Source organism: Patella vulgata, chromosome 8 (genome assembly GCF_932274485.2).
Source record: "Patella vulgata chromosome 8, xgPatVulg1.2, whole genome shotgun sequence".
NCBI classification, from domain to species: Eukaryota; Metazoa; Mollusca; class Gastropoda; family Patellidae; genus Patella; species Patella vulgata.
In genome coordinates, this window is record NC_065886.2 from 19,368,329 (window position 1) to 19,440,417 (window position 72,089).

General features: G+C 35.1%; 3 protein-coding genes across 6 annotated transcripts in view; all 3 read right to left on the bottom strand.

Moving 5' to 3' along the window:
* Positions 1-22,408: 22,408 nt before the first annotated feature.
* Positions 22,409-46,284, bottom strand: LOC126830793 (medium-chain acyl-CoA ligase ACSF2, mitochondrial-like). Of its 4 annotated transcripts, XM_050561199.1 has the most exons (15): positions 46,085-46,284; positions 42,277-42,463; positions 39,277-39,405; positions 38,760-38,813; positions 36,905-37,023; positions 36,348-36,395; positions 35,115-35,232; positions 34,695-34,790; positions 34,141-34,289; positions 32,412-32,580; positions 31,054-31,161; positions 30,402-30,550; positions 28,247-28,388; positions 27,436-27,546; positions 22,409-25,998 (listed from the first exon to the last, which is right to left on the bottom strand). In XM_050561199.1, exons 1-15 carry the CDS (start codon positions 46,177-46,179, stop codon positions 25,861-25,863), a joined length of 1,812 nt encoding a protein of 603 aa, XP_050417156.1. In that variant the 5' UTR covers positions 46,180-46,284; the 3' UTR covers positions 22,409-25,860. The 4 variants fall into 4 exon arrangements, with proteins under 4 accessions (XP_050417156.1, XP_050417157.1, XP_055958894.1 ...); XM_050561200.2 differs by lacking the exons at positions 38,760-38,813; positions 39,277-39,405; positions 42,277-42,463; positions 46,085-46,284 and having other exon boundaries at positions 36,901-37,023; XM_056102918.1 differs by lacking the exons at positions 22,409-25,998; positions 27,436-27,546; positions 28,247-28,388; ... (1 more) ...; positions 31,054-31,161; positions 34,141-34,289 and having other exon boundaries at positions 32,444-32,580.
* A 1,578-nt stretch (positions 46,285-47,862) lies between these two features.
* LOC130014137 (medium-chain acyl-CoA ligase ACSF2, mitochondrial-like) lies at positions 47,863-57,694 on the bottom strand. The gene is made up of 7 exons (XM_056103074.1): positions 57,365-57,694; positions 56,125-56,293; positions 55,551-55,658; positions 54,927-55,075; positions 52,333-52,474; positions 50,046-50,156; positions 47,863-49,792 (listed from the first exon to the last, which is right to left on the bottom strand). Exons 1-7 carry the CDS (start codon positions 57,466-57,468, stop codon positions 49,655-49,657), a joined length of 921 nt encoding a protein of 306 aa, XP_055959049.1. The 5' UTR covers positions 57,469-57,694; the 3' UTR covers positions 47,863-49,654.
* A 13,932-nt stretch (positions 57,695-71,626) lies between these two features.
* The window catches only part of LOC126830798 (medium-chain acyl-CoA ligase ACSF2, mitochondrial), a 5,466-nt gene continuing 5,003 nt past the window's right edge, over positions 71,627-72,089 (bottom strand). Inside the window, exon 6 of the mRNA XM_056103075.1 lies at positions 71,627-72,089. This exon is cut by the window's right edge and continues 80 nt beyond it. Coding sequence (XP_055959050.1) covers positions 71,993-72,089 — 97 coding nt within the window. The 3' untranslated portion in view covers positions 71,627-71,992.

Sequence of the window (72,089 nt, forward strand, 5' to 3'; positions counted from 1 at the left end):
TATGAAAATACATTATAAGTGTCCGCATGCCGAAACGTGATTTTCCGTACAATCAGTGGCCATGAAGCTAGAGTGTTCACAAACAAATTGTGGACGGACGGACAGGGGCAACGACAATATACGTCCACGTGTGGGCGTATAATAAAATGACATTGTCCATATATAACCAGTGACTATCTCGTAAGATATATCTTTTATATGATTTTCGATGTCTCTGAATATAAAAAATGAATTTCGAGAATCTAGAAATTCAAAATGGCGGATTTTCAATTAATCGTCATTTTTTTTCCTGCCGGATATGACTTTCAACAGAAATTGCACTAAAGAAAAATAACGCCAAACTGATGTTTAGATTTCTAAAATAAACTTTTGAACCCAAAATAGAATTCAGTTACCCTAAAAACGTTATTAGTTTTAAAAGAAACGCCATTATGGATTATGTTTTAATTACCGTCTCCCATTTACATTATCTGGCCTATTCAAAGTTAGATTTTGGGGTCGGTATTCAACTCAGTAACTTCAAAAAAAAATTATATAAGACATATTACAAGCAAAATGCAGCGGATGGAAATGGCGATAGTTTTTGCTGTCATTTTGGATTTTCGAAATTCAGAGACATCGAAATCCATATAAAACACATAGTCATTTCGGGATTAACATATCGTACAATTCATATGGTTTTTGCGAACTACAGTGTAAACGTGGCTTAGATACGCTATCTGAACTACAGGATACATCATGGTTTAGAGACTCTATCTGAACTACAGGGTACATCATGGTTTAGAGACTATATCTGAACTAAAAGGTGCGCCACGTAAAACACAACACAATTTTGAAAGTATTGCCCGGTACCATATGAAAAATACCTTCATTGAATTGATTTTTGTCAAATTCATTTTTCGTCACATTTCGCCTCTGTAACCAGCGAGAAATTAAAATGAAATTATTTATTCCCCACCACTAAAACATACTGATTACGAAATATCGCTCTTTGAAACTTCCTGAAGACCACCATATTAATTTTTTTTCAATTTGTTTAGGGTAAGACGTTCTCTTTCCACGCCTATGTGTAGATAATAATAATAATCTGTATATACACCACACAAAATGTAACAGATACAAATACGTATTATTCCACAGCTAGACGAATATGAGCCCGGTGAAGGGTCCCAGCGAAAGTGTTGCAGTTTTTCTCCTTTTTTCTTTTTTAAGCTTTATTTCCCAGCAAAAATATAGTTATTTATTAGAGAGAATGCCTAGATTGGGACATAGGAATCTTTCTCTTTACAAGATATAAATATAAATAGATTATTAATTTTGCAGAAAAATAAACTTTGTGTTATTATGTACACCCACACTCCACTGTCTTGTTGTAAATGGATTTAGTTGATTAAGTCGGCTTTATTCTACTAGTAATTTATTCAATTTCTCATAGAAGATAAGATATTTGTCAGAATTTTCACTCTTTTGTAAGCAATATGTTTAATTCCAATTTTTCTTTTAGCATGTTTTTAATTGCTTTGATTTCCAGTGATGTATATTTAAATTTTGTTTTGTAAATAAATAATTTAACATTTATGATTATCCAGTTAACCATATTACATATGTCATCACTCAGGGATTCGTCAAGACTACCAAATAAAATTGTGGTTTTGTCAAGTATTAGTGGTTTTCCTGTGATTTTATTAATCCACGAGAAATTTTCTTCCCAAATTTTTAATACTTTTGGACATTCATACATTAAATGCTCTAGTGTTTCTGGTATCTCACAACAGTAAGTGCACTGAGGTGAGTCTATAAACTTTATTCTGTGGATGATTTTATATTGAAACCATTGTATCACTACAGCAGTTAAAAATGTCTTTTCCAATCATTGTGTGTTATGTAGATACCTTTCTGTCTAAATTTGTTTTGAGATTTTGATGGATGTATTTTTGTAGGGTTTTTTTGTTGGTTTTTTCTCTTTTTTTTTTGATTTCGCTATTACCATCAGTTTTATACTTCAGAAAGCTGTACAGTTTAAATGGCGATTGGATGATTACATTTGTGTCTTCTATATTAAGCTGTTCCAAGTCATAAAAATTCATTGAAAATCAATATAGTTGTTCGTCCCAAGATCTTAAACTCTGTGTATCAATCTGAAGTCAATCAGATGATAACTTTAGCCTTTAGAGCGTCACAAGATTTTGCAAAGTGATCAAGGGCCATAACTTTGGCAGTAATTATCGGAAATCACTGAAAATCAAGAGGATTTTGTCCAGGTAGCATTGGATTTTAGTAATTTTTAAATCCAAGATATTTTTATAGAGGTAGTAAAGTTAAAATATTAATCATGTTAAGTCCACCTTCCGTTATTGGTAGACATATTGTATCTCTGCATATTTTGTGAGATTTCTTGTTAAAAAAAAGTATTATTTAGATTTTTAAGGTATGCGTGAGGTGGGGAGGGAATTGTGCAAAGTAGATGTGTTAATTTTGGTAATACCAGTGTTTTGATAAACGTTATTTTCCCGGTTGATGTAAATTTTGAATTTTCATAATTTTTCTATCATAGTTATTTTTAATCATTTTGTATATGTCTACTGTAAAATTTACTCCAAATTTGTTCTTCCCCAATCTAATTCCCATCTTGTATGATGGTATACTTTTGTTTTAGAATAGTTAGATTTTAGGCCTGAATGGATTGCAAAATAGTCAAGACTCTGGAGAAGCATCAAATATGAATGATGTATCATCCGCATATTGTGTTAATAGGTATTCCTCGCCATCTATAGTTATTTCTTTTATATTTTTTGTATTTCTAATAATATAGATAGTAGCTCTGCGCATGTAATAAATATATAAGGGCTCAGTGGATCGCCTTGTCAACAACCCAGCCCGGGTGGTCTTGTACCCAGGAGAAGCCCATTTATTATAACTCTTGATTCTGAATTTTTGTGTAGGGTTGATATCCATTTTTTAATGGAGTTTTAAAGTCAAAAATGTCAAGAGCTGTATCTGTGAAATTCCAGGAGAGACTATCAAAGGCCCTTTAAAAATCTATCCTTAGCAATAGCCCTGGTATTTGTTTTTTTTCTGTATGTTCAAGGACGTCATATATTAAACGTATATTTTCACCAATAATATCTACCTTTTTTTCTGTATGTTAAAGGACGTCATATATTAAACGAATATTTTCACCAATAATATCTACCCTTAATAAAACCTGTTTGGTCATTATCAATAATCTTATTCAAATGTTGTTTTGTTGGGTTTTTTTATTCCGTTGGCTATTTTATATACAGTGTTCAGAAGTGTTTAAGTTTTTCAAAATGTATTTTGGCTTGTTTGGTTTGGGTATGCACGTTATTATACCTAATTTTTGTACTATAGACATTTCATTTTCCTCATAACAGTTTATAGTTCGAATTATAAAGGGCCCTAAGTCTGTCCAAAACATTTGAAAGAATTCTGCTGGGAAACCCGAAGATCCTGGACTTCTTTCATTTTCATGTTTTTTTGGGGTTTTTTAAATTGAAGGGCTTCATCCTCTTTTATTGGACCTTCAAGCTCTTCAGCTTCGTGGTCTGACAGCTTGGCAAAAAAGATTTTGGACAATTTAAATTTTATATCCGTCTCATCGTTTATTGAATCACTTTTCTTGTAAAGATTTTGGTAAAATTGTCTTGTTTCTTCGAGAATTTCTTTTTGTGTTGTAAAAATTTGTCCACTATCTTTCTCTAATCTACTTATCAGTTTGCTATAATGGTTTCTAGATTCCATTTTACAAAAAGATTTAGTGGGTGAAAGGGGCGCAGTTGGTTTAGAGTTTGTCCACAAAAATCCCGTTGTTCTAATGCTGTTCTCAAACAGTGTATTAAAAATATATTGTGTCTCAGATATGTTACATATGGCCTCTAGCATGTTCAACGCAGCCTCAAAGTTATATAATATTTTTTTTTCTAACGCTTATTCACTGATGTGCGCTTATTGGGAATACGTCACTGAAACTACAATAAAATCTTGTTTACAAAAGCTGGTATATTTCAAGCTTTACTATGTTTTGAAAAATAATTTAGATCACCCTGCTCAAGCCTCATCTGAATAGGCTGTGTGGCTAGCACGGCGGCAAGGCTTCGCGCGTTTTATTTCATATATATAGAAAAATAAGTGTGTAGGGAGATCCCTGTCCCACTTCAACTTGACAAATACGTAAGACGATATTATGAGCACCAGCACACAATATTTAAAATGTGATTCAATTGAAAGGTGATATATATGCAACATAGTTTATTAATATCTACACCCAAGTTAAACTAACTGAAAAATTTATTTTTAAGCCTTACGTCGAGCTGAATAAACTATAATTGGAGCTTTGTAGAAAAAATTAAATTAATTCAAGGGGGCATACGGTTGCACATACCCCAGGTAGATCCGAAGACATAATATAAATTAAGATATCATTACATTCTGTAATTACAATACTCAGTAGAAGGAGATTATATTGTGTGACATTGTGATTGTAATCAAGACAGTGAATCCCATCTTATACCACAAACAAGCATAGCAAGAAATACCTCTACACCAAGTCTATTGCGTCCAGATATTTAAAGTGCGTTAACAATATATTCCTTTAAGAGAAACTATGTCATTTCGGGAGTAACATATCGTACAATTCATATGGTTTATCCGAACTACAGTGTAAACATAGCTTAGAGGCTCTATCTGGAGTTCATTTATAATAATTTCTGACTAGATATTCTGACTTTATAATTTTATAAGGTGAAAACTCCATATTAAAGGCGTTACAAGACTCAAAAAGTACATTTAGCGACCATTTTAAATTTATTTAGGCCCTTTCCCCGCCTCGAAAATCGGAGAACGTTGGATATGTTGTAGAGGATGATCCCACGAACAAAACAGTACCGAGAAACTTATGTTGCAATTTCTTCTAGGTCAACTCTTATCTTGACCGGATTATTAAACATATTACAATTAACTTAAGCCCAGGGGCAAACACCAACGAACGACACATATCATGTTGCAGCTGCCGATATAAATCATTATGATTTGACCATATTGTCGCCACCGTCTTTCATCTGTCCGGAGTATATCTCTGTTTTCATTTAAGTTTAAGAAATATTGTGAACACATGGATGTTGATGAAATATTGTTATTAATTTGCTTAGCCTTTTACATGGAGTTAAAATGTGCATTATTATGGTCATCTACAAACTTATCGAACCAGGGCGCGAGCAGAAACATGAGCCGGGGTGGGCGGCTGTTCCCGTGTCACTGACCGCGGGGCCTCAATGGAAAGTGTGAGGGGGGGGGGGGGGGCCCAGAAACTTTTGAAAGTTTGAAGTCGATCTCCCGTCATCATCTGAGGCCATTTCTGAAGAAATTTACTCTTTACAAACCTTACAAACCTCCACATTTTTTATATACTTTTGAAAACTCTGATTCAACAATAAGTAGGGATAAAAGCTGATAGATGAAGACAAACTTTTCTCTGGCTTTGTAAAGACTTATTACGGCGTTATGTGCAAAATACAAAAAAAAAACGACGTGTAGTCTAGATAAATTATTTGACCTTGAATGTCTTATATCTAGTTGATGTTATTTACTGACTGGTCTTATTTAATCTAATTTACTGTGCACTAGGATGTCGTTCAGATTTTTATTTTTAGAATATGCAATTATAAGTTTCTGTGTGAAGATTTTCGGGTGATTTTCTTGGAGATCAGTATAGTGTTTTCTGATGCACTTGCTACTGTTGCGCTAAATGGAACTACAAAGGGGGCTATTGCGCTAGCCGTATGAATCTAGGGGGATGTTGTTTTCAATTTGTCAATCTAGAATTTTTTCCCTTGTTAGCCTAAACGTTTTAATTTCTTCTGTAGTTTCAAAGTAGCTCTTGATCTTTTCTATTGGCGTGACAATGAGATCAGGAATGTCATGATCTGGTTGGTTGAAATGAATTGAGACCGGTTTGTCTTCTTTGGTGACTATGTCTGACCAGTGACCGTTAATTCTTTCCCTAAGTGCATTTTCAGTCTCCCTTACGTATTGTTTGTCACACTGTCTACTTGAAATTAGATAAATTATGTTTGAAGTACTGCACGAAAGTTGGTCTAATATTGGGAATTGTGTGCCAGATGTTTTGTTATGGAAATGGTCGGATATGTTTATGATTTTGCATGTTTGACATCTCGGATGGCCACAAGGTTTGGTTTTAACTGCTGATAGCAAGTTCAGCTAGAGTTTTGTTTTGTATACGTCGGAGATAGCGGTTGGAGTATCCCCTTTCTCTTAGTTTGCTAAATACCAGCGTACATGCTGACTCAAAGTCGGTCTTCTGAGTGCATATCCTATGAAAACGGAGAATCTGAGATTTTAAATATCTTCCTCTAGGGTTAGGTTTAAGAATTGTGGGTATAAACACGGAAAGATATTTCTCAGATCGTACAAAGATGTAGTATCGTGCCGCTTGTAGTGGGTCCCAAACTTTCTAAGACTGCACTAAATGAATTCAAAATATCAAAATGTTCGTACAGTTAATGCTCAGCACCTACAGCACGTAAACCGGATTGAGATGATCTTGTGCTGAATTAGCTTTCGTTTGTGTACATAGCAAAGTATAGAGAGTCCACGAGAAACGTACATGGGCAATTTCTTATGGATAACCGTTTCACAGCCACCCTTTCTGTTTGTTTTTATTTCATCAGCTGTACCACATGAATATTACGTTTGACGCTGAACCCTAGAATAAAAATTACCAGCACTTTGACACGCAAAATCTTAAATGTAAATAAAGAAGTGTGGATTCAGATACAAAGTTATGAAATAAGTCACAAAGTCATGTGTTAATATTTTATTTTAATGTGCGTGTGTTTACAAACAGCACAGGCTGTAAATGGGCAATATATTCATATTTATTGTCAGAGTCTACATAATCATGTGAATGTCATTAATAATTATTTGAACACATATTTTTATTATTATTATCAAATTCAACGTGGTCTTATATTGATGTTTAAACTAAACACTTTATAGGGTTTTCCCGTGAGGAGGGGCGTGGTGATGCCCTCTTTTTTAACCAAAATATTAATGTCAGCTTAAGCTGTCCCGTGATCAAGTATAGCATTGGGCTTCAGTGGGTTTTATAACTTCCTTCACGGGTGTATATTATATTGGCTAGACGACAAAATCAATCACTATCAGCATCAACATCACTCACTTTAAACCTTTTCACACAAAAACTTTGTAAATTCTGAAAAAATAACAAGTTTTTTTAATTGCCTCTATTATGTTTTTCAGTACGAAAGAAGCTACGCTTATACAGAAGCGTAATTATCATTATACTAAGAAAACCATGTTTATGATAACTAAATATTCTCAAAAAGTTTTTAAAAGAAGTTCCTAACATCTGATCCACCGAGCGTTTTAACAGTTTACGCGGTTTCTGTTCAGCGACCTTTTGGCTTACCAGAGACCGGGGCAAGGGTTGAGATAAATGTTCAAAGCTTCTCTCAGTGTGTAAATCCAAAAGCATGAAGTCTAAATAATACCATTATCTTCACGAGGGTGTGTGGTATATCACAAGGTCTGTCACTGAGTCAAGTGGGGTGTTTTCGATTTCTATCTTGTACGTGTCAAGCAGTAAGGGCCTCCGATTTCCTTTCACCGCTAAAGATTGCATGAATTAAAATTGAACCATGGGTGGTAGTCCCGAAATGTCCTATTTTGTTTCGAGTGTACGTTAAACCCCATTTCCCTCTCTTATTGCAAGTTTACCAAGCTCCTACTGTAGATAAATTTAATGAAATTAACTTACCGTCGGCATTTAATTTACCATCATGGTTAGTGTCCGCTAACTTAAGAATATCAGCTGTTTCCTTGTATGACAATGGCTCCCCCATTGAAACTAACACATTCTGTAGTTCTTTTATTGATAACTGTCCATTCTTGTCTTTGTCAAAAAACAAAAACGCCTGTCTCAACTGAACCTCAATTTCTTGACTGGAGCACGTAAAGTTATCTACACATTCCAGATACTCATCATAGTCAATGAATCCAGAATCTAAAAGACAAGCATTTATAATACTAATTTACTATGTACGTTGAATAAATTTAAAAAAAAGACCCACATAAAGTTTCACTTGGTACAAGACAACCAATGAATCTAATACATCAGAAACGTAGACGAAATTATGACTTTAAATTCAGGTACCCGGTTAATAAACATGCTTTCAGAGTACCATTATAACTTCCGTATTAGCATTAGTTGTTCGAGGGCCTGATAGGGAACAGCGTCTAGTCGTTCGGGGGACGAAAACCCGAGACCCCGTGTACTCATCGATGTATACACTGTTCACATAAAGGGACCATTGACGGCTTGAATTCGAAATAAGAGTATAGCAGAATGGCAACTTACTGTTTTTATCAAATTTAACCAGTATTTCTTTCAGTGATTTTTCTGTGGGATTTAAACCAATTGCCCTCAGCACGGAACCTAGCTCAGTGGAACATATCCGCTTGTCCCCATTCAAATCAAACAAGTCAAATGCTTCCTTCATTTCTGCAAAAACAAATATATTCTTCTTAATGTCGCCCGTCTACGTTATTGTACATAAATATTTGACTATTTAAGTTCAAAGCCGATGATAGTCGATTGAAAATTTTTTTTCGGACAATTTCTGATTATGAAAGAATTTATTCTTAACTCAGGTAAAGATCAAAGTTTTAAGGGGTAAGCTACTATTAAAATCATACATAGAGTGTATCTAAACTTGTGTGCAAGGTTAAAAGACTAATTAAAAATCAAAAACAAACAAAAATCAAAATTAAGCGTGTTTATTATTTGAAGTTTACATTATCATCTATAGATTACGACAGGCCAGTTTTATTCAATGCTCAAAAGAGTTGACCGTTCTTGTTATAATAGTTCAAAAATAGATCATGATAAATGAATATATGGCAAATTACATTCGAACTAGTTTATTATGGTCACAGTTATGGTTTTCTGGAGATGTAGTGTATTTCGCTTGGTATCCTTGGTACTTGACAACTGAGACTATGTCTCGATTACCCATTTCATCGTTAGAACTATATTAAAATGGCTAACTACAACAGTCATATTTATGTATGTTAAAGACCACATAAGATTACAAAATCTTAATTGAATGTACTTATAGTACATTATGAAACAAATTCTAAATTGGATCTTAAATTAAAATGAATTACAAAACAAATTATTCCGTAGTCAATTGTTTTATTTCATTAAGGAACTAAGGGGATTAAGGAACCAGTCAGGCGTTAATGAGTACACACGCCGGCTGTATATAGGTAATTAAGGAATAAACATTCCGAATATGCATTCGGTCACTGTGACGTCACTGGCGTCTGAGGGGATTAAGAGTGTTTTCGATAATTGGAAAAGTCGTTTTCATGGGAGGTCTATTTTTTCGACTTTGAGCGAAGATAACTGAATTAATTTCAATCAGATTGGCGTGAACCTGCCGTAAAGTTGATATAGTAACCATTGGCTACACGTAACGAAAAGTTCCAAAGCCCATCTTATGTGCACTTTAATATAGTTCTTCAAGTTTTCTCTTCTTTTTTTTTCTTTTTTGTTATATATATATTTCTTCTTTTATATTTATTTATTTGCTATTGACATTTAAAGAAAAAAGAAAGAAATTGGACACATATTTAGGCCTATATTGGAATATCCTTTTTTTTTTAAAAAAAAATAATCACTACATCCTGGGCTTTTTTCCTCTAGAATTAACTGTGAAATTACATAAAATGTGGCATCTTACATTTTCTTTTTCTTCAGATGATTTTATATTTTCCACACAATAGCGACATTTTTACATTAATGATAGTTCTTTCAGAATTCAAACTATATAGTTTCTATGCCACAAAAATTAAATATAACCGGTTATGGAAAAATGGCATATTTTGGAAAAATTGAAGATTTTTTAAATTATGGGTAGATAACTTGATCCTTAAATAAATACCTGCTGTTAGTGTATTTAAGTAATAACGGCATAGGAATATATAAGGTGCGCGGGAAAAAAAGTCACAGGAAAAAAAGGCACAGGAAAAAAAGGCACAGTAAAAAAGTCACAAATTTGCCTAGGTAAAAAAAAACCACAGGAAAAAAAGTCACAGTTTTTTTATTACATCTCAAATTTAATAACAATATTAACAATAACATACATATTTAACCTTTCATTACACATATGTTCATTACACAGATGTAACCAGACTGTTTTAGTCTTTAGAAATCAGCACATTTTGATATCATAGCACATTTGACGTATTAGCACATAATATGGCATATCAGCACATCTGACATTTTAATACATTATAGCACATTTGACATATCAGTACATCAGACATTTTAGCACATTCTATCTCATTCAACATTCTAGCACATCAATACTCTTTGTTAATTCTAATGTTCCATTTTAGCACATTCTAGTGTTTGCAGCAAGGTAATGTAGAGTAACCACTCTTTTAACCAAACCTAATTAACTCAAAGACAAATAACTTAAAAGATCAAAGATATACTCACTCTACAATACAATATATATAAGTTGTGACTTTTTTACCTGTGTTTTTTACTGTGTTTTTTTTACTGTGACTTTTTTTCCTAGATTCATATTTAATAAAGGGAAAAAGGGAAAAAATAGCACAAATAATAATGGCAGGTTAGATATGGTACACGTAAAATTGAGACACACGGAAAATGGCACAAATAAAAAAGAAATAGTTTATTAAAATTAAATAACAAATGAAAAAATTCATTTTTGTGAACAGTTCAGCATTGTGCCACAGTGCTATATTTGCCTTTCGCCGCTACCCGAAGTGAGAAAACTACAAAATATCACGATATCATTTAGAAGTGTGAATGTTCACGCTTAAAGTGCACATAAGATGGTCCCGGAAACTTCGAGATACGTGTAGCCAATGGTTACTATATTCACTTTAAGGCAAGTTCACGCCAATCTGGTTGAAATTAATTCAGTTATCTTCACTCAAAGTCGTAAAAATAGGCCTTCCGTAAAAACGGCTTTGCCAATTATCGAAAACACTCTTAATCCCCTCAGACGCCAGTGACGTCACAGTGACCGAATGCATATTCGGAATGTTTATTCCTTAATTACCTATATACAGCCGGCGTGTGTATTCTTTAACGCCTGAAGGATTCCTTAATCCCCCTAATTAAATAAAACAATTGACTACGGAATAATTTGTTTTGTAATTCATTTTAATTTAAGATCCAATTTAGTGTGCCTACAACTTTTAAACTTTGAAATCCTGAACTCTTAATTAATTTTTTACAATATGGAACTTATTGGACGAACACTTTTAATATGTAAGTAATATACGGGTCCAGCGATGTGGTTTTTACTGCGAGCACTTCGCTTTTCCACAAAGTGTAGTGTCGTTAATACCTGTCATTAATTAATCAATCCGACTATAAAAGTTATACAGGCATGGGTCATAAATTAATTTCAAGTTGGTGTTAACAGTGAGTGTTAGTGGGATTAAGAATGTTGATTAGGTAATTATCTTTTTTTACGCCGGCCAGATCAAAGACATCACTCTAAGTGGAACGTGTGCGTAATACCTCACGAACGAACTAATGGTAGAATCATACACACACACATTAATTGTATAAAATAATTAAGTTTTACTAATAAGTTGTTTAAAATTACTATATTGCCAATAATTATTGCTCAACGGTGTTTTTGTAATCAAGTAGCCTCGTATTATTTGTTGATTGGCGTTTAAACAACATTTAAGTGATGGATGGATTAACGTTTTTGATACGATTAGGTTATAATGTCTAACATCGGTTATCTTCTTTATAATAAAAGTATTTTACAATTGCATCTCCTATTTTAACTTTCATTATGACAAAGTGAGAAGATGACCCGCCCTCTCTTCCCACGACAACGATTTTAAAACCATTTTTAAAACCGTGTTTTAAAGTGATTTTTAGATATACAAGAACTTTTAATTATTTTAAATCTGTTTTAAAGTGACGTTTAGATATACAAGAACTTTTTATTATTTAGTGTTTTTACCTAACTTCTATTTTTTATTTAAGTAAATAACTTAATTAAATCAACCTGTCCATAATATCATGCATTATGTATTGGACGTTGAATTTGTAATAAACAACAACAACAACAGCATTGACAGTTTAATCACACACCAAACGGCACCAGGAACTCCACGAATGATCCCATGCAATTTTCGCGGCGAAGTTTAACCTCATTTACTACACCCGTAGTACATGGAACGGTACATGATAATAAGATACCAAGCGTTGATTGGCAGAGAAATGAGTGCGATCTATTGTACATGTTATGCATAGTCATCGGAAAATTCCATATTCACTGTAGTTGTTCTTTATGTATATAAATGGTTATTATTATTATATATAGCTAAAAATGAATATATCGACAAATGACTGGCACCATTTGTATTTCTGTACTTAAGTTTGGGATATCAAGTATTACGGGGTTATCCAAATTACCGGTAAATGCGCTAATTTCTTGAGTCATCTTCATTTGACACGTGGCCTATTTAAACAAAGGCAGCTTAAATTGATCTACGGCATGATACGGCATTTTAAATTCACTCTAAAATATTCCAATCACAAATGTCTAATCTATACCAATGAAAGACGATAATTCGGTGATTATGATTAGGCCAGTCACGTGGTAATTGGACCGTCAATAGACGCTTGTCCAGTTGCCGTGTGTATTGATAGTGCTATATTGTACATACAGTAAGATATTGTATAGATAATGTATATCCTATGTGTAGTGCCTGTGACGTCACCAGCCAATCAACCGGATTAAGGTCGTAATTGAAAAATTGAAAAGCGTTTTGGCGTATCGGATACTTAAACGTTAACAGCGGACTTAATTTTTAATCAGATTGGTGTGAACTTGCCGTAAAGTTGATATAGTAACCATGGGCTATACATACATGCAATTTAGATTTTTGATCTTACGTGGTCTTTAAGAGTAAGATTAATGTTGTACGGTCCCCACCCTGGCAACTAAACAATCCAATCATCAATACGCACCTAATTAACGTAACAAACAAACACGCTAATCCCATAGAGGCTAGAACAGTAACATTAGAACTAATAGACAAAAAATGGGCAGACTATCTTAAAATCTATACAGATGGGTCGAAAAACAATACACAGGGATTAACAGGGTACGGCATTTTCATCCCCAAAGCAAAGCTAAACATCAGGAAAAGGATACCAGAACATTGTTCTGTGTACACCGCAGAATTGATGGCCATTAAAACTGCAATAGAATGGCTCGCCACTCAAACACACCAAAAAGCCGTTGTCCTATCAGACTCCCTAAGTAGCATTAAATCCATCGAATCAGACTATTCCAAAAGCAGACAGGGCATAATCCACCAAATTAGGGATATTATTCAAACAATCAAAAATAACGGAAGAGAGGTAGTTCTTGCATGGATCCCCTCCCACATCAATATCTTCGGCAATGAACAGGCTGACAAGCTAGCCAGGGAAGGGTTGTCATTAACTGATATAGAAAATTTAGAATACAGCAGTCAGGAATTCACAAGCATAGCTAAAGATAAAATTAAAAATGCTTGGAAGACCCGTCTAAAACAAGAGAATACTCATCGCTATCAAATTGATAGCAATCTTGTAGACAAGGTTTACACCAATCATCCATCAATCAAAATATGCAAACTCATCACGAGGCTTAAAACGATAAACGTAATAAAAGACTTCACCTTTACACCAATTAATGCCCATGTGGACAAATCGCGACAACGTCTCACCTGCTAATCGACTGCAATCAATTGGACAAAGAACGTCAATCCGTAATTAAGAATCTAGCAGAGAGGGGAAACACTCTCTGTCTCAAATCACTCCTTTCTCCACAAGCCGACGATAGACACTGGACATCACAACTTGTCTGGGATTTTATTCAGAATATAGGGATGACCAAATATATAAAATAATGAATTTAATCAATTAAAACTTTAGGGCGGAGCGCAAAAATGTCCTCTAGAAGGAAGCGTAAACCGCCCTACACAACTAATATAACTCCGATAAAATTAATAAATCAACTAATAAAACCAATCAATTAACAGTAGGGTGGAGCGCAAAAATGTCCTCTAGAAAGAAGCGTAAACCACTCTACACAACTAATATAACCCCGATAAAATTAATAAATCAACTAATAAACCCAATAAATTAACAGTAGGGTGGAGCGCAAAAATGTCCTCTAGAAGGAAGGGTAAACTGTCCTACACAACTAATATAACCCCGATAAAATTAAGAAATTAACTAATAAACCCAATTAATTAACAGTAGGGTGGAGCGCAAAAATGTCCTCTAGAAGGAAGCGTAATAACCTACCTACACTAATAATAAAACTCTGATAAAATTAATAAATCAAATTATTAACTGAACAAACTCCCCCAAAGATCTTTTAAATTTATGTCAAACCAAAAATCATTAATCTACCATTAATATAATTCATGAGTAATTTATTATTCTCATTATTACCATCAATTTACCATTAATATAATTCATAAGTAATTTATTATTCTTATTATTTATCTGCAATTCAGTTAACAATCTATTTTCTCTTATGCTCACTTACTATTTTTATTATTAGTTTATAATGATTCCCCCCCCCCCGAAGCCTTACTAGATAAAAATAACCACAAAACCGCAGTAAGATCAGATATTCTCTTTTCTCTAGCTTTCTTTTTCAGGTGCTGGATTCTTCCTTCAGAGAACCAACAATAAAAGGAATGAATAACAGAAATAAAGATGTAACAACGCCACCATACCGGACAACAAAACCAAATGGAAGGAAGAATGGACCAGGACTCATACTCACCAACAAAGCCCCAAGGAAGAGTTGCACCGCCCTGCCATTCTACCGGACAGAACGACCAGACTAACCCAAACGACCCAAAATATATATATATGTACATAATATGTTTATGTCTGTAAAAATGTCCGTCTTTGTCCATGTCTGTTCCGTCAATTCGCATGCTTGTGAACGTCTACTGGCACATCTCTCGTCCTTTGCACATGTCTATTGTCCTATGTACATATATATGAAAACTTAATTATCCTATTTTTTTTTTATTTTTTTTTTTTTTCTCATTAATCACATTGTAAATTAATGCACCTTGTATACATAATATGTCATTGTCTGTCTGCGATATCACCTCGGTGGACGCGGACATAAAATACAACTAACTCATCATCATCATGTTGTACGGTTGTGTATTTATTTTATATAAAAACGTAAAAGTCATTTCGAACAAAACTTAATATTCTAACGTAAACCTTTTCAAATGAAACTTCGATTTAAAAATATTTTCGAACGCTCTGGACAAGTAAAATAGGATGTAATGGATAATTTACACAACAGGTAGGACACTTAAACATCTAGTACTTAGATAGAGATATTATTTATTTTCTGGAGCTTTCAAGCCAGCAAGAGTGTTATTGTCCCTTTAATAATTTACCGCCCTTTCAAGCACGTACGTAACTCACGGTTGACCTGCCTGTCTTGTCGTGTGTTTCATGACGCCAAAATATCTATCACCAGACAGGGAAAACTAAGGGTATACCCCTTCGGAATACATTTTATTTGTTGATAATTATATATTTATTATAAATTCTCTCGTCCTGTATTTGCTTAGTGTACATGTTTTAATTTTTCGAACTCCATGAATGGAATATTGTCTATACCGACCAGAAAATCTAACGTGGAATTTTCAACGTAATTGATTTGTGGGGATATTGGTATCACATGCTAAAGTCAATATGTTGTTTCCAGTAACTACTAACACCAGACAGTCCTTATCTGGTTGGATTTTGCCTAAACCAGGGTTGTGCTTGGAATAGTCAATGCATCAAAACGAGGAGAGCGTACATTAAAGAAAAGCATTCAATAAAAGTACAAAATTGTGTGTAGAATTGCTTAGACAAACTCAATCTCCCAAATAGAGTTGTCTTCTTTTGCAGTCCACACGAATGCTGGATAGCGAGACTTGTCAACGTGTGTGGAGAATGGGACAAACTATGATTTTTATACGCCTACTTTTTATTTGGACGTTGTTGTCGTCACCCCTGCCCGTCCGGACATCTGGACGTCCGTCCGTCGGTCCAAAATTTGTTTGTGGACACTACACAGGTCACAATTTGTATCCGATTTTGACGAAACTTTAAATATGGGATGTATCGGACCATGGTTTATGGCCCCTGATTGTACGAAAAATTATGTTTTTAGCTTGTGGGCTCTCTAGAGGCCACAATTTGTATCCGATTTTAAAAAAAAAACGTTCAATTATATCAACTACACCATAATGATAGGTCACAATTTTGATCCGATTTTGATGAAACTAAAAATGCATGTTTATAACCCAAAGACATTGGGTCCTGTCGATATTCGCGCATATCGGATCGTAACTTCCTGAATTATGGCCCTTGAATTTACGAACAATTGCGTTTTTAGCTTATGGTTCCTCTAGAGGTCACCATTTTTATCCGATTGAAAAAACGTTTGAATATATCACCGTTGCACCCTAATGATGGTTGAGTTCCAATTTTGGGAAAATCGGACCAAAAATGCCCCTCGTACGCTAATAGAGCAAATATAGAGGCAATAACTTTATCCGATTTTGATGAAACTTTAAATTTATGTTTATATCACAAAGATCTTGGTTTTTAGCTTGTGGGCCCTCTAGAGGTCACAATTTTTATCTGATTTCAAAAAACGTTTAATTGTATCACCATTACACCCTAATAATGGTAGAGTTCGAATTGTGTGAAAATTGGACCCAAACTGCCCAACAAAAAGGTCGCTTCTTATACGAAAATAGTGTAAAAATATGTAATATCAAGGTTGTGGACCCTCTAGAAGTCAAATTTTTTATCCGATCTTGATGAAACTTAAAATGTATGATTATATCCAAAAGATCTCGATTCCTTTCGATATTCGTGCATATCGGACCGTAACTTGATGGATGGTTATGACACCTGATTGTACAAAAAATCGTTTTTTTCTAGTTTGTTCTCTATCCATCTCTTGCAAAATGTGAGCGTATCTTGCCTGGCAACCGCTGGTATTTTTTTTTATTATTTGCAATTGGCGTAAAATGTTATATATCGAATATAGAAAGGGAACAAAATCGCACCTTAAATGGTATATAAATTATATAATACAGGCGGACCTACCTTGGGCTTCTAGCTTTGTTAAACCTTCACAGAAAGCCTAAAATATACATATATTATTAAATAAACAGTTACCTGACAACAATACATACACCCATAGCAGCGAACTCGTCCGGGCAGTCCACAATGGTTATTATTTTGTTGATTTTGGGAGCATTTGAAGACACTAAACCAAGTAATTTTCAGAAGTAATTAAATTTGTATTTCTTCTATTTACTGGTAAGCAAATGTTAACATTAAATATTCGAATTATTGAAATCTTCGCTACTATTCTTCCTTGTCTCGTGATCATAAGGAGCCACGGTGGCTGGGTGGTTAAGACGCTGGCTCACTAGCCTGGAGGTCGGGTGTTCGATCCCTGCATTGGCCGAGAAAGTTCATCTGGATTTTCCGACGTGGTTTCCCCTGGTCAGTGGTGCAGAACGGAGGGCCTGACAAGGACAGCTGTCTAGTCCTTCGGATGAGACGAAAAACCGAGGTCCCGTGTATACATTAGAATGCACGTAAAAGATCCCTTCTTAGCAGTTGGAATTCGGTATAAGAGTAGGTGATAGTGCCGCTGCCCGGGCAAAATTTCCCTCATAGCACACTGTATGGCGTATGCCCGTCTTCATTAGCCCAGTTCGGAGCAGAACAGTAGGACGTAAAACCCCATTTCATTTTCGTGATCATAAACACTGTGTTAGTGATGGATAATGGCCGAAATACAAAGAAAAACTTCGGGGCTAACGCCCCTCAGTTGTTCTTTCTATTTACATAATGGACAGTCTGAGGCTATTATCAAACTTAAAACATAGCACCATAGAGATAGAGATAGTTTTCTAAAACAACAAGCCATAAAATAATGGAATATATGTGATAAGCATTTGGATACTGATTACATTGGTAATGTACTCGATATGGGGGATAATAGTCGTAAAAATTGCAGAGGCGGATTTAAGGGGGGCGCCCCCTAATTTTCGACAGTGCCCTTTTACTGCTGAAAGTGCCCTTTCTCAGACCCAAATATGTCCGTTCCCAACCCGTTGCAGGGATCCCAAATGACTCAAACCATCGATTCAAACACACCAGTCTGGTCTAATTAATGCTTCCAGTTGCAAACGAATTCTTTTTGTTTAGCTGACGGAGCCCTAATCCTATAGAGTGACTATAGACAGACATGTTGTGGAATCGGCGGCGTATACACACTTATGCCCATCACCGACGCGCATGAGTGCAACTTGATGTAGCATTGTTTCATGTGTGGACAGTACAAAGTACAAGTTACAAGGCTTAAATAGTGAAGTGGCTAGGGAATAGATTCGTCTTTTTTCCCCATCATAATGCCTCGCTCGCCTTGACAATTTTCGAGTCGCATGTTCAACTGGCTTTTTTGCTCGATTTTAAGGCTCTTTTTCAACGATTTCCGAATGTTTACTTAGACGAAAATATCAGCCAAATAGCTCTTGGAATAGCTACAGATGCAAGGAAATGACGGATAATTTTCTTCCCCCCCCCCCTCCTAAAAAAAAAATCCCCTCTCAGCGGCGTGCCCCGTCTCCGCGGTCAGTTCCCTCATTTTGCGCCCCCCCCCCTTTTCAAAATTCCTAGATCCGCCCCTGAAAATTGTGATGTTCTTGACAAGGGAAAATTATAGCCGTCAATGTTGTGATGGATAGGCTGCTCACAAGAATGATTTAAATATTGATAATATTCTTAGTACTGTGGTTAATATGGGGGTACTAGCCGACCAAATTTGGATTTAAAACTTAATATATACTCTGACAGGACACAAGATAAAAGGCACAAACCACTTCACGAAATTCATACTCAACTGTCATTATGGTGTAACGGTGATATATTTGAACGTTTTTTAAAATGGGATAAAAATTGTGACCTGTATAGGCTCAAAACAGGGTTTTTTTTTGTTCAATCAGGGGCCATAATCCAGAACGTTGTGATCCGATATGCGCCCAAATTGCAAGGAATCGAGATCTTTGGGTTATAAACACACACATGTCAGTTTCATCCAAATGGCTAATGTGTACAGTCAGGGGCCATAATCCATGAAGTTATGGTCCCATACAAGCGAATATCGAAAGGAACCGAAATCTTTGGGATATATACCTATATTTCAAATTATGACCTGTACAGTGTCCACAAAGAAGGTGTGGAAATGTGGGCGTATAAAAACGTATCACCGATCTAGTGTCAAACGGACAAGTGACATATAACGGACGGATTTAAGTGGAATTCTTTATGTAGACAAACACGTGAAATCAACATTCGGTCATGTGACATTTCGTTCACTATGAGGTTTTAAGTAATTTCATGTTCTGTAATTTAATTTGTTCAGAGAATAAATTATCCCAAAATACATGTTCATTTTTCAGATAATTGTCTATTATTGGTATTTTCTTAAACAATCGTCTATTATTTATAAAACTGTCCATTATTTTCAGTAAATAATGGACAATTTTATAAATAATTGAAAATAATGAACAGTTTTATAAATAATTGAAAATAATTGACAGTTTTATAAATAATAGACGATTGTTTAAGAAATCGTACATTTTCCTATATACTGGTTAAAAACATCAAAGGGTGACGTCATATCTATGTTTTAAACATTTTTAATCTATCTGATATTAGCTTTAGCCCCTAGAGTGGCCACAGAAGTTTTAAAGGTCCCAAAGTAATTATCGGCTTTTTCATCTCATAAACATTAGGACAACTTTAGCATCCACAAGTTTTATCCAAACGGTCAACTCGTTGAAAAGCCAAATGCTTCTTCGTTTCACGAGGACAAACGCTGTGTATAAATTTCAAATCAATTGGAATGGACAACGTGCGGACAAGGGTGGCAATATACGACATTATACAATATTTTATTCGTTCACCATGCTGAATATCGGCCCCAACTCTTCAAACCAAATTTGAAAAAAAACTCTATTAAAAACTGTAGCCTGTATCGCGTTAACAAGGTTTTCGGAAAAAGAGGGAGTAACTACGGAACTAAATATCGAGAAGCGCTGAAAACCAACGGGGATCTTCCTTCCATGACCCAAATTCTTCAAACCAACTTTGAAAAAAAACCTGTAGCTTCTATCGCGTAAACAAGGTTTAGGAAAGCGGTCGTTCTCTCATGGCCCGAACGAGGGCTAGATCTAATTATTCAGGCCACTTGCGGATTTCGTCAAGGTAGCCGAGATATAAATAGGGTTAGGGCAAGTGATTGTGGGTTAGTTTTAGGCTATAGGTCCAAGGGTAGATTAGGGTTAGCGTTAGCCCTGTTTACATCTCGTGACCTTATGAAATATATCTGAACTCAGAATGCTTCAAACCAAATTTAAAAAAAAATCATCAAAAATGCTAAACTCGATTGCGTTCATTGTTGATGACAGACCGACGACTATGTGTAGGCGTGTAAAAATGAAATGTGGGGTTTGATGTTAATAAAGATGAATTTAGATATACAAATTAAACAGCAAATCTTGTCTGAAATGTTCACTGTTCAATATTGTATGAGTGCCTTGGTAATAGTAGGCAAGTATGTAGACATACTGAGGTATGGCTCCCCATACACTTTATAAATATAACCATACTTGTAATTTGTATGTCTGTGGAAAAGTTCTACAGAGCTTTAAATATGTTTATACAGTACTGGGATACACGCTCTAAGAGTTTCCCACGCAGAATTGGTCCGCTTGATTCACTAAAATATATCTGAGACTACTCCTTTAATGCTCTATTTCTTTTTGACATGAATAAAAATAGTTATTGTTGTTAACCCCTTAAGGACGAATGTGAAGGATTGGTTACGTAAAAGAACTATATATTGTACATGTCATACTTCGTTGTCAAATGTGAACCTGTAAGGGCAATTATTACGCAAGACTGACGTTTATATAAATCTTCGCAGTAGACTTCGTTTAATAAATCTGTCTATATCACGACACCTGTATATGAAATACAACTTACATAAAAGTTTATTTCTGGTGACGTTTCCGCGAGGGTTCTATAGTCTTTATCAAACAAATAAAATAAGCGTCAAAACGTCGTAAGAAATAGACTTTAATTTGGTCATGTGTTATTCTCATTCGGTTACAAAATGCTGCTTAAATAATAGAATCTGTCTGCTAATTGCTAAGTAATCAACATGATGAATTCCAAGAACTTACTTACCATTTTGCAAATGTTTGTGTGTCCAGCTGATCTTGTGATCTTTCAACAAGTGACCACCCGAGAAAATTTATGTTTATATATACTAGACGTAACGCAATCGCATTTTAGCCAAGATAATCGGATATACTGATTGAGCCGATTAATCTGTCTTTATTACGGTATGTCTAATCTAGTTAATCCGCCATTTGTGTGAATATAAAAATCGTTCCATTCGGCTACAATCAGTTTTATTTCGTTTAACCGGACCCCCACCTCTCAAATGATAATATTTGAAGATTTCAGATGATTAAATTAATTAGTTCTCGATATATTGCTACCTGAAAGGCTATAAAGTTAAACGTACTAATTAGTTAAACACATAACGTGATCGTATTTACTCCAGAATTACGCACGTGTATAGACTTTCAATGAAATACATTCAAACGTGATCCATTCAGAATTGAGACTGTATACGATAAACTCCAAAATTGGGCGTGGCTCCGATCCTGGGGGTCGGGACATGCACCAAAATTAATAGTAGCCGTCCTTGGGCTATAAGGAATATAATATGCCAAGTTCCAAAACGATATCCATTATGAATTAGGCCTGTAGGCAACACATACACATACAAAGAAAAAATGGGTGTGTCTCTGTCCCTAGGGGGTGGGCATGCACCAAAATAGGAATGATCCTTAGGATATAAGGAATAAGCATGCAAAGTTTCAAGACGATTAGTTAGGATTTTTTCCCCCACATTTACGAACCTGTTTGATCCTTTAGTCTGTTACTGATGGGTAGGAAAGTTTGTACAAATATAAACAAATGTTTAGAGATAATAAACATTCATGATTGGGTCCAAAAGATTGAGTGTCTGTGTAATATATAGCTAACTGCAGTTTTTAAATAAGTTATATTATAGAAAATTCCTGGTTTACCAACGTGTACATACCTAATCAAATATTAATACCCACAGAGTTAAACCAAAAAGAAAAAAGCATCTATTTAATTTACCAGTTTATTAAAATAATTAATTTGATTACAACAATGTAGAAAACAGGCCAACAGTGAGGGTGATGTCCCCCATTCCAATCTTTAAATAAGTAGATTAGACATATTAATTAATTGCACTGAACATTTGGAGACAGAACATTACTTTTGGAAAATGAAGTTCTTGGGATAACCAATCATGATTATATGTAAAAATGAAATGAAATGGGTTTAAGGTCCTACTGTTCTGCTACGACTGGGATATAATGAAGACAAGCATATGCCATACAGTGTGCTATGAGAGAAATTTTGCCCTGAGAGTGGCGTTACGGCCTACTCTTATATCGAATTCCAACTGCCAAGGGATCTTTTACTTGCACACCAATGGGTACACAGGGCCTCAGTTTTTTGTCCCACCCAAATGTCTAGACAGCTGTCCTTGTCAGTCCTCTGTCCTGCACCTCTGAAAAGGGAAAACCAGGCCGGAAAATCCTGATGAACTTTTTCAACTTCTAACTTAAACACAGCCAAGACATCCACCTAATGAGCATCTAAACAAAGTTTAAAAAGAGAGAGAGAGAAATGGGGTTTAACGTCCACTCGACACAAACTAGGTCATTTCAGAACTAACATATGGTTTAATTTTATTTCAATAATTCGCTTCCACGTAGGGTTCTTTAGCAGTGGGAGGAAACCGGGGGACCAGGAGAAAACCCATGAGGTTGGAACAAAGTTTAAATATTTTACCTCAGTTAATAGCAGAGTTGTTATGTGATATATAATTAACAAGTGGTTGCCATACAAGATATGCTCACACTTTGCAAAAGATGGATAGAGAACAAGCTAACGAAAAACATTTTTCGTGCAATCTGAATCCATAATCCAGGAAGTTCCAGTCCAATATGAGCAAGTATCTTTAGAATATAAACATACATTATATTTTAAGTTTCATTAAAATCAGATAAAAATTGTGACATCTGGAGGGTCCACAACTTTGGTATAATATACCTTTACACTATTTGTGTACCTGGAGCAGTCATTTCACAAAATTCGAACTCAACTGTCATTATAGTGTAAAGGTGATATAATGAAATTTTTTTTTTAAATCGAATAAAAATTGTGACCTCTAGGTGGACTCCAAGCTAAAAACTTGATTTTTTGTACAATCAGGGGCCAGGAAGTTACAGTCCAATATGCGCAAATATCGAAAGGAACCAAGACCGTTGGGGTATAAACATAAATTTTAAATTTCATCAAAATTGGATAAAAATTGTGACCTCTAGATTGTCCCACAAGCTAAAAATGTTTTTTCGGACTCAGCCGTCATTATATATCGTGCAAATGGTGATATATTTGATCTTTATTTTAAATTCAATAGCAGTCCACAAACACAATTTTTCATAAAATCAGGGGCCATAATCCAGTTAGTTTCAGTTTGAGATGTGCAAAATATCAAAAGGAACTGAGATATGTGGGTTATAAACATTTTAAGTTTCATCATAATAGGGTAAGGTGGGGCTAATAAAAATTGTGACCTGGAGAGGTTCCACAAGCTAAAAACATGATGTTTCGTACAATCAGGGGCCATAATTAGAGGTTCGATACATTCAAATATCAACAAGCCAACAGTGAGGCTGATGTCCCTCGCCAAAATCCCAAAATAAATAGATGACACATAATAATTAATTGCACATTTATTTTTTTCAAAAGTATCGAGCAATCAAACTACACACTAAGTTTCATCATTCTCTATCATATAGAATCAAGATTATCTTGTCCCAAAGCATTGACCAATGAAATTGATTAGCTCTGCTTAGCTTTAGCTTGAAATGTTAATCATTGAAATCAGTCAAGACATTTACCTAATGAACATCTACATCAGGTTTAAACATTCTACCTCCAAAGTTTTGACCAATCAAATTGCTTATCGCACAATCGAACTTAGTCAAGGTAATGATATAATGAATCTATATTCAGAGTTTCATCGCTCTCACTTCATTACAACCAAAGTTATCGTGCCCCTAAGGCATCAACCAATCAGATTGCTTATCTCTGCCTACTGTAAGCAGACAATGTTCATCATCGAATTCCATCAAGGGATTCACCTAATGAATGCCTACACCAAGTTTGAACATTCTACCTCAATTAGAAGGAGAGTTATTGTGTTCCAAAATCCTGGCCAATCAAATTGCTTATCGCTCTGTTTACCCTGAGCAGAAAATGCTCATTATCGAACTTAGTCAAGGTATTGATGTAATGAAACTATACACCAAGTTTCATCACTCTCACTCGTGTCCCAAAGCATCAACCAATCAAATTGCTTATCTTCGAACTCCATCAAGGTATTGACCTAATAAACACCTACACCAAGTTTGAACATTCTAGCTCAATTAGAGTTATTGTGTCCCAAAAAGTGTGACGGACAGACAGACAGACAGACAGACGGACGAACCCATTTTAATAGTCCCCTGCTTTCTTCGAAAGATAGGGGACAAAAAGAATATAAACCTATATTTCAAGTTCTGTCAATATCGGATAAAATTTGTGTCTACAAATAAAATGTGAACTGAGAGAAAAGACGGACGGACAGACAGAAAAGTGTGACGACAATATACATCCATATGAAAATGTGGACGTATAAAAAATTAAATCACTATAATATTTCAACATATACATACATGATACACTTGGATCAGATTTCTATGTTTGTATTATTACTCTCTGTGAGCAGTTATTTAAATTAGATTTTCAACTACCCATTACTTCTAATTCACCAATGATTTATTTTAATAGTCGAAAAGATAGGTTGCCAGGCAACGAAACATACACCCACAGCAGCTATATCGTCCAGGCAGTCAACAAGAGTTGTCGCATAGTTTTACTTTTTTCGGTAATGAAACATTTATAATACATTAAAATCTGATTAAGAGTAACAACTCATTAAGTTATTATCAGAAAACCATTAGAATTTGTTTGGTTTTTATAAAGTACTGTCCCATGCTAACGTTTAGTATACGAAACTTTTAACATCATGGATTTAGCTGTTCAAGTCATAAAGATTCATTGAAAATCAATATACTTGCTCGTCTCAAGACCTTAAACTCTGTGTATCAATCTGAAGTCAATCGGATGATAACTTTAGCCTCTAGAGCGTCCACAAGATTTTTTGAAGTGATCAAGGGCCATAACTCTGGCAGTAATTATCGAAAATCGTTGAAAATCAATAGGCTTCTTCGTCTCATGACCTTAAACACTGTGTATAAATTTAAAGTCAATCGGATATTAACTTTAGCCTATAGACTTTAACTTTTAACTTTAGCGAACCGAAGGACGGAAATGGCGACAACAATATACGACCACATTTAAGTGTGGGCGTATAAAAACAATAATATGTACATTTTTAGAGTGCCAACTACACCCAAACACATGCTTAAATACACTAAATACAATAATTGCTGATTGAATCAATGGGGGTGAATATGTTGCAGTCCTAATTTTTGGACCATATCCTCTCGGATTTTGAATTTCATCACTTTGCCCGTAACAGTCAATGGATAATGGTCAACAAATTCAACATATTTTGGAACTTTGAATCTAGCCAGCTGGAAAAAAAAAGAAATGTAAGTAAATTATAATTCTATATAAATAAAATAAATAGATGACGCCTATTAATTACTTGCAAATTTATCTTTTTGTAAAGGATTGAGCACTCAAATTGCTTCTCTCTACATAGCCTAATCAGAAAATTCTCAATGTCGAACTTATTCATGTTACAATCACATTGCACACCTCTACTTAGCCTTAATGAAAAATGCTTATCATCTAACTAGTTCCAGCCATTCACATAATGAACATCTACACCATTGTTGAACATTCTACCTCAGTTATTGTGTTCCAAAATTTTGGCCAATTTGAGTGAATGATTATTGCTATCTAGCCTAAGCAGAAAATGCTTGTCATCATACTCAGTTACGGTAATGCTTATCACCAGGTTTCACAAGATTCAATTAGAATCCAAAACATCAGCAAAGCAAATTGCTTATCTCTCCTTAGATTCATCATCAAGTTTGAAACTTCTACATCAATCAGAACCAGATTTATTGTGTTCCAAAAAGTGTGATGGACATAAAGAGCAATAAATCTTTATATTGCAAACAAAATCAAGCTGGTCTAAATTGGAGAGAACGAGGTCATTTCGGTACTAACGCATGGTTCAATTTTATTTCTGTAATTCGAATGTGCATAGGGGTCTTTAGAAGTGGGAGGAAACCGGAGGACCCGGAGAAAACCCACAAGGTTGGCCTAAATTGGACCCAGTAAAACTTGGGCAAAACAAAAGAAACATTTTCTTCAGCTCAGCAATCTTCAGGGGAAAAGTTACCATTTTGATCATTATGTAGACAACTTGTCACCTTATATAAGATAGGTTGCCAGGCAACGAAACATACGCCCACAGCAGCTTAGTCGTCCAGGCAGTCAACAAGGGTTCTCGCATATCTTTTCTTTTTGTCAGTAATGAAAACATTTACAGCACTCGAGAAACTAATTAAGAGTAACATCCCATTCAGATAAGAGTGAATAGACTCTGTTGTCTCATCAATCGGATGATAACTTTGGTCTGTAGAGTATGAACAAGAATGAACTCTGGCAGTAATTATCAAAATCGTTGAAAATCAATAGGCTTCTTCGTCTCATAACATTAAACATTGTGTATAAACTTAAAGTCATTCGGATATTAACAGTAGCCACTAGAGCGTCCACAAGATTTTTCGAAAGTGATCAAAGGCCATAACTCGGGCAGTAGTTATCAGAAATTGCTGAAAATCAATAGCCGTCTTCGTCTCATGACCATAAACACGAACAGATGGATAAGGGTGACGACGATATGACCACATTTCAATGTGGGAGTATAAAAATAGGAACAGTTAAGAAAGGCACCTTATATAAAATAGGAACAGTTAAGAAAGAAATACACTTGAATCAACATTTAATGATCGTAGTACATGCAATTACAAAACATAATACATATAGTAGGCTACCTTTTGTCGACAATATTGAATAATTTCGTCAGCGGTTGAAGTAACTCCTGATTTTAATTCTATACAAGCACAAATTTCCTCGCCTAGTCTTTGATCAGGTACACCAACCACCTGTATAATAAATGTAGAAATAAAAGAAAATCCTTGCTGTGAATTGTGCTCTACTACTTACAGCTAGATTTGAACTGAGGTAAGTAAGATGTTGGCTCACTAACCTGGAGGTCCCATCTTTGGTCCCGGTGTCGACCAAGAAAGATCATCTGGATTTATTAGCACGGTTCCCAGTTGTCTGTGGTAGAGGATGGAGGGCCGGGCAATGGACAATATACAGTTGTTCAGATGGAACGAAAAAATGAGATCCTGTGTACACATTGGTGTCGCAATTAAAATAAACCTTGACAGTTGGAATTTGAAATTAGAGTAATCCATAGTGTTGCTGTTCGGGCAAAATGTCCCTCATTGCACACTATGGCGTATGCCCATCTTTATTAGCCCATTGGGAGCATAACAGAAGGATGTTAAACCCCCATTTCATTTATAGCTAGATGAAGACATCTTTGGAGTTTTCAAGCTCCCTTTCATATCCTGCGATATGTTGGACCTGGCCACTCAATCACATCTGTATGCATATCTCCCTGCTGCCCCCGAATAGTTATATTACAAAGTTTGTACTTAAATGATTAATAAGTCCAAAATATTTGAAGAAGGTTCATCTGACAGTAGTCACTGGTCCATATTTGAAATTGGATACAACCAAATAAATTAATATCTAACTAAAGAGATAACCTGGTTTAAATACAAATATACTCACTTGAACATCTTTAACTTTAGGATGTTGATAAAGAATTTGTTCTATTTCTGTAGGGTAGACATTTTCACCACCTCTTATAATCATATCTTTAATTCTACCTACTATTTTACAATAACCTTCATCATCTATTACTGCTATATCTCTACAAATACCAATCAATCATTTATATGTTAATTGAAATAAGCATTGCTTGCCGGATTCGTTATTTCACGATAATAAAAAAAATCATGGGAAATTAACTAAAGGTACTAGCAATCAGTTGAATCTACTATAGACAATTGCAATAGCTATCTTGTCATAAGGCTCAAAAAATCTTGTGCTTACTTCTTTGCACCACTTAAACATACATTATGCAAGAGCTAAATCTGCCGATTGCAGGTCTTTCTTTAAGCCTGAAATGTTATCTAAATTATTAATTAGACATTAATTAACTTATCTCGACCATAATCAACTTTCGATGGCATCACTAGCCTGCTTCTGATTAAATCAAAAAATGGATAATCGAGACTATGTTTTTTATCGTACGAACTTTAGTAATGATGATCTAGGTTAGACCCATAATTCAATTGCTAAATACTCATTTCAGGGTGGATCAATTTGACTGAAATTTTTAGCAAATTCCCTTTAAATTATTTAGTATTTAAGTATTATAGTGAGAATTACCAGCTCTTTATCTAATCTCCCATAATGTATTTTTAACTTTGTGGGCAATAAGAAACATTAGCTCAAGCAGTCTGCTTGCTTTTACCCACCTATAACCAGCCCTTCTAATGAAATATGGTTAAGGATTTTATTAATGTTTTCCTTGTTTCTTAATATAGCTTATACAGTGGACTCTGTCACATCCGACATCGTACGGGATCGTTACAATAATTCGGATCACACGGCGTTTCGGAATACCAAGCTTTCTCCAAAACCGGAAATACTGTAACCTCGAAAACCGGAAGTATTTTTATATTGTAGCTTCGAATCACCAGAATGCTATTCCCTTTATAAATGATAAACTTTTCTGTACTTTCAAATTTTTATTATATTAAATAATTAACAATAACAATGCATGCGTACAATATATTCATAAAATCGTTTACATGTAATATCAATGCATGCGTACAATATATTTATAAATATCAATGCATGTAATCGTTTAAAGTAGTTTGCTTAGTTAAGATTACCGGAAGCATATCGTAAGGCGGAGTCCTGGGCAACATCTTCTAACAAATGAATTGTTGCGATCATCTTTTCGTCCTTAATCTGTGAAAGTGTTTAATGTCATTGAGCATGCGTAGGAATTTTGAATAGGTCAAGTCTGTCGTTAATGTATATTCTTCATCGTCCCCGTCTTCAGTCAATTGTCCACTCTGTTACGTGTTCATTTATAATCCGTCGTTCAATGTCCAGTTTTTCAAGCCAATCAAAGTAAACGGCACCTGTCATCCAAGCTTTGCGATTGGCCGACCAATTGACTGGCAGGTAGATCTTGTCCACTCCCTTAAAACAACTCGGGTTCACAGACACAGACCGGCGCTTGCGAGTTTTAATCTCACCGATAATTTATTGGTGATTACTTGTTAATCTTTTCTGGGTTCACACCCATTGAGTTTTAATCTCACCGATAATTGGATGCTTCACACCCACCGTTTGAAGTACGGATTATACGGTGTCGATTCAATGGAAATTATGTGACAGGACGGCTGATTGATTTCGGAATACGGAACATACAGAATTCGGATTTACCAGCGATTTTTTGGCTGAAGTAATAAGGAAATAAATCGGGACATGAAAATCATACCGGATGTCACAGCAATCCGGAGTGATCAGAGATCGGATGTGACAGAGTCCACTGTATTATATCTATCGAGGGGAGATAATTTGTGTGACATTTGAAATAATGTCTATGTCTCTAAGGAATATAAATCAATTTGTATGTTCTATAAATCTAATGCAGCTCAGCCCTGTTCTTTTAACATTTTAGCATTTCTTATAGAATCCCGTCCAACTAAATACACATATTGTTAAGAGAATTATTTTTCAATAGTATCAAATTTTTTCTAGGCCCTACAACATTTTATCATATTAAAAAGTTACCTTCCAACTCAGAACCAAAGTAATTTTAAATTGATTAGTCCTTATTAAGATCTTATAGAAGATGAATTACCCTGTACGAAACCAGCGAGATTGAGAAACAACTTCAGCTGTTTTATCAGGATCTTCCCAATAACATAACATTGTTGTATAACCTCTAGTACATAGTTCACCAGATACACCGGTTTTAACAATATCACCATTTTCATTGATAACTTTAGCCTATAATAAAACAAAATAGGACACTTCATTGAAACTGAGCAATTGTTACAGCCCGGATTTTAGGCCACAGTGAATTCTAAAAGACTTTTTTTTTGTCAGTAAGATTAAAGAGGAATAATTAATGAACTGATCTGTTAAAGGCCTAAATCCATGTTGCTAGTTATTGAATATTGAAGTATTTTACTGATATTATTTTTTATCCAAATTAATATTTTACACGACATTGTAACTTAAGCAACTTTCTGCCAGAAAGAGTAACATTGTGTCATGATATACCATAACCCCTAAGGATGATTCTCATATATACATTACCATATTTCACTAAAATACACAGCCCCTTCTTCTTATAACAAGCTAGACAATTTGACACCAACTTTAAACAAAATATGTCAGATGATATTTAGAGATGGCTTTCAACAGGACATAAGTCAAGAATTAAATAATTTCTTTAAAAAAAATTAATGCTACAAAGTTGATATAATATTACTGTTTTGCCCAATTACCTCAACATGGCTGCCAGGTAATCCAATAGTTGATACTCTCTTCTCTATTGGGCTATCTCGAAACGAACTAAAAGTAACTGGGCTTGTTTCAGTTAAACCATAGCAAACCTAAAATTAAATACTGCCATAAATTTCATACCATATTAACATAGGAATAGACACTGTAGAACTAAAACTACTTTAAAAGTTTCTGAGTAGAGTGTAGTAATATAATAAGTGCAGGATGACTGCACCACTCACAAACAATTACACAAGACAAAGATACGGACAGGACATAATATATTCAGACTTATCAATTCAAGTGAACGGATCCGGGCGCTAGCCATAAATAACCACCTATTTCAGGTGGTCTCAATCCGGGATTGAGAATGATTGATCAGTTCATAGTTTGGTAGTGTAATTGGACATGGAGTCTGGTATGTTTCAAGAATGCTTTTGCTGTTTAGAAGTGACCTTAATTTTGAGACAACTTTAATTAACTCTTCTGTTAACTTCAGCAGATCCAGAGCTGGCAAATCATGCCTTATCAAGACTCAGTGTTAACTTAGATAAAGGGCTTTTGATAGGTGCTGTATGTAATCAAGCTAGATCCACAACCACACACAGTAATGGTAAATGAGTGACAAGTCAAGATTAAAAGGGAATATATATAATAGCATAATATATATATACTGTAGTAGGTTTTGTTTCAGATGTTTTTATACTAAACGGATAGTATATTATGACATAATATTAAATACCACAAAGCTTACTAGATAAAGGGGGGTAATCAGATTTTATCTGTATCCTAGTAATGTTTGCCAATCTGTTAAAAGGGGTTTCACAGAATGTCAGATTATTTTTTTACTTTTAAATTTGATGTGTAGGCTCTAATACACTTTACCATAGGCGAATGTTTATTCACCTACTCCAAGAGAGTTCACTCCTACCATTACAATATTTATACAGTCTTACTTACAACAGGAAATATGTAAGGGAGATCAATCCCGAATCCTTAGAAGGAGACAGACCCCCATAATACAAATAAGATGAAATTTGATGGGGTTTAACGTCCTACTGATCTGCTCCGACTAGGATAATGAACACAGGCATACGCCATACAGTGTGCTATGAGGCAAAGTTTGCTCAGACAGCGGCACTATGGCCTACTCTTATACCGAATTCCAACTGCCAGGGGATCTTTAATGTGCACGCCAATGTGTACACAGGACCTCGGTTTTTTGTACTACCCAAATGACTAGACAGCGAACTAGTGACCTCCAGACTAGCGAGCCAGCGTCTTACTCACTTAGACACTGTGGCTCCCCCTACCATTATACATCCTTAGAACTGATATTTGGCTATACAACACTACTCACAATGACTTCTGGCATATTCATCTTTGTGTTGACTGCTTTCATGACCTCTATAGGGCAAGGAGAACCGGCCATGACACCAGTATATAAGCTAGAGAAGTTATAATTGTGAAAGTCGGGATGATTGAGCATATCTATAAACATAGTAGGCACTCCATATAATGATGTACATCTAAAATAAAAAAAATCAGGTCAATATATCTAATATAAGCCAACCATCCACATATTTTCGATGCACTGAATATCTATAAACAAAACATGCCCACAGCAGCCAAGTCATCAGAGCATTTTCTCACCCGCCCTTGAGATATTTTTGTAAATTGCTGTATTTTAGAGTCATTTTCTGGTAGATAAGTAGGCCTACTTAGACAAAAAAGATCACTCAAAATATGTGGGTTGGTAAACTATACCTTTTGCCAAAAACCTGCAAGAACTGGTCAGCAAACACCAAACCAGTCGACCGGGTTCCCCACCTCTGGCATTCACAACATTTTATAAATTTAAACAGGGACATAATTCAGAAATTTTCATTTGAATTTACATTCTAAGTTTTGATACATTACAAGGTGGATTGTGTCCTGTATTGTCGTCTGAAGTCAAAATTGGTCTGGAAAGATTTGAGGTATACAAAGAGGATGCATGTGGGTGTATAAAAACTCTGTTGCATCTACTGTATTTAAGGTGTAGAATAATTATTGAGCCAAACCAAAATTTATGGCTCCCATATCATATGGCTAAGTCAAAACAGACTAAAAAAATTTTTATCCATAGCAAATCTTCAACCCACCCCACACCGTGGCCCACAGGAAGAGAAAGACATGATGTATTTTGGGTTATTGCTTTAAAGTCCTGATGGATTGTATTATTAAATTGAAATCCTCCGTACAAAAAAGGGGAGAGAGAGAGAAATGGGGTTTAACGTCCACTCGACACAAACTAGGTCATTTCGGGACTAACATATGGTTCAATTTTATTTCCATAATTCGCTTGTGCGTAGGGGTCTTTAGCAGTGGGAGGAAACCAGAGGACACGGAGAAAACCCACAAGGTTGGACAGGCGACCCTACTCCTTGTCATGTACAACCGGGGATTCAAAACCACGCCAGTTGACTCAATGACAGACTTTATGATACAGCACGCACGTACTAACCATTCAGCCATCCAACCCCCCGTACAAAAAAGGGCAAAAGTATAGACTATGAATGGACTAAGACTAGTAATTATTTCTCTAGATTTCAATATGGACAAATGTATGTGTAGTGCCTTTATTCATAGCAATTCTCTCTTTCTCCCTTTTCCCTGGCATGTTTTGTTGATTTTTTGGTCTAAAATCAAATGTTTTGATTCCATTTTCTGCCAGAGTATTCATGATTTTGGGACAGACAGATCAGGAAGTATAAACAGGCATGAATTAAAGTGATCGCCTACTAAATTCACGTCACTGCCAATAAATTCCTTAGATGAGACAAAAAAACGAATGGTCAACCCCTTTCAATATTTTTATCAGATGATTGTGACATATTGGGCTCTTTGCGGTTATAGAGATTAAGATCGTGGGAATATTCAAAGAATATTATTTGCCAAGAAATGTTATGGATTTAACGTTGAAGTCAATGGGGGAGAGAAAAACTAGTCCAAGTTTGTATTGTAGACATAGTTTTTATCTCCCTTTTAGCAGTCTATCTTCCCACAAATATATGTGGCTCAATCATAGTGGTGATTGTTTATCATACTTTTCATCTTGTACAGCTTGTAGAGTTAACTCTGGTTTAAAACTGGCCGCAGGAAAAACAACACAAGCGCCATGCATACATAGTGATAAACTGCCTAATACCATGCCAAAACAATGATATAGTGGAACAGGACAACATATTCGGGATTCCTTAAAAATAGAAAATATATATATATATATATCTGACAGGAATTTGAGTTATGTGAAGAAATTGATTTCTGTGTACCCAGTTGCATACGTTATAATAATAATTTGTGTATCCAGTCCTCCTGTTTCCTGATGGTATATTGACTAAATTGGTAAAACAAAATCAATGAAAATAACAGAGACAATGATTAAAAACCTGGGGATGATTCAATTTTCAGCAAAACACAGCAATAGGAAAATATATCAAAAGAGAAGAAAACTTTGTAAAGTCTACAGCATGCATATAATAAATATGGAACATAAATAAATCTCACTCAAACACTGATGACACATCAAGTCAAATCAACACTTTTAGATCTAACTTCTTTAAAATATAGAGTAAATACACTGTTATGTAACAATACTTACCCTTTGATGATAATCTAATCTTACACCTACAGTATGAGAATTATTGGTAATATTATGATGAGAAAGTGTTACTCCTTTTGGTGAACCAGTAGTTCCCTGAAATATATCATTCAAAAATAAATTTTTGGGATCTTTTCACAATACAGATTAAAGATTTATCGCACAATCTGTGCCTACCCAACGGATAATTTGTTTTTTGGGGGGTATTTTATACCCATCCTAATGATGTGACATATTTTTTTTATAACACTTCATGTTAGTGAAAAGAGACTTAGTAATTGGATTATATATATTATAGACAAAGTATTGATAATTCAAGTATGGATTGTATAGACGGTCTACAAGCTTTGTGTTTCCAGTACTGTAGTTAACAACAATTTATCATATATTTTGAGCTTTTGATTTGATAAGAATGCTTACTGATGTAAACTGAATGTTGATTGGGTCATCAAATTGGAGTTTATTTTGTAGATCTAGAATATAATCTCTTTCTTTATTTCCACCAGCTTCACTGATTTCACTAAACCGTAACGCCCCTCTTAAATATATATAATTAAAATAGATAACAAGGGGTTTACATATTCTGTAACCCATCACATTTTTTGCCAAACATTACACTACTCTAATTAAATGATATCCATTCTCAAGTTATAATTGTTTTTCAGTGTGCTAAACTTGATAAGAAATGCTAATTATCCAAACTAATCCAGAAATGGATGTTATCAAACTATCCAGAAAGTTTCATAAATTTAATTAGAATCAAATTGTTAATCATCTCAGCTCAGACTAATCTGAAAATGATCGTGATCAAACTCAGTCAAGACATTCACCTCATGAATATCTACCTAAGTTTGAACATTCTACTTCAATTAGAAAGTGCGACAGAGAGACAAACCAATTTTAATTGACCTCTTCTTACAGATGGCTAAAAGATACGGTAATTGGACGTTTCCTTATTACAGAATTTTACAGAAGGGAGATAACTAGCATCTGATCATGCAGTACCTGACTATACAATACAGCTCACCAAATATTCCTGCACCTCTCCCTTTCCCTTTTTGCCCCTTTTGCATGGCCATTTTTGTTGACTTTTTGGTGTAGAATCGAAGAAAAGGGTTTGAAAATACATTTTCTGCCAGATTTTGGTGAATATTCATGATTTCGAGGCAGAAGGATACGAGAGATGAGAGGCTGATTAGGTTGATATGTAGGGCAGAAATTGCATGTTTACTGGTCTTTAGTTTAGTTTGTGTATCTTAAGTTATCCATGTTGCTCCAGCTGTGGTAGAAAGTGTTCTACCCAACGAAAATTTGGGAAAAAGATAGAGCCGGTCTAAGAGACAAGAATCATTGGGGATTATTGTATTCTTTATTAAAGAGCTACAGTTCAATGTATTATTGTTGTTAATAATTCATGTTAAATCTGCTAACATGCTGATATTTGACTTGATAGTAGTTAAAATTATATTTCTTAATCTAATAAAGAGGCATTATTTGTTTGATCGTATCATTTCAGGATATAATAAATAATACTAATTTTATTATTCTACAGAACAGAAATGTGTTTTGAAATTAATGCTACTGGAGACATTGCATTTAACACATTAATTAGTTTTACAGTCCACATTTATCTAACACATAGTGTCCACCTACCTATATTTGGATTCACCCATCATTATAAGTGTTTTAAATTCTGGTAATCTGAAGAGAGAATAAATTGTATATATCTTTACTGACTTATTATTACTAAAATGATCCATGACTAATTGGAAGAAATTGTATACAGCTAGTCTACCATTACTGAAATGGCCCATTATCACAAACATGATCCATGGCCAAATCAAGAGTAAAATTAACATTTATGTTAAATAAAGGAAATTTGAACATAAAAATATATTGTTTAAAGGAGGCAAGTCTTTAACTCATGCTCAATATTATCCACAATCTTTGACATTGCAAACATGACTTTGCGGAGCATAACTGATTAGAAATTACAGTAAAAACAAAAACAATTGAATGTAAATCAGTTTATATACATTCATGTTACATTATTATATGTATTGCCACCCATCTGTGTCTATTTCTAGGTGCCAAAGAATAGCGATTTAGCTCATTTAAAAGAAACGTCGTGTAGAAAAATGGATAAAATTTTCAAATTATTCATTAAATACATGTAAAATAATACTATAATAAACTATAAATTTACCTACAAATGACTTTTGATATCATTTGGGTGGTCAGCTGCTAGTTCTGGTATAATGTTGAACAACATTTCATAATAATCCTGATTCTGATGACTAATGGCTGATACTAAAGCTTTACATCCAACCTGGAAGAAAAACAATTCAAATGCATAATCAAATTATATAGACATAAATTTAACAACTATTTTTTTCAATGTTCCACTTTAAATGACAGCCAATATGCCCAGATACCAGCTATGTCTCAACAGCATCCTATTCGAAATGAAAAATTAGATGTTGACCAAATTCAATAAGGATCTAGGATCCTCTCAAAAATCGCTATAACAGAAAATCTTAAATTGCTGAACACTAACAAGGACACAAATGGGTTGCAACGCATATAATAATATAATATGAATGTATATATATCGTTTCTGGTTTTACTGTAATATCTAATCAGTTATGTTCGGCGAAATAAGAGTCCCAATTGAGTAACATTCTTTGGCGTCTGGTTAATGCAGTCTACACCGGTAGTATTCTCCCCTGAGATATGTTTAGCCTCATTCATCAAGTCGTGTCATTACAAATGGCGCTCAAAAGCATTCTGGCACGAGATTCGTGTGCCAATTTTAAAATATTCACTGTGTCTTAAATATTCAATATCAGAAGTCGATCTTTTCTCAATGAGGTAACTTTGTTAGCGCTTCAGATGTCAGAGAAATTATAAATTAGATCTTTATTTACACAACAAGCACAAAATTAACTCTGTAGACCCACGGATGGCTTGGATTTGGCTTGGACTTAAACAGGATTTCATTGACTGATTAAATTTTTAAATGGCGTCGTAAGCGGAGATTAAGTGTTACGTTGACGTCATTCTCCTGGAAATCTTAGATCACGGCTAAATGATAGAGTGTACGAAGCGAGGCCGCTGTTTAGCGAGGCCGCATGTCAGTCAATTTGATTGAAAGTTCGATATATATATACAGCCTTGATATTATGTTTAGTTGTGGTTAAAATGAGAGTTTGGATGATGGTATTATATGCTCTTTTGTCATTTACGTTTAAAGAAAAATTATGGAAATTGATAAACATCGCATCACCCCAGTTGAATTGCAGCCCGATTGCATCACTGTTTCCTATTTAAGTATTTGTCTGCTTCGGGACGTAGGCCTACCAGTTACAGTACAAGAGTACCCGCAGGCTAACAAGAAGTCGGCTATAATTATGCCTCATTGATTTGGTCCATTCCTTTCAAACTTTCGCTTCTTATCTATATATTAAGTCTTATTATTTATTTGTAGTAAAAATAAATGTGATACGAATTGAATTGCTACCCCTTCTCAAACCGAATGACTAACGGTACCACAGCCTTTGAAAACCTTACTTGATAATCGAGATTATGTAGGTGGAGTTAACGCCTGTCAATCAAACGATCAGCCATTCTTGGAGACAGTGAAGAGAGAGTTGACTCCTATTTCTAGTCAAAAATTACAATTGTGATAACTTTGTTCAGAATAAAGTAATTTGACTGAAATTTTCAATATATTCTTCTTTCATCATCTATTTTTGAACTGTTATAGCAAGAATGACCAACTCTCTATTAAAATCTCCTATACTGTATCTTTAATAAAGTTTTCAGAAAAGCGGGGGGGGGGGGGGGGTCTCTGGAACGAAAGGTTGTGGTGTGCTAAAAATCTATTGGGTCATCCTCTCATGACTCACATACTTCACACCAATAACCCAAATTCTCTAATAACTTGTCATTTCTTGATAGAAAACAGCCTAATCTCTGATGTAATGTATTTCAGAATATGTTAGGTGACAGTCTTTATTTCTATGTACGTATATCATTAAATTGATGACTACAATAGATACATACCTTTCTCAATGCATATTCCAATTCATTCTGTTTATATTGAGGATTAATATTAACCTGAAAATAAATCATATTTAACCTGTTATCAACTGTCTAGGTTAATTTGAAAGATTAAATGGACTTTTAATGTAATCATGGGATATACCAGACAAACAGGGGTGACGACAGTATAATACCACAGCTTAATATGGGCGTATTAAATTAAACATAACAGTAAATCAGATGATAATTTCAGCCTATATAGTTCTACAAGCAATTGTGGACGACGGACCACCAGACAAGCTGCCAACAATGTGGGCGTATAAGAATTAAATATAACCATGGACAAAACGTGAAAGTGATTTCCGATCAGTAAGCTATTATAACCTAGATAACAAGAATCAAATTCCTAAAGAAAGAACCCGGCGACAGGTAGCATACTCTACCTCATGCATGACACCTAATTTACACAACTCATATAGTTGTGGAGCTTAAACGATAATAGACGGAATAAAAACATGGTTCATTCAGATTTTCTCACCAGAATTAGACCAAGTCTTGCAGATGCATACTGAGTTATTATCCATTCATATCTGTTTGGTCCCCATATTCCTATTCTGTCACCTCTCTTTAGTCCAATGTTAGCCAGTCCCGCAGCAAATTGATCAACCTACAAAAAAAATCAACCCTTTAAATACTATGTATGAGTCATATCATCTTGCACTCAGTCAAGTAATTCACCTAGTGAACATGTACACTAAGATTGAACATTTTACCTCTGTTAGAAGCAGAGATACTGTAAATGCTTTTCTTTGATGCAATGAAACTATACACCAAGTTTCACCACTCTAATTCAATTGGAATCAAATTTATCAATCTCCAAAGTTTCAACCAATCAAATTGCCTATCACTCTGCTTAACCTGTGCTCAAAATATCAGTATTGATCTAAGTCCAGGTATTGATGAGAGAGAGAGAGAGAGAGAGAGAGGGAGAGAGAGAGAGAGAGAGAGAGAGAGATGGGGTTTAACGTCCACTCAACACAGACTAGGTCATTTTGGGACTAACATATGGTTTAATTTTATTTCAATAATTCGCTTGCGTGTAGGGGTCTTTAGCAGTGGGAGGAAACCGGAGAACCCGGAGAAAACCCACGAGGTTGGACAGGCAACCCTACTCCTTGCCACGTACAACCGGGGATTCAAAATCACGCCAGTTGACTCAATGACAGGACTTATAATACAGTGCGCACATGCTAACCATTCGGCCATCCACCACCCCCCATCCCCCGCCCCATCCCCCGCCCCAGGGTATTGATGTAATAAAATTATACAGCCACAAGTTTCATTACTCTGACACAATAAGTTCGATCCCTGCATTGGCCGAGATCGCTCATCCAGATTTTCCCGACATGGTTCCCCCTTGTCAGTGATGCCTGACAAGGACAGCTGTCTAGTAGCTCGGATGGGACGAAAAACGAGGTCCCATGTACACATTGGCGTGCACGTAAAAGATCCCTTGACAGTTGGAATTTGATATAAGAGTAAGTCGTAGTGCTGCTGCCTGGGCAAATGTTCCGTCATAGCACACTGTATGGCATATGCCTGTCTTCATTAGCCCAGTTCGGAGCAGAACAATATAGGAAGTTAAACCCCATTTCATTTCATTTCTGACACAATAAGAAAAAAAGTTATCATGTCCCAAAACTTCAGAGAGAGAGAGAGAAATGGGGTTTAACTTTCACTCGACAAAAACTAGGTCACCCCGGGACTAACATATGGTTTAATTTTATTTCAATAATTCGCTTGCATGTAGGGGTCTTTAGCAGTGGGAGGAAACCGGAGAAAACCCACGAGGTTGGACAGGCAACCCTACTCCTTGTCACGTACAACCGGGGATTGAAACCACACCAGTTAACTCAATGACAGGCCTAATGATACAGCGCGCATATTTTAATGATATGCTCCTTTATAAATTTCACTAACATCCACAAACACCTATAATTAACAATTATAAACTATAACATATACTTAATAAGTATATATGTATAATTAGGTTCAATCGAAGAATAAATAGATAGATCAGGAGACATTCTGAGTTAGTTAAAGATAGGTTGCCAGGCAACGAAACATACGCCCACAGCAGCTAAATTGTCTGGGCAGTCAACAAGAGTTTTTACTTTTTTCGGTAATGAAACATTTATAATACACTAAAATCTGATTAAGAGCAACAACTCAGAAAACCATTAGAATTTGTTTGGCTTTTACAAGTTCTGCCCCATGCTAACGTTTTGTATACAACACTTTTGATATCATGGATTTACCTGTTCCAAGTCATAAAAATTCATTAAAAATCAATATACTTGTTCGTCTCAAGATCTTAAACGCTGTGTATCAACCGGAAGTTAATCGGATGATAACTTTAGCCTTTATAGCATCACAAGATTTTGCAAAGTGATCAAGGGCCATAACTTTGGCAGTAATTATCGGAAATCGTTGAAAATCAATAGGATTCTTCATCTCGTGACCTTAAACACTGTGTATAAATTTAAGGTCAATCGGATATTATTAACTATGGCCTCTAGAGCGTCCACAAGATTTTTTGAATCAAGGACCATAACTCTGGCAGTAATTATAGGAAATCGCTGAAAATCAATAGGCTTCTTTGTCTCATGACCTTAAACACTGTGTATAAATTTAAAGTCAATCGGATATTAACTTTGGCCTCTAGATCGTCCACAAGATTTTTCAAAGTGATCAAGGGTCATAACTCTGGCAGTAATTATCGGGAATCGCTGAAAATCAATAGGCTTCTTCGTCTCATGACCTTAAACACTGTGTATAAATTTAAAGTCAATTGAATATTAACTTTAGCCTCTAGAGCGTCCACAAGCAATTGTGGACGCCGGACCCACGACAATACACAACCACATTTAAATGTGGGCGTATAAAAACTGAACCAAACACTAAAACAACACATTAAGAAATGTTAAATTCAGAAAATGGAACTGGGTTGAAGACAGGCATACGCTATACAGTGTGCTATGAGGGAAATTTTGCCAGGACAGCAGTGCTACGGACTACTCTTATATCGAATTCCAAATGCCAAGGGACCTCTTACGTGCACACCAATGTGTACACGGGACCTCATTTTCATATCCCATCCCAACGACTAGACAGCTGTCCTTGTCAGGCCCTCTGTCCTGCACCACATCAAAAAATCCCTAACACCTGGATTGAACCTGTGACATCCAGGCTAGCGAGCCAACATTTTACTCGCTTAGTCACCATGGCTGTCGTTGTCAAAATAATGAAATGTCTCCCATATCTACATATATATATATATGGATGCTATAATTTCAGGAATAACCGAGTTGTATCCTCAAGTGACGCGGGGAAAAGCCCTCACAACAAACAGTACATTGTAACATTTGTATGACTGTGTCTTATGAGGTCAGAATATAAGCAATTGAGGTTATTTACATAATAATCATGGTCAGATAATATGGCAGACAGGCCCAACCAAAAACTAAATAAACATTACCTCTTCAAAAAGCTGTTCATTTGTCTTTCGTATTCCATCATCATAGAAAACTACAGCCTCTTTAGTTGGATTTCTTTCCACTGTATTTTGTAAAGCTTTACCAATGGTGATTCCTAGTAACGGTTGACTATCATTACCATGTACATAACTCCATTTTAATTTTTCAACACCAGCATTACTACAATATCTTTAATACACAGAAAAACAGATGTTGAATAAAACTACTACATATATATGGTTGAATGAACGACGGGTAAGTGCGGATTTAGGTTTCAATAGGTATGTCATTTACCCACCCATACACCTTTCAAAATGGTCAATTTTTGAAAATTGGACGGCTGCAAATGAGTTTTCAAGGCCAGAAAATTGTGCTCTAGTGAACTCTGAACAATGGACATAGTGACAAGACAGGGGCCACTGGGCAAGTCAGTGCGAAATATGGGACAGATAGATATCAGAACATAACCCCTACAAAGTTGTATAGCTATGGGTGTGAAAGTAATTATCAGAAATAATTATAACCTAAATTTCTATATTATTATATGATATATCTACAGGTAAAAAAACCTCAGATAACAACTATAGCTATTTGAATAATCTGAAATTATTGAAAATTAAGACTTCTTCATCTCTTGAATGTGTATAAATTTCAGGTCATACTTTAGTCTACAGAGTGTCCATGAAATCTTTCATTAACTCTGAAGTAATTATTGTAAATCAATATAATTCTTCATCTTATGAACATAATACTGCGGATAAATTTCTAGTCAACCAAGCCTCTAAAATATCCACAAGCAATTGTGGATGATAGATGGACTAATAGGGTAATTAGGTGTAAAAATCTGTACCAGACACAATGACAGACATCTTAGGTATTGTGTTTGATGTAGCCTGAATTTGTCTAAAGAACCATAATTCTCTACATTTTTTAATGATTATCAATGAATAGTCCAGGCAATCTAGCTGAAAAAAGGGCCCAATGTAAAACAAATTGCAATAGAATTTCTTTTGGTTGTATGCATTTCAGTAAGGTCCCCTGCACATCATACTAAAAATGTTCCAAAATAAATTTGGTGCAAAGGGGTTAAATTGCGTACTATGCTAATTAGCATAGTTTCATGTTTCAAAAATTGATTTAATAAAGCTCTGGTGTTAAGAAGGGAATGCTTTTATTCACCTGCTATCATCAATTGATGTTCATTGATGCCTGACTTAATACTAGTATACTTATGTTGACATTTGAATACTTATAATACTTGACTTCTTATGTATGTATGTACACTTATAAATAACTTAACATCTGCTTGCACTGATGATTCACCGACCCCCTTTTCTTTTTCCTTATTTTTTTGTAGGGGTGCGTTGGTGGATGGGGACAAGGGGGTAGCATATGTAGTGCAATAAGAACATCTCTGGATTAACCATGTAAGCGTTAACATGTTAACGTATTCACCTCCACAGGATTATCACTGTTTGCATATTTTTCATAATATTGTCCAAATCACTCTGTTTGTCAATTCTGAATCTTGTAACCTTCTAACTAAATATTTTCCATAACATTCCCCCCCAAAAAAATAAAAAACAGAATTCAAAACTGGCCCATTTCAATCAATATTGATGTTGTTATCTTGCCATGAAATATGAACCCTAATATTCAACATTTAAAGTTGCATTATGCAAGAGCTAAATCTGCCTATTGCAGGTCTTGCTTTAGGCCTTAAAAGATATATAAATTAGTAATTAGACATTTATTAACTTGCCAAGACCATAATCAACTCTCAAAGCCATAGGATGTTCTAGATTTTCTAAGGATTTAAACACAATTGGATAATCGAGACTTTGTTTACTATTGTAACACCGGTATCAATGACAATTGAGACACCGCTATTCTCTTAAACAGATCTAATGTCACTCAGAATGAAATAATTTGACTGAAATTTTCAAGATATTTCCTTTTCATTATCTAGTTTTTAACTATTATAGTGAGAACTGTCGGCTCTTTATTTATCTAAATCTTACATAATGCATCTTTGTGACAAAGGACTCTATAACTTTCATCAAATTGAACGATCATTTAGGTGGATAGAACTTTTTTACTTAAGCTGGTTTTTGATAATATATGATATTGACTTCTGTATATACTTCTGTTAGTCACATTCTAATCAAACATGTAATTAATCCCATATGTCATTTACAAGCTACATATGATCTGTGTACAAGCTCCGCATGACTTCAAAGGAAATGCGCATCTGGTCAGTTAATCATACAATGACGTGATAAATAGACAATTCCATATATGATCATGATTCTTATCCATTTTCCCTATTGTAGGAGGCTATATAACCAGGAGTTTGCTGACAGTTGGAAAGTGTCTGGTTGTGTACATGGGACAAAAATGTGTACACATTGGCGTGCACATAAAAGAACCCTTCACAGTTGGAATTCGATGGAGAAATGCCACTGTCCCTAGAAAATTTCCATCATAGCCCTTTGTATAGCATATGCCAATCTTCAATAGTCTGGTTGGTGCAGAAAAGTAGAAAAATTAAATGAAATGAAATGGGGTTTAACGTCCTACTGTTCTGCTCTGAGTGGGCTAATGAAGACGGGCATGCACTATACAGTGTACTATGAGGGAAACTTTGCCCGGATAGCGATGCTACCAGCCTACTTTTATATTGAATGCAATCAATTCTTGGAAAAATGGTTACATACCACTGTCAGTGTGGGTGCGTTGCGTACATACCATTGTCAGGGTTGGAGCATTACATATCATTGTCGGTTGGGGTCAGTGCTTTACATTTCATTGTCAGTGCGGGTGCGTTAACTTGTATTGTCAGGGTGGGACCGTTAGTATTATTGTCAGAGTTTGTTATGGGTGTGCATTTATGGACTAATGAACGCAGGACTAGTGCACCCGCAGACTAGTGAGCATTGCCAAGGCCCCCATACTCCGCGACGATTGATTGGTTGTTTGGGATTCAGGCAAGTCACCTAAGGTAGGCTATAATGGACCACATTGAAGTTGCTGTATTCACAAGCTAGAATTGCAGGAAAACGCATTTACCACGGTTAAATTCTCCAATTTGTTAGGCTATATTAGACGGCTATAAAGTTGTTATTTTCTTTGGGGTGGGGGTCTGTAACCTGAAATTTTTTTGGGCATTTCAGCTTCTGCCCCTCCCCCACCTAAAATTCATAGAGCTAGTGGGCCTATGCATCATGGGACCATTTTATGTATAAATTTATCTGGTATTTCTACATTTTTCTTGGTTAGAGGACACCAGTGAAACCTGAAACACCCTTCATAAAAAGCTTCTGGTTATTAACAAATTTTAAAGTCACGTCATGATCCAAATATATAAATAACGCATAACACCAACCATATATTTATTGTTGTAGACATTCAATTCATACGTAAACAATTTCACAAACCGTCTCCTTTATATTATACATTATTACATAGAGAGAGAGAGAGAGAGAGAGAGAGAGAGAGAGAAATGGGGTTTAAAGTCCACTCGACACAAACTAGGTCATTTCAGGACTAACATATGGTTTATTAATTTTATTTACACAATTCGCTTGCGCGTTGGGGTCTTTAGCAGTGGGAGGAAACCGGAGTCGACATCCTCTTTTTGGGGGGCGGATGGACAGAAACTAATACTTTGTTGCAGCCTAGATTTGTACAGCAATGTCTGCTAGAATTAAAACGATTTGGTAATTAGACACGCACAAGACATGACAGACAATACGAAACTGTTATATAAACGTTGACAGTACGGTACCACGAAGTTCTACTTTTACTTACCGATATTTTGAAGACTTCCAGTGGAAGCGATTCATCAGAGTTCTGCGGAATAAGGTTTTGAGGAATGGTTTTATATGTTGACTTGCAGCTGACATGGTGTGTAAGTGAAGTTACAGCAAAAAAATCCTATATAATACTAACTTTACACTGCAGAACGAACATCAACTATCCATTAAACATATTGACTGACCACCAGGAAACTTTCATATAATGGACTAACCCAGAAAAGCTTATCAGTCGAGTTTCTTGGTGGTGCCCATTAGAGATAGAGGGGTAACAGGCTACATTTTGGTATATCCTTGAAATAATATCTTGTTTGTCTTTATTCCCTGTTGATTATTCAGTATACGTTCTGATATGTATTAACAGTATACAAATACGTGTGTATTATATACCTTAATGACATCAAATATGTCGCATGTATATATTACAACTTTTTTATACTTTATACTTATATTGATGTATAAATATCAAAAATATTGATTTACAAAAAAAATTATGTAGCTTAGCGGGGTTGGGGGGGAGGGGTCGACCCCCCCCCTCTTCCTCTGGATCCGCCCCTGATCTGTGTACTACATACATGCCACAACGGAAGGTTATATTTTAATCAACGGTTATGGTGACTTTTGAAAGGGAGCGGGGATATACACTTGCAATGTATCCATCCATATTCTTCATTTATTTACCTAGGGTTCTGGTAAAACATGTACAAATTTTCCCAGATTGGACTGTTGGAACAGAGTTTTTTATACGTCCACATATTGTATTATGTCGTCGCCCATGTCCGTCCGTTCATATTTTTTGGGGGGAAACGTTTTAGAGGTCACAGCTATCATCCGATTTTTTCTTGGTGAAATTTAATATATTTGGTTATATCCCAAAGATCTCGGATGGTTTCGATTTTGGCACATATCGGATCGTAACTTTTTGTATAATTTCCCCTGATATTACATACGTATCTTGTGGGTCCTGAAGATCGCGGGGTTACAAGTTTAAGTTGAATTTGATGCAACTTAAAATATAATATTCAATGCACAAACACCTACCACGAGTTCGATTTTGATATAAATCGGACCACACAATTAACCGTTAAAATTGTCCCTCCACACGCAGGTATAGTGACAAAGCATGTACCAAGGTTGTGGACCATCTAGAGGTCACAATATTATTGTCCAATTTAGATGAAGCATAAATATATGTCCAGGATACAAAGGCCTTTGATTAGATTGCTTTATGGCCCCTGCCTTTACACAAAATTGGAGTTGTCGAACAGCATACCAATTGATTGCCCACTTTCCTTTTTATGGCCCATATTATAATGATAAGATATATAAGAAATGAAATGGAGTTAAACCTTCTACTTTTCTGAACCGACTGTATGGGCTAATGAAGACTGACGTACGGCTACAATATGCTATAAGGGACATTTTGTCTAGGACACCGTGGTGCTACAGGCTACTTTTGTATCAAATTCCAACTACCAAGGGTTCTTTTACATGCACACCAATGTCTACACATGACCTCGGGTTGCGTCCCATTGAAATACTTGTCGTATTTGAAAGCGCAAGTATGGTTTTTATTCACAGCTCACACAGGGTTCAATTTTTTAGGTCAACTTTTAATATTAATTTTACGACCATGTATATTTTTATCCCAATTGTCGAAAATGTTGATCACCGACGTGGACATTGTCGCCACTGGTTATTATAATCCGAGTGTGGGTCGATAGGCAGATATTTTCTTTGGGAAGATATATCTGAAGAAATAAACTACACCGATTTAACATACATAAAAATTTTACTAAGAAAGCAAAATTATCTGATAGCATTAATCAATATATATAGTTGTGACAGAGTTAAGATTTATTTTAATCTATTTGTATAATATATGCTATTTTATTGTATAGTGTTCTTTTTGCACAGTGTCCTTTTATGCATGTTTTAACACAGTGAGCACATTTAACCTTACACACCAAGTATTGCTATAACATCTTTATCACCCTTGTCTGTCTCTATAGTTTTCTTGTGGACTGGTGAGTAGTGTTCAACTCACCATGTGCATGTTCTCTCTTATCTGAACATTCATTGGTCACCTGACTATTTTGACATTCTTACTTTAGATTTTGTTGGAGAAAGATCACCTTCTGATTTTCTCCAGGTATCTACTAGTTAGTTAGTTTTGGCGGGATTTTGGTATTTCATCAATATTCCAATTTCTATAATTAGCTTTAGTTTGATATAGTATAGTGTTTAATAAGGTTACAGATGAATTAAATAGGAATTACAGATTCAACAGCAGGTATGTGTAATGTTTAAGTTAATAATTGTTTTAAATTAGGTACCAATATATTTTAACCAGTAATAGTAATAGTAGTTTATAGATTGGCAGCCATCTTGAATTTTAGTAAAAGTAATATTTAAATGTTTCATTTAAATTAAATATCTTGAAGTTACAAAGTATCCTGGGTTAGTACGTTATCCTATATTACCATTGAAGTCTTTCACTTCAATATTATTTACCATTCACATATTTATAGATGTGTATAACTTTACAGGTTTATTGGAAGTGCTTGCCACCATCTTTTGGCTTCCATGTGGTTGGAAAACCCCTTTATAGGGTAAGCACCTAGCCAGTCAATTATATTAGTAATTAAGTTATATAATATATATATATTATAAGTTAGTAATTAATATATATATATTTTAAGTATTATTTCAAATCATTCATTATTATATTATAAATTAGATCTATGGAGTCGTATAATATTATGTATAGTTGTTTATCTGTGATATTTGTGATTGTAATGTTTTAATGAATTGGTGTAAATGTTATGTTTTATTTATAGTACGTATTTATGTATTTCAGGGTTTTTATTGTGGTTATTATTAATAAACCGATTTATGCGAGAACCTGAACCCTTGTGTCTTTTTCTTAATCCGGAAATTGCACCCTACAACATAGTTAACATACCTTATATACGCAAAGCATGTTCTGCGGTATTTTTTAAATGGAATTATACAAAAATAATAAACAACGTTTTATATATAGATACCATTAAATTTCTGAAAGATATGCATGCTAATATGTCTGAAGAGAGGCATTAAGACACAATCAATAGGCTTTTAGCAGATGAAAACTTGAAATTCGCTATTTTAAAATGAATTTTTGTGGAAAATATGATTTTTTTTAGTCTGTACTCAGATACCGTTCTTTTGTCATTTAAAAAGTTAAAAAAAAATCATCAATGTTTCCCATATCACACACAGAGATAGGGTTGAAAAGCTTTTTGATGTATGTAGCTACTATATCCATATGAGCATCATCACTCTCACCAAATTTAAATTAAAGTTACCATGTCCCAAATCAAACTGCTTGGTCTAATCAAAATATGTTCATAATCAAATTATATATCTCTGCTTATTTTAAGCAAAAAATGTTCATGATCAAATGGAGCCAAAGCATTCACCTATATACTGAACAACAGCACCAAGTTTGAATATTCCACCTCCATCATTAGAAGCAGAGTAATTGACAGACAGGCAAGAGGGTTGGTGTCTGGGATAATAATCTCTAATAGGGGTGAATATGTTGCAATCCTAATTTTTGCACCATATCCTCTCGGATTTTGAATTTCATCACTTTACCAGAAACAGTCAATGGATAGTGGTCAACAAATTCAACATATTTTGGAACTTTGAATCTAGCCAGCTGAAAAAAAAAACAAATGTATAAAGGAAAATATAAGTAAAGGAAAACTAATTAAAATGGATACAACATCATAAGAGATTTTTAATTTTATTGCTAGCTCTTACCACACATTTTCCCATCTGTAACGGATCTCAAGATTGTCAAGATTTAATTGCCATTTTTCAGTCTATCATAGGACATTCAACATAACCTGATGTCAGAAACACGACTGTAGACATAAGTATAAGGGCCATTGCAAAACATAATACAATACCTGTTGTCGACAATACTGAATAATTTCATCAGCGGTTGAAGTAACTCCTGATTTTAATTCTATACAAGCACAAATTTCCTCTCCTAGTCGTTTATCAGGTACACCAACCACCTGTATAATAGACGTTAATAAATATTTCTTGATAAAACAGAAATAACCAAGACAATAAACCGGTGACAAAGCTTTTAAGCAACGTGAACTGCCGTCCATTGAGAATTCTAAATGCAGAAATAGTAAAAAATACCTTGCACAACACCCATAACTATTTGTGTGGTCATTGCTGTTATAGTTAGCTAGATTACGGATCTTTGGATCTTGTAAGTGCTTTTCTTGGAGCTCCATTTTCTAATCCTGCAATATGCTGGACCTGGCCGCTCAATCATGAACGTCTGCATATCTCCCTGCTGCCCCAGATAGTTGTATTTATGGTGGCTGATTGGTATCATGTCGTGATCTCGTGGTGTCGCCCTTCATAAGGCGACAACCCGACAACCCGACATCACAACATCACAACCCGACACGACAACCCGACATCACGACATTTGTAACCCGACACTATGACATTTTCACCCGACACCACGACATTAAGAATGTCGTCATGTCGCGTAAAAATGTCGTATTGTCGCGTAAAAATGTCGTAATATCGTGATGTCGGGTTGTCGTGGTGTCGTGATGTCGGGGTGTCGTGATGTCGGGTTGTCGACTTTATTTATCAATGTTGAAGCGGCCATGAATAATAGAGAGCTGTCCCTTTCCGAGATCATGTCAGCCCTCACTATCTCATCCTTCACTAAGAATGCCTTTATCTCTTTTAAAGTATGTAAATGAAATGGGGTTTAACGTCCTACTGTTCTGCTCCTAACCTGGGCTAATGAAGACGGGCATACGCCATACAGTGTGCTATGAGGGAAATTTTCCCCCAGCAGCGGCGCTACGGCCTACTCTTATATCGAATTCCAACTGCCAAGGGATCTTTTACGTGCACGCCAATGTGTACACGAGACCTCGGTTTTTCGTCCCATCCGAACGACTAGACAGCTGTCCTTGACTAAAGTATCTAATTGTGAATGTGCCAGAAAATAATAAGTAGATTTAAAGAGTCATAGAAACCTACTTTCCGGTGATGTAAGAGAGAGAGAGAGAGAGAGAGAGGGGGGTGTAACGTCCACTCGACACAAACTAGGTCATTTCGGGACCAACCTATGGTTTAATATGCGCGAAGGGGTCTTTAGCAGTGGGAGGAAACCGGAGGACCCGGAGGAAACCCACGAGATTGGACAGGCGACCCTACTCCTTGTCACGTACAACCGGGGAATAGAAACCACGCCAATTGACTCAATGACAGACTTTATGATACAGCGCGCACATATGCTAACCATTCAGCCCCCCCCCCCCCCGATGTATATCACTGGAATTTCGTATTAGGACACGTATGTTGACATTAAACACTCGCCCCACCCCACCACTCTCTTTAATTCAGCCAGTGAAGGCTACCAAACTTGTATCAATTTTAATTTTAAAAAAAAAGTATATATGCATTCCGCCGAAAATATAATAAATACTTTTCAAGAGAGGATTAACTTTACTTTTCAGTATAGATATACGAAATTTTGGATTAAGCCCGCATTTTTATTTCAAATAAACCCCCCCCCCCCCCTCCCTTTCACTTTTCAAGGGAAGTAAATATAAATGTGCCAGAAAATTATTTATATATTTGAAAAGAACAGTGAACGTGCTTTCTACTGATATGTAGATTCTTAATTTGGTAGTGAGAGCCAGCTTGATTCGCAGTTAGTGCATGAAGGGTAAGTACTGTATTCTTAGTGAAGGATGAGATAGTGAGGGCTGACTTGATCTCGTGGCCGCTTCAACATTGATAAATAAAGTCGACAACCCGACATCACGACACCCCGACATCACGACATTTTTACGCGACAATACGACATTTTTACGCGACATTACGACATTCTTAATGTCGTGGTGTCGGGTGAAAATGTCGTAGTGTCGGGTTAAAAATGTCGTGATGTCGGGTGGTGTCGGGTTATAATGTCGTGATGTCGGGTTGTCGGGTTGTCGCCTTATGAAGGGCGACACTACGACATCACGACATGATACCAATCAGCCACCATAGTATTAGACAGCTTGTACTTGGATGATTTATAAGTCCAAACTATTTGTAGAAGGTTTATCCCACAGTAGTCACTGGTCCATATTTGAAATTGGCTACAGCCAAATAAATTAATATCTAACTAAAGAGATAACCTGGTTTAAATACAAATATACTCACTTGAACATTTTTAACTTTAGGATGTTGATAAAGAATTTGTTCTATTTCTGTAGGGTAGACATTTTCACCACCTCTTATAATCACATCTTTAATTCTACCCACTATTTTACAATAACCTTCGTCATCTATTACTGCTATATCTCTACAAATATTATATACATGTCAATTATGTTAGACCAATCAATCATTTATTTGTTAATTTAAATTAGCAGTATTAGCATTACTTGCCGGATTCGTTATTTCACGATAATAAAAAAAAACAGCGGCTGCCAGGTAGGATACGCGCACAAATTGCAAGAGATGGATAGAGAACAAGCTAAAAACAAAAACGATTTTTTGTACAATCAGGGAACATAATCCAGAAAGTTATGGTCTGAAATGCGCAAATATCAAAGGGATGAGATTTTGGGAATATAAAGCTTTTTTTTAAGTTTCATCAAAATCGGATAAAAATTGTGACCTCTAGAGGGTCCATAACCTTTGTATTACATACTTATACACAATTTGCGTACAAAGAGCAGCCATTTTGTCGGGCAGTTTCATTTCGATGTTCCCGAAATTCGAATTCTATCCACGTTATGGTGGAATGGTGATATGTTTAAACGGTTTTTAAAATCGGATAAAAATTGTGACCTCTATAGGGACCACAGGCCCAAACGCGATTTTTCGTACAATCAAGGGCCATAATTCAGGAAGTACATTCGATATGCGCGAATATCGAAAGGAACCAAAATCTTTGTGATAAAAACATTTATTTAAAGTTTCATCCAAATCGGATAAAAACTGTGGCCTCTAGAGGGCCAAAAACCTTGATATACCATATTTTTACACTATTTGCGTACAAGGGGCGGCCATTATGTCCGTCAGTTTTAGTCCGATTTTCTCGAAATTCGATATGCGCGAATATCGAAAGGAACCAATATGGTTGGGTTATAAACATGCATTTCAAGTTTAATCAAAATCGGATCAAAACTGTGACCTCTAGGAGGTCCGCAACCTTGATATACCAGATGTTTACACTATTTGCGTACAAGGGGCGGCCATTTCGTCCGTCAGTTTTGGTGCGATTTTCACGAGATTCGAACTCAACCATCATTTGGGTGTAACAGTGATATAATAAAACGATTTTGTAAATCGGATAAAAATTGTGACCTCTTTTTCGTACAATCAGGGGCCATAATTCAGGAAGTTACGATCCGATATGCGCGAATATCGAAAGGAACGAAGATCCTTGGGTTATAAGCATGCATTTCAAGTTTCATCAAAATCGGATCAAACTTGTGACCTTTAGAGTGTCCTCAAGCTAAAACGTGAGTTTTCGTACAATCAGGGGCCATAATCCATGAAGATGTGGTCTGATACATGCCAATATCGAAAGGAATCGAGAGCTGTGGGAGATAGAACCTATACTTCAAGTTTCGTCAAAATCGGATAAAAATTGTGACCTGTAGAGTGTCCACAAACAAATTGTCGTCGGACGGACGGACGGACGTCCGGACGGACAGGGGCGACGACAATATACGTCCACATGCCGCTATTTTTTTTATGTGTCCCAAGGGGTGCCATTGGCAAAAAAGGTTGGGAACCACTGCATTGTATTAAGGGGAAATAATTCTCATGACACTTTTAATAATATCAATACCGCTAAGGAATACAATGTTATTTTGGTTGTGCTTTACTGAATTATGTTCTATAAATTTAATGTACCATAATTTTAACATGTCCATGTTTTTTTTTACAGAATTCCTACCAACGAAATTTAAATATATGTAAACCACTAAACCAAAATAATTGTTTTTTCAAACTTGGTCGCTAACATGCTGTTCAAGATCCCCTTTACTAATATCAAATTTTTCTAGACCCTATAACACTTGGTAATTTTAAAAAGTGGTTTCTTACTCTCCACTGAGGCAATCTTACATGAAATAGCCCTTATTAGGGTGGCCGAATGGTTAAGCGCGTGCGCGTTGTATCATAAGGTCTGTCATTGAGTCAACGGACGTGGTGCCGATTCACCGGTTGTACGTGACAAGGAGTAGGGTCGCCTGTCCAACCTCGTAGGTTCTCTCCGGGTCCTCCGGTTTCCTCCCACTGCTAAAGTCGTTAAACTCTCCCTCTGCCCTCACAATGTGTTTAGTGCAACTGGGTGCAACTGAATGAAATAGGTGATATATAAGCGGTCTTGCAATCTGATTCGACAGTGGACAAAAGCCAGTTGCTGTTAGTAGCATATGTTCTACTTCCCTGCGATTGGTTGCAAAGACATAAGCAGTTTTGCAACTGACTGCAACTAATTTTAAGGAAATGTTAGGCATTCTTTTATTTCGTATGTTTCCTAGCCTCTCCATTATGCCGTTTGTGTACATAAAAATGTCCGACGACATTATCGAAGAGCGTTTGGACAACACAAGTGTATTTTTATTAAAGAAAGGGTAATACCAGTCTTTCTTCATAACTTTAGACAGCCCTCGAAGATGCCAGTTGCAAATAGTTGCATGTACTAGCAACGAAACGTCGCAGGCCACATAAGCGCCATTTCCAGTTTTAGACAATTGCATCACATCGCAAGGTCGATATATGCATGTTTTTTTTACCCTGTACGAAACCAGCGAGATTGAGAAATAACTTCAGCTGTTTTATCAGGATCTCCCCAATAACATAACATTGTTGTATAACCTCTAGTACATAGTTCACCAGATACACCTGTTCTAACAATATCACCATTTTCATTGATAACTTTAGCCTAAAATAAAACAAAATAGGACACTTCAAAACTGAGCAATCGTTTGAATTCTTATAGCCTGGATTTTAGGCCACATTTAATTCTATGTTTTTGCCTGTAAGACTTCAGAAGAATATTTTCACATTTTGTCTGTTAAGGGCCCGTGTCAAGGTTGCTCGTTAGTGAATATTGAGTGACCTAATTTAGCTATTCAAATTAATAATTAGACACAATCTGATTAAAATTAGATTACAATTCGATTTATTTATGTTTTCATATTTTTACACCACATTGTAACCTAACCAACTTTCTGCCAGAAAAAGTAACATATATATAGACAATTGTGCCATTTTCCAAATGTTTATAATACCTAAGGGTCATTCTTATCTTTATCATAGTTCACCACAATACCAAAATGTTCGTGTGATCTGAAAGCTGACTTAAAAAATATATGATGCTACGATGTTCGAATAATATCATTGTTTTGTCTAATTACCTCAACATGGCTGCCAAGTAATCCAACAGTTGATACTCTCTTCTCTATTGGGCTATCTCGATAAGAACTAAAAGTAACAGGACTTGTTTCAGTTAAACCATAGCCAACCTAAAATTAAATATGTCCATAAATTTCATGGGGTAGGATTCGATTTAACATTGGATAGCGTAAATGGAAACAGAGCTTTCAGATTTTATAAATGGCACTGTTTTAAAAATATCTAAGACCCAATATTACTTTTGGAAAATGAGGTTCTTCGGAAAACCAATCATGATGCTAGAAATGCCACATAACAATAACATGGTACATACATATGAATTTGGGGATAAGAGGGGAGCTAGTCTAACTTTTAATTTTTACTATCTCTTAATATATTTAATATTACATTTAGTTAAGAATAAAATGACTTTATATATATGTAATTAATGTAAGCATTATTTATAACTAAATTTTTATATTTTAGGGATGAAAAGATGATGTTGATAATTGGGGTTTAACGTCTGCCTCGACCTAGGTTGATATCACAGGTTCTTAAGAGTCTAAATCCATCATTGGCCGGCCGTACAGTACTCACAATGACTTCTGTCATATTCATCTTTGTGATGACATCTTTCATGACCTCTATAGGGCAAGGAGAACCACCCATTAAACCAGTATATAAGGTAGATAAGTTATAGTTGTTCAAGTCAGGATGATTCAGCATATCTATAAACATAGTAGGCACTCCATATAATGATGTACATCTACAATAAATAACAAGATAAGATATATAATATATAACACGACCATTACATATCTATAAACATAGTGGGTCCTCCATATAATTATGTACATCTAAAAAAACAAAAAACACTCTTGTTCAAATTAATTGCATATCATTGAAATATCATTCGGTAAAGTCTCAGCGTGAAATCACACTGATTGTGCGTGAACACCGATCAACCGTATGATGGATTATCAAGCGAGACAAGGCAAGGTGTAAGTCAAGCCTCTAACAGAACTGACTTGGTGGTACAGTTGATTGGTTGACGCTTACAATTTGTGAAATTTCATCCTGTAACTTGTTCAAATGATGTTTCAAAGTAATTATAACATGGTGCTTTCTCGTTGTGACGATCATGACGCATGGCGACCATATGAACAAGAGACCATAGGTTTGGTGGCGCAAATATACAGCAATAATCAATAGAAATTGATTGCATCACCCAGTTGTGAAGCTGCACATTCACACTTCAGCATATTTATTAATCAACTCCTTTGAATCAGAATAATCGTATGTACATTGCTGAGGACATTTAAACTAATTCCCAAACTGTAATCGGACCAGCTAAAATTCAGTGAAAAACATGGGTGATGCAATTAATTCAGTTGCTGTTAATACCCCAACCACAAACTCTTATTAAAATTCTTTTCTTTTCAACCAGATATTTTTGACGGCAACTAAATATCTATAAAAATAGGTTGCCAGGAAACAAAACATACCGCCACAGGCCCGAGTAGTCCACAAAAGTTTTCGCATATTCCTTTGTGGGTAATGGGAGCAAATCAAAATTGTTAAACACTGACCAACAGTATTGGAAATAGTTAACATTTGATAGCCTGTAGTACTTCTGAATGTTAACATTTATTATACAAGAGCTTTGACTGTAAATTGTGTGGCGGCAGGTAACGACAATATACGTCAATATTATACTTTGTGTATAAAAAATGTTACATCTACTGTATTGAAGGCGTCGAGTAATTCTTACACTAAACCAACGAAATGATTTATGGTTCCCATTTTATAGTAACTCATGTCAACGTGTTTATCATACTTTTCATCTTGTACAGCTTGTAGAGTTAAATCTGGTTTAAAACTGGCTGCAGGAAAAACAACACAAGCGCCATGCATACATAGTGATAAACTGCCTAATACCATGCCAAAACAATGATATAGTGGAACAGGACAACATATTCGGGATTCCTTAAAAATAGAACATTGATTTCTGCGTACCCAGTTGCATATAATAATATTCCTGGTGGAATATTGACTAAATTGGTAAAACAAAATCAATGAAAATAACAGAGACAATGAATAAAAAGCTGGGAATGATTCAATTTTCAGCAAAACACAGCAATAGGAAAATATATCAGAATACAAGAAAACTTTGTAAAGTCTACAACCTGCATATAATAAATATGAAAATTAAATAAATCTCACTCAAACAATGATAACACATCAAGTCAAATAAACACTTTTAGATCTAACTTCTTTAAAATATAGAGTAAATACACCGTTATGTAACAATACTTACCCTTTGATGATAATCTAATCTTACACCTACAGTATGAGAATTATTGGTAATATTATGATGAGAAAGTGTTACTCCTTTTGGTGAACCAGTAGTTCCCTGAAATAAACCATTCAAAACTTTATTTTCATAATATTAATGGGGTTTTTTTTTTGCAAAAATAAATTTGCAGGACCTTTTTAAATACAGATTAATTACTGCACAATCTGTGCCTATATATAGTAATTCTTCTAGTCAATGGATAATTGTTTTTTGTATTTTGTGCCAAAGACTGGAGTAGAAATAAGATGATTGCGAGATTTTCCCACCATTGTTAACATCCTCCATCCACTACCTAACGATGTGATCTAACATTTCATGCAATTAATAAGATTTGTAACATTAACGGAGCTAAGTCTCTAACTCAATATTTTCCATAATATTTGAAATTACAAAAAAACGAATTAGAATTCAATTTCAATTAATATTGATCTTGCCGTGAAAATATAGGATCCTAATATCCAATATTTAAGACACAAATGTGGAAGTAATTAGTAGAGCCTGATTCACAAACGACAAAATAATAATCATAAAAAACGTGTAGAATGCACTAAGCAGGTGTAAACGACTGTCGTTCAATTTGAACTGTTCACGCATTTCACCGAACATAATTGATTAGAAATTACATTTTTTTCTGAAAATTGAATATAAAACACTTTACATACATTCATATTACATTAATATGTCCTTTTTGAACCATATGTCTATTTCAAGGTTCCAAAATATAGAGCTATACGCCCTTTAAGAGACACTATTATAATTTTTTTACAATTTAGATCAGTCTGGGTGGTAAAACCCACCACTTACAGTCGTACAATCATATGGTTAAGTGGGATATGAAAACAAAACAAAGTCGTCATAAATTATAAATTTCATTTTTATTATTCATTTTCAGCTTTTGAATGGATAAGAATGCTTACTGATGTAAACTGAATGTTGATTGGATCATCAAATTGAAGTTTATTCTGTAGATCAAGAATATAATCTCTTTCTTTATTTCCACCAGCTTCACTGATTTCACTAAACCGTAACGCCCCTCTTAAATATATATAATTAAAATAGATAACAAGGAATTTGCATTCTGTGTAACCCATTTGGAGGTGTCCTCCCATTAGTCATACGGCCCACTAGTCAATCAGCGCATTCATTATTTTCATGATGTATAAACTGTAACAATAAATCACTCATTAATACCATGCTCTCGCTGATTCTATTCCGTCATTAATATTCATTAATATTATGCGCTTATGCTCTCATGAACACCATTCTATATAATGCTAATACGCTTATTAATACTTTCTGCAATATCATGCTACCATTAATAAAATGCTCTCATTAATATCATTCTCCCCAATATCATGTTCTTATTAATATTATCCTCTCATTAATATCGTTCTCACCAATATCGTGTTCTCTTTAATATCATGATATTATTAGTATCATTCTCATCAATATCATGTCCTCACTTATCATTATATAACACCATGTTCTCATTGAACTCTCATTATTTTATGCTGTCAAAAATATTTTTCATTAATTTCATGCTCTCGTTAATACCATGCTTTCATTGTGGCGACCTTACTATTATCTTGTAATACATGATTTTAGCGCTATAGAATCCCTTGCAAACTATAATATTTCGAATATCAGTCAAACGATGGTTCAATTCCATTCAGTATTTAGAAATTTATGACAAAATAAATATTCCAACGACCTATGTTGATCCCTATGTAACCATACGTCCGCCATCTTTATTTGCTGTGAACCAAATTGATGGGTCTATTTTGGATCTAACTGAATCAAAGCTGGGAGATTATCTAGTGTTGGTAATTTAATTTCGTTTACTTAATTTAAAATAAATCTGAGTACCCGGTACATATTAGCGTGGATTAAGCCGTGAGATATTTTATAATTTTCGTAAAATTAAAATCATGATTTACTTTAAGCTGTGAGATACTTATGTCATAATTAAGAGATAGCTACCTCATAGTAGATAATGATAATAAACTTTTTTTTATTTAATTTACCCTAGTGATCTTCTTTAATATTTTGTATTCTACATCACAGAAACATGCATTGAAATTAATGCAACTGGTTGTATTTAACACATTAATTGGTTTACTGTCCACATATTTCATCCAAAATTCACCTACCTATATTTGGATTCACCCATCATTATAAGTGTTTTAAGTTCTGGTAATCTGAAATTGTATATATCTTTACTGGTACATGGCCAAATTAAGAATAAAATTAACATCTATGTTAAAAAACGTAATCTTGAACATATATTGTTAATAAACATAGTTTGCCAGGCAACGAAACATACGCCAACAACAGCTTAGTCACCCAAGCAGTCCACAAGCGTAGTTGCAAAAATATTTTTTAAAGTGTTCAACAGCCATAGCTCTGGCAGTAGTTATCAGAAATCGTTGAAAATCAATCGGATTCTTCGTCTCATACCCATAAACAATATGTATACATTTAGAGTTAATCTAATGATAACCTCCAGAGCGTCCACAAGATTATTCAAAGTGATCAAGGGCCATAACTCTGACAGTAATTATCAGAAATCACTGAAAATCAACAGGCCTCTAGATTTAATGCCTATAAGTTTAAAGTCAATCTGCTGATAACTTTAGCCTCTAGAGCGTTCACAAGATTATTCAAATTGATCAAGGGCTATAACTATGGCAGTAATTATGGGAAATCAATAGGCTTTATCGTCTCATGACTATAAACAATGTGTATAAATTTTAAGTCAATTGGATCTAGAGCGTCAACAATCAATGTGGATGCCGAATCGACGGACGAACCAAAGGACAAACGGGGGTAACAACAATATGTCACACTTCTGTGTTGCCGTAGAAAAGGGAACTTGATATAGTTAAATGGACAGAGTTTTCATAATATCTATTACATACATGTAAATAATACTTATACATACGAATGACTTTTGATATCATTTGGGTGGTCGGCTGCTAGTTCTGGGATAATGGTGAACAACATTTCATAATAATCCTGATTCTGATGACTAATGGCTGATACTAAAGCTCTACATCCAACCTAGAAGAAAGACAAAGATCGATTATACTGAAATCAATTTATATGCATAGTCAAATTGTATAGATATAAATTTAACGACTATTTTTTTCAATATTTCATTTTACAATAAGGAGTACCCGGTACTAATAAAGTAAGCTTATATCCAGTATTTGGCATGAATAATAAGTTCGGACAAAACTGGGCATTTTTGTACATCTTTTTACTTGTCACTTCTTGACAGAAAATACCACAAGGTTATCCAGAATACGTTAAATGACAGTCTCTATTTCTATGTATGATTAAACTGATGACAGCAATAGATACGTACCTTTCTCAATGCATATTCCAATTCATTCTTTTTATATTGAGGATTAATATTAACCTGAAAATAAATTGACAGTGTAGCTTAATTTGAAACTTAGAAAATGATCCCACTAGCCCAAAGTACTGAGTTTATCCACCCATATATACCCTCTCGTTCTTTAGGATCTGCTTCTAATAATATACTTGTTACACCAAGAACTTCATCTGCAATTGCTCATAGGACTTTCATTTCGGCAGCCCCAATTCTGTGGAACTCTCTAACAGGCGACACCAAAAACTAGTTCTACCTTGGAAATATTTAAGCGTAAACTTAAAACTTTTTATAAGAATTTTTTAACGTAATTATAATTGTATTAAGGTTAATAACTTTTGATTATTGTTTAATGTGTATTTATTGAAATCTTAATACTGAACTTTTTATAAGATCTTCTTGTTTCTTTTAAAATAATCTAACTTTCATTATCATGAATAATTTTGATTTTATATCTTATGTGTACTTTTTGTTATTGTATTGAGGCTTTCCAGCAGCTTTTAGCTGGATTTTATGCGCCTTATAAATGAATAAATTATTATAAATTATGTAATATAATATCATTTGCGATCTAAATTTTAATATTGTATTCTGAATTTATATTTTATTTGTAACTCATTTTGGACAGATTAATTGTAAGATTTAATCTCTATCAGGTGTTGGGTTTATGACATAGTATTATGTAAGATGTAATGGGTTGTACAAACTTGTATACTCGGAGTGTCTATATGATATAAGATTTAAGCATAACACGTATTAACACCTATTGTCTAGAGTTAGGATGTGTGACTCTTAATAATTAGTTTTCATTGTTCTGATTACTAATACTAATAACTATGGTGTGCCTAGCTGACGCGACAGATATTGCTCCACATTATAAAAAGCCTAGTTGAGAATTAGGAATTCAGAGAGACCCGGAGGGACCTAGAGGTCTTCCGGACCTCGGGAGAGGGCCTGCCCTCGGACCCCGGAAGAATGAGGGAGCAGCTATAGATAGTCGTTACTATATCTAACCACAATGACTTTAATATGTAGAGTTGTACATGTAAATATGTTATCCAGTATTAAAATATCCTTCTAATCAAAAAGAGTTATGTATTCTATAACTAGTATTATTTTTTAAAGATTAAAGGAGCCAATATAATCCTCATGGAATAGGCCGTATAATAAATAGTATTTCCACATTTATATAGTGTAATATTATAATTTTAATAAATTAATTGTAGCCTATTCTTTGTGGAAACTACAAAGTGAACCCCATTTGTCATCTTCCCAGACAAATAAGAAGAGGTATTGGTATTTCACTATCTAATATCGGACACAACAAATAACAGTACAGACAATAAAGATAGATTACTAATGGACAAAATTATACAAGACCTATATATGTTGTATTTGTTGTCTGTGCTGTCCACAATGGCAGAATTTACAAGACACTAAAAATTGATCAAGGGCAAATGCCCATGAAATAATTACCAGTAATAAGAACAATGTGGTAGGCTTCTTGTTCTTTCTAGACCTAACATAAACAGAACGTGTACCAGTAATCAGATGATAATTTAAGCTGTTCGAGGTATCACACATCATTTAAATTAGACTTCTTCCTTTTAAGAACAAAGCTTGAACAGAACAAGTGGTTGCCAGGCAAGATATGCCCATATTTTGCAAAAGATGGATAGAGAACAAGCTAAAAACAAAAGCAATTTTTTGTACAATCAGAGTCCATAATCCAGAAAGTTATTGTCTGAAATGTGCAAATATCGGCAGTGACCGAGATCTTTGGGATATAAAGATATATTTTAAGTTTCGTCAAAATCGGATAAACTTTGTGACCTCTAGAGGGTTCACAATCTTCGTATTACATATTTTTACACAATTTGCCTACAAAGAGCAGCCATTTTGTTGGGTAGTTTCGTTTTGATTTTCCCGAAATGGAAATATGGAATGGTGGAATGGTGATATATTTAAACGGTTTTTAAAATCGGATAAAAATTGTAAATCAATTCACAAGCTAAAAAACACGATTTTTCGTACAATCAGGGGCTATAATCCAGGAAGTTAAGTCTGATATGCGCGAATATCGAAAGGAAACCAAGATCTCAGGATTACAAACGTACATTTCAAGCTTCGTCAAAATCGGATAAAAATTGTATCTTCTAGAGGGTCCACAACCATGGTATTACATACTTTTACACTATTTGCGTCCATTTTATCCGGCAGTTTTCGTTCGATTTTCACTCAACTGACATTATGGTGTAACGGTTATATATTAGAATGTTTTTTTTAAATCAGATAAAAATTGTGACCCGATTTTTCGTACAATCTGGGACCATAATTCAGGAAATTATTATCCGATATGCGCGTATAGCGAAAGGAACCAAGATCTTTGGGTTATAAACATGTATTTCAATTTTCATGAAAATCGGATCAAAATTGTGACCTAGAGTGTCCACAACATTGTCGTACCATATGTTTTTACAGTAATTTGCGTACGAGGGGCGGCCATTACGTTGACAGTTTTCGTCCGATTTTCACGAAATTCGTTATTATGGTGTAACGGTGATATATGCAAACGGTGTTTTATATCGGATAATAATGATGACCCCTAGAGTGACCACAAGCTAAAAAAAACGCGATTTTTCGTACAGTCAGGGGCTATAATTCAGGAAGTTATGATCCGATGTGCGCGAATATCGACAGAAACCAAGATCTTTGGGTTATAAGCATGCATATCAAGTTTCATCAAAATCGGATGAAAATTGTCACCTTTATAGAGTGTCCACTAGCTAAAAACGTTATTTTTCGTACAATCAGGGGCCATTCTCCATAAAGTTATGGCCCGATACATGCCAATATCAAAAGGGACCGAGATCTTTGGGTGATAGACCTAGAAATTAGATAAAAATTGTGACATGTAGAGTATCCACAAATTGTGGTATAATAGTTCCACATGAAAATGTGGGCGTATAAAAATGGTTCATTTCGATTTTCTCACCAGAATTAGACCAAGTCTTGCAGATGCATACTGAGTTATTATCCATTCATATCTGTTTGGTCCCCATATTCCTATTCTGTCACCCCTCTTTAGTCCGATGTTAGCCAGTCCTGCAGCAAATTGATCAACCTACAAAAAATATCTATATATGGGCCACTCGAAGCTAAATGAAAATGCTATAAGATCACTTGTGTAGGTGGTTCTATTTGCAACAGTAAGTCTGAAGCACAGCCTAGAAATTAACTTGGTAGCTAAAGAGTTTAAGTATACCCAAGTAACAGCTATTTAACTGATTTTCTAGCGACAGAAAAGTGGTGCTCGTTGCCCTTATCTGCATGGGCATATTAGTCGAAATGACATCAATGTGGCAATTTTACCGTCCATCCTGCAGGCGGGAATTTGTGGCTTACGCAAGTGGAAAATAATATACAAATTTGATTTTCTAATGTGTTGGTGTTTAGGAATTTTAGTTGAGTAATCTTCGTAAAGATGTTGCAAACTTAAAACAACTTGAAAATCTTGTTAAATAATCACCATTTTCAACAGGCACTTGAAGGGATTACAATTTCTTACATTATCTTGTCTAGCGCAATACAATGTCAATATTGTAGTACATGTATGCTACACAATGTAATGTAAGAAATTTTTAATCCTGTCAAGTGCCTGTGCCAATTTCCTGCAGTGCAATCAACAATTAAATATACATTACGTCTTTCAAAAGTTGTTCATTTGTCTTTCGTATTCCATCATCATAGAAAACTACAGCCTCTTTAGTTGGATTTCTTTCCACTGTATTTTGTAAAGCTTTACCAATGGTGATTCCTAGTAACGGTTGACTATCATTACCATGTACATAACTCCATTTTAATTTTTCAACACCAGCATTACTAAAATATCTTTAATACACAGAAAAACAGATGTTGAATAAAACTACTACATAATATATGGTTGAATGAACTACGGGTTTTAATGGGTATGTCATTTACCCATACACTTTTCAAAATGGTCAATTTTTGATAATTGGACGGCTGCAAATGAGTTTTCCAGACCAGAAAATTGTTCTCTAGTGACAGGGGCCACTGGGCAAGTCAGTGCGAAATATAGGACAGATAGATATCAGAACATAACCACTCTCACAACACCCCTACAAAGTTGTATAAAACTCAAACAGTATAGCTATGGGTGTGAAAGTAATTATCAGAAATAATTATAACTCAATTTTCTATATTATTATATGATATATCTACAGGTAAAAAAACCTCAGATAACAACTATAGCTATTTGAATAATCTGAAATTATTGAAAATTAAGACTTCTTCATCTCTTGAATGTGTATAAATTTCAGGTCATACTTTAGTCTACAGAGTGTCCATGAAATCTTTCATTAACTCTGAAGTAATTATTGTAAATCAATATAATTCTTCATCTTCTTCAAGCAATTGTGGATGATAGATGGACTATTAGGGTAATCAGGTGTAAAAATCTGTGCTGGACACAACAAATGAAATCTTATGTTTTGTGTTTGATGTAGCCTGAATTTGTCTAAAGAACCATAATTCTTTACTTTGGTAATAATTATCAATGAACAGTCCAGTCAATCTAGCGAAGAAAAAAAAATGGCCCAACGCAAAACAAATTGCAATAGAATTTATTTTGGTGGTATGCATTTCAGTAAGGTCCCTTGTGCATCATAGTAAAACTGTTCCAAAATAAATTTGGTGAAAAGGGGTTAAATTGCGTGCAAGGTCTGACAATACATTTTATTCCTACAAACCAGTGAGGTGTTACATAGAAATAGATGACGCTGATAAGCTCCGTTCCTTCGCCTCTCGCAGACGACAGCCACAGCCATTTGTAACCCGTAATTTTTTCGGGAATGGCAGGTTCAGTCCCCCTAACATTCATTGGGCTCCCAAACTATCATTGATTGTGATTGCGATAATTTTCGAGATTTGGGGATTTTAACTTTGTTGAACATCCTTCAAATAGTGCAAAATTCCATAAAAGTCTACACTTTTTCTTTAGCACTTTTTTCATGAGGGCATAGTTCTCTTTCGACATCCTCTTTTTGGGGGCGGATGGACAGAAACTACTACTTTGTTACAGCCTAGATTTGTACAGCAATGTCTGCTAGAATTAAAACGATTTGGTGATAAGACACGCACAAGACATGATAGACAATACGAAACTGTTATATATATAAGTAGGGGATATTCAGAAACAATAGAAAACTGCAGAAATGCACGGCTGTTTTTATTAGAGGTGACCAGTGTATGTTAATAACAGGCCAATTGCCTACACATGAACATAAACAGTTCATATAAGCGGCTTATCTGACGGCCCCATTTCACTCGCAAAGAGATACACCGTCAAAAGTGAAAATTGACGTTTGTCTTAATAATGAGTAATTGCTCCACCAATCCCCAAACATTCAGCAATTCTGCGTGGCATGCTCCTAATCAACCGTCCAATCACGATTTGGGGCAATCTGGCCCACTCCTCTTGCAGTGCCACGGCCAATTCTTGCAGTGTTGTCGGTTGACGTTGATGTCGACTAACACGTCTCCCGATCAAATTAAACGTAACACACTAAAGCAAAGATACACTACTGTCTGATTCATCGTAAATTTTAAACGGATTTCTTCGATTATGAACCAACTACTTAACGTTGGTTATTATAAACTTACCTGTGTGTTTGTAATGAACTCCCGTTCGATAAAATCCATTGCACAACTAATTATCACAACGATGAAAACAAGTTCTCTCTTGAAAAATTGAAATATCACAAACTTTTCCCAGAGAAAAATACCAATATGGAAGATGGTTACGTCACTCTGCGGAAGATATCATTTCGTATTAGGGGTGACAGCATAGAAAATTCAAGTACAATTACGACAAGAATCCATGACCACTCGGACCAAAGACCACTCGGTTCAAGACCAGTCGGACCAACTGATAGACCACTCAGCCCAAACAAATAGACTACTCGGACCATACAAAAAGACTATTCGGACCCAACAGAAAGACGACTCGGACCAATAATAAAATGTTGTTTTAATAAATTGATAATTGCGTTTGTTTTAATATAATTACTCGAACCAATAATAAAGTGTTATTTTAATAAATTGATAATTGTGTTTATTTTAATATGACTACTCGAACCAATAATAAAGTGTTATTTGAATAAATTGATAATTGTGTGTGTTTTAATATGACTACTCGAACTAATAATAACGTGTTGTTTGAATAAATTGATAATTGTATTCCAAATCGCAAAATATCGAGAACCACACTTGTAGTCACGTTTAAAAAGGGGCATATAAACGTCCGGTCTTCGTATTATTATGTGCTGTTTATATTAACGCATCAAGGGCGGATAACTTGAAAACGTGTCTCCACCCCCCCCCCCCCATATATAGTAACCCAGGGGTTAGTGGGGTAGAACGGAATGAAACCACTGGGGATACCGCGAATGTGGAAAAAGTAAAATTAGGCTATCAGACAAGAACAGTATACCCGTATATGTAGAAACTGTCAAAAGTCTGGACATACCGAGTCTCATTGCAAGAGTAAAGAAAAATTAGATTGATATTTTTTTTTGGCACCATTATTAATTAATTTTAAAACTAATCGTTGATTTATTTTCCGTACACAAAATTGAACCAAACAACTCTAAATATAAGAATTCCGTATAAGAATTATTTGCTTCTTTGTATTGTGATTTAATAATAAATAAATAGCATATTGTCTAGCCTTATAATATAATTTAATTGGTCCGACTGGTCTTGTTTTGGTCCGACTGGTCTTAGTCCGAGTAGTCTTTGGTCCGAGTGGTCTGGATACCTACGACAATTGGCATTGAGTTTGAGCGTTCGCACACATAACTACCCGCATTCCTGTATTTAGTTACCGTCTTTTACATTCTAGTAAAATCTCTGCAAATTTTATAGCTTTACTTTTTGAAATATTTTGTTCTAATTATTTGATTAGCGACTCGGATGGGATTATTTACTTTTGAACACGCATGCCGCACAAACACAACTATACATTCGTTTTACGGGCTTTATCACACTTCGGTCAAAACTGTCGAATCGAGAATTAATGTTCCGCTTCTTACGGGGTCATACGGGCTTAGTAGCATTATATACCCACCCGGGCACCCAATACGGCAATAGACACGCTGAGGGCTGCCGCAACACGCTTAAAGATGTTACTGAAGCGGTTATTATTCGATCGAAAGAATGCGTATAAAATTAAAAATACACTCAGAGAATTCGGAGGTAAGCTTCATGATCCTTGTTAAATTATTTATAACATAAAGAAGATAGGATATTTATAGTTTATTCATGACTTTATTTTTACGAGTATCCGTGCAATCAGTGATATTTTAATTGTGAAGAAAATTTGATAGACTGGCGATCAATGGTTTCCATATAAATCTCCTATGTAATTGCCTTCAATTGATATTTTTCGTCGCCCAAACCCATATACGATCAAAATGATCGCGCTGTCAAACTATCTTTCAATGTTAACCAACCCCCGCAACAGGTATATTGGATTCGACCATTACGTCACGAAGACATTGTTGACATCGACTCTGTCGAAATTACAAGTAAATTTTCAAATTTTTCAAGAGAGAAATTGTTTTCATCGTTGTGATAATTAGTTGTGCAATGGATTTTATCGAACGGGAGTTCATTACAAACACACAGGTAAGTTTATAATAACCAAAGTTAAGTAGTTTGTTCATATTCGAAGAAATCCGTTTAAAATTTACGATGAATCAGACAGTAAGCAGTAAATCTTATGCAAGATCCGATAGGAAAGCAAACATGAATAGAGAAACCAGCACGCGGCAGTTTTCATCAACCCGTCCTTGAAGTGTCAAATTTGACAATGAACTCCTCCCACGTGTATGGCCCTATTGCATGTCGCATGTGCAGCTCAGTGGTTCTGTTGGAGCGATAAGTTCTTCATCTGTGAACATACTCCCAAAGCATGTCAAGTGTCCATGACTATTTATCATATCACAACCTGCATAGGTATTTGCATTTCAATATCCCCTACTTTTTTTTGAAGAGTATATAAACGTTTACAGTACGGTACCACGAAGTTCTACTTTTACTTACCGATATTTTGAAGACTTCCAGTGGAAGCGATTCATCAGAGTTCTACAGAATAAGGTTTTGCGGAATGGTTTTATATGTTGACTTGCGGCTGGCATGCTGAAGTTACTAAAAATCCTATATAATACTACCATTAATAACTTTACACTGTAGAACGAACATCAAATAACCTTTAAGTATGGTTTAATGGTCGAGAGCTCGAGACCATTAAACAACTTAAAATACAGACACTCCGCACGTGCTTTTACAGTGAAATACGTCACGCGAGTCCAATATTTCACTAGTATAAATAATGTACGATTGGCAAGTTGCCCGTACGATTATTTGAAATAATGGTACGTTAACATTAAAGGGTGACGTCACATCTGTATTTTAAACATATTGACTGACCACTGTGAAACATTTTATATAATGGACTAACCCAGAAAAGCTTATCAGTTGAGTTTCTTGGTGGTGCCCATTAGAGATACAGGGGTAACAGGATACGTTGGTTTATCCTTGAAATAATATCTTGTTTGTCTTTAATTCCCTGTTGATTATTCACTACTCAGTATACCTTCTGATGTGTATTAACAGTATACAAATACGTGTGTATTATATACCCTAATCATATCAAATATGTCGCATGTATATATTACAACTTTTTTATATACGTTATACATACTTTCTTAATCTTTACATCATCCACTTTTTGTGTATTTTTTATCCCTAATATTTCATGTAATGTGCAATACATGCTACCCATAAATAGTGCATTAAGTAACAACTCATCTATATATCTGTGTACTACATACATGCCTCAACGGAAGATTATATTTTAATCAACGGTTATGGTGACTTTTGAAAGGGAACGGGGATATACACTTGCAATGTATCCATCCATATTCTTCATTTATTTACATAGGGTTCTGGTAAAACATGTACAAATTTTCCCAACTTGGAGTTTTTTATACGTCCACATATTGTATTATGTCGTCGCCCATGTCCGTCCGTTCATATTTTTTGGGGGGAAACGTTTTAGAGGTCACAGCTATCATCCGATATTTTTTTTGGTGAAATTTAATATATTTTTTATATCCCAAAGATCTCGGATGGTTTCGATTTTTGCACATATCGGATCGTAACTTCTGTATAATTTCCCCTGATATTACATACGTATCTTGTGGGTCCTGAAGATCGCGAGGTTACAAGTTTTAGTTGAATTTGATGCAACTTAAAATATAATATTCAATGCACAAACACCTACCACGAGTTCGATTTTGATATAAATCGGACCACACAATTAACCGTTAAAATTGTTCCTCCGCGCAGGTAGTTGCAAAGCATGTAATACATATATCAATGTTGTGGACCATCTAGAGGTCACAATATTATTGTCCAATTTAGATGAAGCATAAATATATGTCCAGGATTAAAAGGCCTTTGATTAGATTGCTTTATGGTCCCTGCCGTTACACAAAATTGGAGTTGTCGAACAGCATACCAATTGATTGCCCACTTTCCTTTTTATGGCCCATATTATAATGATAAGATATATAAGAAATGAAATGGAGTTAAACCTACTTTTCTGAACCGACTGTATGGGCTAATGAAGACTGACGTACGGCTACAATATGCTATAAGGGACATTTTGCCTAGGACACCGTGGTGCTACGGACTACTTTTGTATCGAATTCCAGCTACCAAGGGTTCTTTTACATGCACACCAATGTCTACACATGACCTCGGGTTGCGTCCCATCGAAATACTTGTCGTATTTGAAAGCGCAAGTATGGCTTTTATTCACAGCTCACACATGGTTCCATTTTTTTAGGTCAACTTTTAATATTAATTTTACGACCATGTATATTTTCATCCCAATTGTCGAAAATGTTGATCACCGACGTGGACATTGTCGCCACTGGTTATTATAATCCGAGTGTGGGTCGATAGGCAGATAATCCGAGTGTGGGTTGATAGGCAGATATTTTCTTTGGGAAGATATATCTGAAGAAATAAACTACACCGATTTAACATACATAAAAATTTTAATAAGAAAGCAAAATTATCTGATAGCATTAATCAATATATATAGTTAACATACCTTATGTACGCAAAGCATGTTCTTCGGTATTTTAATGGAATTATACAAAAATAATAAACAACGTTTTATATATAGATACCATTAAATTTCTGAAAGATATGCATGGGCTAATATGTCTGACGAGAGGTATTAAGACACATCCCGAAGGCTTTTAGCAGTTAAAAACTTGAAATTCGCTATTTTAAAATAAACTTTTGTGAAAAATATGATTTTTTTTAGTCTTTACACAGATACCGTTCTTTTGTCATTCAAAAAGTTAAAAAAAAATCATTAATGTTTCCCATATCACACACAGAGATAGGGTTGAAAAGCTTTTTGATAAAGTATGTACCTACTGTATCCATATAACGAGCTTCATCACTCTCATCAAATTTAAATTAAAGTTACCATGTCCCAAATCAAACTGCTTATCTCTGCTTAGTCTAATCAAAATATTTTCACACTCAAATCACATATCTCTGCTTATTTTAAGCAAAAAATGTTCATGATCAAATGGCGTCAAAGCATTTACCTACTGCCCACCAGCACCAAGTTTGAATATTCTACCTTCATCATGGGGGTGAATATGTTGCAATCCCAATTTTTGCACCATATCCTCCCGGATTTTA

Coding starts and splice junctions, on each gene's coding strand:
- LOC126830793 (XM_050561199.1), bottom strand. CDS start 46,179: ATGTCAGCTGCAAGTCAACATATAAAACCATTCCTCAAAACCTTATTC. Junction 34,791..35,114: donor TCAACATTCAGTTTACATCA/GTAAGCATTCTT, acceptor GATATATTTCAG/GGAACTACTGGTTCACCAAA. Junction 34,290..34,694: donor GATTAGATTATCATCAAAGG/GTAAGTATTGTT, acceptor TCTATTTTTAAG/GAATCCCGAATATGTTGTCC.
- LOC130014137 (XM_056103074.1), bottom strand. CDS start 57,468: ATGGTATTAGGCAGTTTATCACTATGTATGCATGGCGCTTGTGTTGTT. Junction 56,294..57,364: donor CAAGCTGTACAAGATGAAAA/GTATGATAAACA, acceptor TATTTATTGTAG/ATGTACATCATTATATGGAG. Junction 55,076..55,550: donor TACTTGGCAGCCATGTTGAG/GTAATTAGACAA, acceptor GTTTTATTTTAG/GCTAAAGTTATCAATGAAAA.